General features: G+C 37.9%; 1 long non-coding RNA gene across 1 annotated transcript; it reads right to left on the reverse strand.

Annotated features, from left to right (window-relative positions):
- Nucleotides 1-22,721: 22,721 nt before the first annotated feature.
- On the reverse strand, nucleotides 22,722-50,706 carry LOC123329719. The gene is made up of 2 exons (XR_006545255.2): nucleotides 49,965-50,706; nucleotides 22,722-24,509 (listed from the first exon to the last, which is right to left on the reverse strand). It is a non-coding gene; the product is annotated as an uncharacterized LOC123329719 (long non-coding RNA).
- Between the last annotated feature and the right edge of the window lie 21,383 nt (nucleotides 50,707-72,089).

A 72,089-nucleotide genomic window follows, 5' to 3' on the forward strand; every position in this document is an offset into this window, starting at 1 on the left:
AATCTTGACTTGAAGTTCATGCTTATGAAGTTTACCCATCTGGTTCTTTAAATATTTTAAAGTTCTATTTATATGTCTTTATTTTTCCAGTTTCCTAGGAAGAACTCCTTCATACAAAGGTTTGAGTTTCTTTTAATTGGATAAATTTGACATGTAATATTGTGGAAACTTAAGTATATGTTATACTAATTTGATGCATTTATATATTATGATATAGCTGCCATTGTAATTATATTTATCACAATACTTATAGTACAAGGCTACTATCTATATTAAATAAACTATACATTTAATCTTTATGGCTGTTTTAGCACTTGTTATATGTGTGTACCTTTAAACACCAGCAATCTTATCCCTGCACCCACCCCTCAACCCCTGGTAACCACCAGTTTACTTTTTTTTTTACATATTTGATCTTTTTAAAAATATTCTACATATAATTAATATCATACAATACTTGTCTTTTTCTAAGCTTATCTCACTTAGCATAATGTGCTCAAGGTCCATCCATGTTATTGCAAATGGTAGGATTTCCTCCTTTCTCATGGCTGAATAATAGTCCATTATGTACATATACTTTTTAATCTATCCATGGACATCTGAGAACTATAAAAACTTTTAGTAGATGGTTTACAAGGATAGTTCAAGGAACCATCCTTGAAGTTTTTCCTAAGAAGATTTTTACTATTATATTTCACCAAGAACAGAGAGTGGGCAATTTAGCAAATCTCTCCCAAACACAAGGGAAAAGCCTGTGGGGAGAACTGTGAGCAACTGTTTTGTTTTCAGTGCCAACAGACTAGAGGAATTCTTCCAAAGGGTGATGATGAAAATGACAGATTTCATATACACATATAAATTGCTTCTTCCTGCTGCCACTGCTGCTTAGTCGCTTCAGTCGTGTCCGACTCTGTGTGACCCCATAGACGGCAACCCACCAGGCTCCCCCATCCCTGGGATTCTCCAGGCAAGAATACTGGAGTAGGTTGTCATTTCCTTCTCCTGAACCCTTATTAAATTTACATTGAAGATAATTTTTTTAAAGACACAGGACTAGAAAAAATGCAATATTCATAAAATATGGAAGCTAGAAGGTAGAGAAATGTGTGGTAACTGATTTTGTAGGCTGAGAGCCAAATCCTACACCTAGATTTTTGGTGGCAAAAGCTGTCAAGCAAATCAATTTTATTAAAGAATCCTCAAGAGGGTCAGTACCTAAGATACTCTTGAAATGGAGGGGAGAGCAGGTTGAGGGCTAACAAGAGCACTGAATGGAATCTGTTCTATTAGGCTCCTGTCCCCACTCCACATTTTTGGGAAAGTGTTGCTCCCTCAGTTTTCTACTCTGACATGTAAGAACTCTTGGAAGTTGCTATTATGTCCTAATAAATTAGCAAAACAGCTGAAAAAAATAATAAAAACAATTCTTCTAAAATCCACCAGAAATGAGGTCAGTGAGCAAAGAGCTGTGCCTCCAAATTGGAGAGAGAGAGAGAGAAATGTAAATAGAGAATCACCTAAGCAAATCCCAGAAGCAAAAACCTCCTGAGGACAAGTGTGGGGTAGGAAAACTGAATTGTAATTGACAAAGTCCTTGAAGCTTAGTCCCAGAGTCCAGCCCCAGTTGGATCCAGGGATTCCCTCAGGAAGACAGCGTTGGCAAAAAGAATAGCAAAGGCTTAGAGATTTTTAGAGGCTCATTAATAACTGGTTTACACGGGAAATCAATACAGTTTGTGACACTGAACTTGCTCTGACTACGGAGGCCACAGGCGCCCTCTCGAATAGTGGAAGGTGCCCCACCTTGGGCACCTTCCCCAGTGGGTCTTAGAAGCCCAGGCAAATAAGTAGTCCCAGAGGACCCCCGCGCTCCAATTAAATGTCCTGAAGGAAGATCAGAAGAGAAAAGGAGGAAAAGGAAACAAGAAAGAACAACATGGGGAGACCAAGCTTTGAGCAAGGCCCATAGCTTTATTTTCAAAGGGAGCTTATATACCTTAAGTTGTGCATAGAGGATAATAGGGGGTGTGAAATCATGCAAAGTCAGCAGTCTTTGATCCTTATCCAGACCAGGCTTTCTTTTCTGCAAACTTATCGTATATAAATGGTTTAGGTGATTTACATCATCTTTTGGCCAGAAGGCCTGTTAAGATTTTATGACTCTGATAAAGGTTTGTCAACCACAAGATTTATTTTCTCTAAGAGTAATTATTTTAAAGTTTGGCGCCATCCTCTGAAGGTGTTAGATAAAGTTGCATTCCTATAGGGCAAAGGTGCAGTGGGTTTACAACAAGGAAAGAATTTATTACCTTAAGGGTCTAAAGTTGTTAGCACCAAGGCCACTACTTATTTTTTCTATGTACCAACTATATTAATTAATACACTTTCAAGGATACAATACAGGGGATGTGGAAACTTGGCAGCAAGCATTGGCTCAACAATGAAATCTTTTACTAGCTCTAACAATTTCTAACTCTCCGAGAGGCTCTATACTATTTGAATATCTTAAGCTTCCCCTGTGCCTCTTGCTGTTGGGAGACTGTAAACAATCGTATGCGTAGCTGTAGGAGTCCGGGTAAACCTGTCAGGCAAGTTAGAGAGCCATCTGAGGGGTTTGGATTGAAACACTCCTATTATGCCCAGGAAGCTTATTAACTAGAGCTTTAAGTTGATTTCCTTCAGAGAAAGGTTGTCGGGGATAAGCCCCCCGTTAATGTCAGAGGAGTTGGTGAAAGTCGTAAAACAGACAGATTCTGGTTTTGGGGTAGATGCTCAGGCAGAACCAGGAGGGCCCCTCGAGCCCTAACTCGCCTTTGCATATCAGGCCTCTCCACATGACCTTTGTCATGGGTGGGAACTCCCGTGCTGGCTCCCGGCAGCTCAGTATGCAAGTCTGAGACTTAAAAACTACAGGGGGTCCAAAATATACAAGGAGCTCTTATAACTCAATACTAGAAAAACAAACAACCCAATCAAAAAGTGGGAAAAAAGACCAAAACATACATTTCTCCAAAGAAGACATACAGATGGCTAACAAACACATGAAAAGATGCTTAACATCTCTCATTATTAGAGAAATGTAAATAAAAACTATAATGAGATATCACCTCACACTGGTCAGAATGGCTATCATCAAAAAGTCTACAAAAAATAAATGCTGAAGAGGGTGTGGAGAAAAAGGAATGCTCTTGCACTGTTGGGAATATAAATTGATACAGCCACTATGGAAGATGGCATGGAGATTGATTAAGAAACTAGGAGTAAAACCACCATGACCCAGCAATCCCACTCCTAGGCATAACCCTGAGGAAACCAAAATTGAAAAAGACACATGTACCCCAATGTTCACTGCAGCACTATTTACAATAGCTAGAACATGGAAGCAAAGCAACCTAGATGTCCACTGACAGATGAATGGATAAAGAAGTTGTGGTACATATACACAATGGAATATTACTCAGCCATTAAAAGGAATGCATTTAAGTCAGTTCTAATGAGGTGGATGAACCTAGAGCCTATCATACAGAGTGAAGTAAGTCAGAAAGAGAAATATAATATACAAACACATATATATGGAATCTAGAAATATGGTACTGATGAAATTATTTGCAAAACAGGAATGGAGACACAGACATAGAGAACAGACTTATGGACGTGGGGAGAGGGGAAAGGGTGAGGGGCACAGAGAGAGTAACATGGAAACTTACATTACCATATGTAAAATAGATAGCCAAAGGGAATTTGCCGTATGGCTCAGGAAACTCAAACAGGGGCTCTGTATCAACCTAGAGGGGTGGGATGGGGAGGGAGATGGGAGGGAGGAAATATATGTATACGTATGGCAGATTCATATTGATGTTTGACAGAAAACAACATAATTCTGTAAAGCAATTATCCTTCAATTAAAAAATTAAAATAAAAAGAGATAAATCCATTAGTGGTGGGGAAAACTACACGGGACCTAGTCATAGAGGGAATCCTCACATCTTTGTAAGTTCTACCTCCTGGAGCTTGACCAGATTCTCATGCCTGGAGAAAAGTCATCTCATGCTTCTAGCAGGACAGGGAAAAACACCAAATGAAATACACCAAAGCATCCCCTCTTCTTACCAAGGTCTCCCCTTGAGATAAACTACTTTATCAGTGACTAAACTATCTGGCATTTTTCAGAGCCTCACCTAACTAGAGGAAGAACCCATACCCCGCTCTAGCCCACTCTAGACTTCCACAAGGGAAAAGGGAAATACCCAACTCTGTGCCACTTTGCCATCCTGTTTTAACTGCGGGAAAGGAGAGGGAGACAGAGAAACATTGGTCAAGTTCACAGTCAAAAGGCACAAGCTTACTAAAAGTCTCTTTCTATTTCCCTGTTGAAACCACAAAAACTAAAAAGCGGTGTAATTTAAAAATAGGAACAAAGAACAAAGGCAATAAATAAAAAGAAATAACACATTTGGTAGGTATTAATCCCATTGTATCAATAATCATTTAAAACTCCAATGGGCTAAATACACAAATTAAAAAAAACAAACAAACATAGACTTGGTCAGTTGGTCAAAAGGTCCAACTATATATTATAAGAAACTCACTCAAAAAGATACATATAAGGTCAAAACTCAGAAGATGGAAAAATATATACCATGATAACACGAATCAAAAGCAAGTAGGAGTAGCTATATTAATTTCTGGTAGAGCAGAAATTAAAAACAAAGAAACAAAAATAAATTCAGGGATAATGAGGAGCATTCTATAATGATGATGGTTGAAATTCTCCAAGGAAACTTAATACAATCCCTAACTTGCATGTGCCTAAAACAGAGCTCCAAAATACATAGACAAAATGATAAAACTGCAGGGAGAAACAGGTGAATGCATGATTATAGTTGGATATATCAGAGGGCATATATTTTAACTCATTCTGCAAGGTCAGCATTACTCTAATACCAAAACCAGATGAAAACATTACAAAAAAATTGTAGACCAGTATCTCTCATGAATATACATGCAAAAAGTCTCAACAAAATATAAGCAAGTCAATTCTGTGTATAAAAAATTATACCTTGACCAAAGTGGGATTTCTCCCAAGTATGCAAAATGCAAGCCTGATTCCATATTCAAAAATCAATTAATGTAGTCCATCACATGAGCAGGCTAAAGAAGAAAAATCTAGTTAATCATATCAATAGATGGAGAGAAAGCATTTGACAAAATTCAACACTCAGGATAAAAACCCAGGAAACTATAAACAAAACTTCAACTTGATAAAGCTTACAAAAACACTTGCAACTAACAGCATTTGGTGATAAGAAACTCAAAGCTTTTCCACTAAAATCAGGAATAAACCAAGAATGTTCACCCTCACACATCTTTTCAACATCATACTCTAAGTCTTAATTATTGCAACATGACAAGAAAAGGAAATAAAATACATACAAATTGGTTGGGAAGAAATATATAATTCTCTGTTCTCAAGTGACAAGATTATCTATGTAGAAAATTCAAAGGAATAAACAAAAACTTCTCTCAAACTAGTAATTATAGAAAGGTTGCACGAAAGATGGTTATACAAGAGCCAATTGCTTTCCTATATATCAGCAACAAACAAGTAAAATTTGACATTAAAAAATGCCACAAATTTAGTGGCTTAGAGCAATCTACATTTATTGTCTCATTTTTTTTTGTGGGTCAGGAGTTCAGGAATGACTAACTGAGTCCTCCAATTCAGTCTATGTAAGTCTGTAATCAAGCCATAAGCTAGGACTGGGGTCTCATCTGAAAGGGCAAGTGGTGTAGGATGTACTTCAAGACCATGTGGTTGTGCTGTCAGAATTCAGGTCAGTCAGGACTGTTGGATTGAGGGATTAATGTCTTTGTGGGCCAACAGCCAGAGGCTGCCCTCAGTTCTTTGCCACTTGGACCTCTCCATAGGGTATCTCATCATATGGAGGTTACACCCTTACCTTTATCTTCCATCCACACATACCTGTGTCTCCTTTCCCATATAAATATCTCCCATACAACACTTAGGGGCTATTTACTGTCAAGGTCAGGAGTGCTTTTTTTTTTTTTTTTAATTGGAGCATAGTTGATTTACAATGTTATGTTAGTTTCAGGTATATGGCAAAATGAGTCAGTTATAGATATAGCCACTGTTTTTGAGGTTCTATTCCCATATAGGTTATTACAGAGTATTGAACAGCATTCCCTATGCTATACAGTGGTGGTTCTTATTAGTTATCTATTTTATATATAGTAGGCAGCCCACTCCAGTACTCTTGCCTAGAAAATCCCATGGACGGAGGAGCCTGGTAGGCTGCAGTCCATGGGGTTGCTAGGAGTCGGACAGGCCTGAGCGACTTCACTTTCACTTTTCACTTTCATGCATTGGAGAAGGAAATGGCAACCCACTCCAGTATTCTTGCCTGGAAAATTCCACAGAGAGAAGAGCCTAGCAAGCTGCAGCCTATGGGGTTGCAAAGAGTTGGCCACGACTGAGCAAATAGTTCTGTCCCTTCCCCTTGGTAGTCATAAGTTTGAATGCTTTTCTTAAAGAGAAGAAAAACTGATTGTGGGACTAGATCAAATTGGTTCAAATCAGTGAAGAAATATACAAACCTCTTCATTAGGAGCTCGCAGGGTCAGACTGCTGCCTACCTGGTATGACCTGATTCCCAATTCTTAAGTAGATGGAAGCGAACAGGACTGCAGTTTTATCCAGTGATAATGCTAGTGTAAAACTGTCTCCTTACGACTATGGTTTTACAAGCCACCTGCCATACAGCTAACACAGAAAAAGTCATGACTGTTCTTTTTTCCTTACATATGAAGTTAAGCGGTAAACCCTTAAGAAACACACAAGGTGATTATTTCACCAGTTTCACTCTGTTAAAAACAGAGAGGTTCATCTCTCCTTTTGAACGCACTACTGTGTTAAGAAACAGAGACTCTGAAATGAGAAACCCAACACATGTATACCTGTGGCGGATTCATTTTGATATTTGGCAAAACTAATACAGTTATGTAAAGTTTAAAAATAAAATAAAATTTAAAAAAAAAAAAAAAAGAAAGTGAAAGTGAATTGGCACAGTGTGTCCAACTCTTCGCAACTCTTTGGACTATAGCCCACCAGGCTCCTCGGTCCATGGGATTTTCCAGGCAAGAATACTGGAGTGGGTTGCCATTTTCTTATCCAGGGGATCTTCCCAACCCAGAGATCGAACTCAGGTCTCCCACACTGCAGACAAACTCTTTACCCTCTGAACCACCAGGTAATCACATTCATGTCTTAGGGGAAGATAAATCAGAGTTTGAATTTACCCAGTAATGCAGGTGACTCTTACTGATACAGGCTAAGTACAGTAGCATTCCTTTGGTCCCCTAGATTTTCTTTGGAGAAGACTCAAATGATTTGGGAGTTTCTTTGGAAGAATCATGATAAATAACCTAAGTAAAGCCAATTTAACACAGTTTGCGGCTTCTAGAAACGTGGCATTGACCAATTATATAAAGATTCTGATTTTCAAAGACAAAAGCCTTGGCATTTCTGAAGAACTTGTATTCCTTTTCAATAATTAGTAACTGTTTCCTAAAAGGGGATGGGAGTAGAAATAAGGAAAAACTGAAGGGACAGGAAGCAAGGAAAGGATCAAATGGAACAGGAAGAGCAGGGAAGATTTTTATGAATAGATGGGATATGTAGCAAATAATATTTCTACTACTGCAATTACATTTACCTTAATTATAAGGTCAGTCATGAATTAATAACATTGATTAAGCTCTGAAATGAATATACTATCATTGTTTATGGAACTTGATTTGAAATTTTATTTCTACTGGTCTAGTAAAAACTGTTTGTTATCAGGACTACAAGTTGCCTGTCTGACTTTTTTAATTCTTCCCTCACATTTTAGCATTCTGGGATGAAATGCTTTAAAAGGATGAGGAACCTGGACAACATTTTTTTCTGAAGCTAAATTTTTAAAACTTGAATCAACCAGAAGGTCTTTCAAACTTACCTGAATGACAACAGGGCTAACATGAGAGAAGGTAGAGAAGAGGTGAAGGGGACCTCTCGCACACATATTAACTACATGTGATTTATAGGGTCTTTGCAGACATACAGCATACACAGATGAACTGTACCAAAAAAATCTTCACAACCCAGATAATCACGATGGTGTGATCACTCACACTCACCTAGAGACAGACATCCTGGAATGTGAAGTCAAGTGGGCCTTAGGAAGCATTACTATGAACAAAGCTAGTGGAGGTGATGGAATTCCAGTTGAGCTATTTCAAAACCTAAAAGAAGATGCTGTAAAAGTGCTGCACTCAATATGTCAACAAATTTGGAAAACTCAGCAGTGGCCACAGGACTGGAAAAGGTCAGTTTTCATTCCAATCCCAAAGAAAGGCAATACCAAGGAATGCTCAACCTACCACACAATTGCACTCATCTCACATGCTACTAAAGTAATGCTCAAAATTCTCCAAGCCAGGCTTCAGCAATACATGAACCGTGAACTTCCAGATGTTCAAGCTGGATTTAGAAAAGGCAGAGGAACCAGAGATCAAATTGCCAACATCTACTGGATCATGGAAAAAGCAAGAGAGTTCCAGAAAAACATCTATTTCTGCTTTATTGACTATGCCAAAGCCTTTGACTGTGTGGATCACAATAAATTGTGGAAAATTCTGACAGAGGTGGGAATACCAGACCACCTGACCTGCCTCTTGAGAAACCTGTATACAGGTCAGGAAGCAACAGTTAGAACTGGACATGGAACAACAGACTGGTTCCAAATAGGAAAAGGAGTACGTCAAGGCTGTATATTGTCACCCTGCTTATTTAACTTCTATGCAGAGTACATCATGAGAAACACTGGGCTGGAAGAAGCACAAGCTGGAATCAATATTGCCAGGAGAAATATCAATAACCTCAGATATGCAGATGACACCAACTTTATGGCAGAAAGTGAAGAAGAACTAAAGAGGCCCTTGATGAAAGTAAAAGGAGAGTGAAAATGTTGGCTTAAACCTCAACATTCAGAAAACTAAGATCATGGCATCCGATCCCATCACTTCATGGCAAATAGATAGGTAAACAGTGGAAACAGTGACTGACCTCATTTTTTTGGCTCCAAAATGACTGCAGATGGTGATTGCAGCCATGAAATTAAAAGACTCGTACTCCTTGGAAGGAAAGTTATGACCAACCTAGACAGCATATTCAAAAGCAGAGACATTACATTGTCAACAAAGGTCCATCTAGTCAAGTCTATGGTTTTCCCAGTAGTCATGTATGCATGTGAGAGTTGGACTGTGAAGAAAGCTGAGTGCCGAAGAATTGATGCTTTTGAACTGTGTTGTTGGAGTAGACTCTTGAGAGTCCCTTGGACTGCAAGTAAATCCAACCAGTGCATCCTAAAACAGATCAGTCCTGGGTGTTCATTGGAAGGACTGATGTTGAAGCTGAAACTCCAATACTTGGGCCACCTGATGTGAAGCGCTGACTCATTTGAAAAGACCCTGATGCTGGGAAAGATTGAAGGCGGGAGGAGAAGGGGATGACAGAGAATGAGATGGTTGGATGGCATCACTGACTCAATGGACCCAAGTTTGAGTGAACTCCAGGAGTTAGTGATGGATAGGGAGGCCTGGCGTGCTGCAGTCCATGGGGTCGCAAAAAGTCAGACATGACTGATTGAACTGAACTGAAACTGTGGCGGAGGTAATGAAGATAATGACAATCTCCTTCAAAAGGTCCCATTTACGCACTGCTGCACTCAATGCCCCCAACCCTGCAGCAGGCCATGGCCGGCCACCGCCGACCCATGCCTCTGCCAGAGACTCCTGGACATTCACAGGCAAGTCTGGGTCAGTCTCTTGTGGGGTCATTGCTCCTTTCTCCTGGGTCCTAGTGTGTACAAGTTTCTGTTTGTACCCTCCAAGAATCTATTTCCCCAGTCCTGTCTGTTCTGGCAGCTCTATGGTGGAGTTAATGGCGACCTCCTCCAAAAGGGCTTATGCCATACCCAGGTCTGCTGCACCCAGAGCCCCTGCCCCTGCAGCAGTCCATGGCTGACCCATACCTCCACAGGAGACACTGAAACACAGTTCTGCCTCAGTCTCTGTGGGGTCTCTGGGTCCTGGTGTGCTCAAGGTTTGTTTCAGCTCTCTGAGCATCTCTGGTGGGTATGGTGTTTGATTCTAAATGTGATTTTGCCCCTCCTACCATCTTTCTGGGGCTTCTCTGCCCTTGGAAGTGGGGTATCTCCTCACAGTCACCCCATGCTGTGCAGCCGCCGCTCCAGCACCACGAAATACTTTTATGAACTCTTTTAAGGAACACAGCCAAACCTGTAACCATGCTGAAAGGTAAGCATAAAGTAGCATTTGTCTATTACAACTGGGAGTGTTTTCATCAGTCATTGTCATATGTCTAAAGGAAAGAAGGTTCATGGGGAGATACAAAGCATGAGACAGGGTATTAATAAGGCAGCAAAGCCTGGTTTCCCATTCAGTAAACCAACTGATCACGTCAGAAATTTGTCAAAAGAAAGAGAAATGCACTACCTTCTGGTGACCCCCTGCCTATCTAATCACTGCTTGGTTTTAGAGTCTGGAAATTAGCATGGATATAGGTCATACTTCAAGGGAGAAATATTGTACTCCATTAAATATTCTTCATACAGATACAAACATCAAAGTAGATTCACCATGCTGGGCTGTCTTTAAATGCTGGAAACTGTACAAAGAAACTGAGATATTATGTATGCCACAAAGTATGGTTTTATTTTATAACTTGATTATTTTTACTTCATTGACATAGGTCAAAGACACGTTTCAATTTATTCATTAATGAAATATGTGCTGAAAACTACATACAAAGCACTATCCTTAGTATTATAAAGAACGTGAAAATGAGTAAAGTTACATTCTGCACTTATAGTTCAGTGACTTACGACTATATATTCAACTGAATTTTTAAGTTTTCATAAATGGGGGAAAATCGCTTCGGTTGTCACAAGAGGAAGACTGGGGTGGGAGGAAGTTCAAGGAGCTCATGTTTTTTAAATTATCTTCCTTTTATCACTATCTATAGTGCTCTTTTTAACTTATTTTAAAGTTTCTTAGGAAGCTTTCTGTCTGAACAAAAGTTTTTGTGTTGTTGTTGTTGTTTTTAACCTTAACAGAGTTTAAACGTCATTGGTTGAGTTAGAAAAGAGTTGAGTAAATGTTCTATGGTTTATTCTTTTATTAAAATTTGAACAAATATTTATTGTCTACTGATCCAATGGACATTAAAAAATAAAAGAAAATACTGTGAACCTCATACCAATTAATTTGCCAACATACATGGAAATGTACAAGTTCTAGAAAAACCAAGTTGCCAAAACTGACACAAGAAGAAATAGAGAATGACTATATATTTAAAAGAATTTGAATTAAAATTTCTCACACACCAAAATAATGCTTAAATATCTTTAGCGGTGGATTCTTTTGAATATTTAAGGAAGATAGAGTATCTATTATACAAAAAGTCTCAGAAAACAGAAGCTAAATTTCTCCTTTGATATCTCTGGCATCAAAACTTGGCACATATGTAAATATGTTATTAGAAAAGAAAATGACATACCTATGTCCTTCACAAAGGGTTTCCCTGGTGGCTCAGTGGTAACGAATCTGCCTGTCAGCGCAGGAGACACAGGTTTGATCCCTGGGCCAAGAAGATCCCCTGGAGAAGGAAATGGCAAACTATTCCAGTTCTCTTGCCTGGGCAATTCCATGGACAGAGAAGCCTGATGGGGTCACAAAAGAGTCGGACATGCCTTAGAGACTAAACAACAACAATCCCTCATAAACGTATACACAAAATCTTTAACTATAGTAAGTGAATCCAGAAATTTGTAATACATCGTACCCATGTAGCACTTACTGCAGCAATACAAGGTTTATCAACTAGAAACCAATGTCATTTCTATATTAATAAAATAAGGAAGAAAAGTCTTCAAAAGATACAGTAAAAGCATGTGAAAACATTCAACATCTATTCATGAAAATAATTCTCAATAAACTATAATAGTAATAGAAGGAAATGTCCTTGACATTTCCTTGACATGATGCAGGACATCTATGAGAAACCTAAAGCTAACTTTAATACTTAAAAGCAAATAATTGAAAGCATTTACTCAAAAATTAAAAACAAGGCAAGCATTTCAACTCTCTTCACTATTCAGAATTGTTCTAGGTATTGGGAAAACAGCAGTAAGAAGCCCTAAGCAAAATGAGTAAACATCAAAAAAATCAAAAATAAAAAAATTGTTTTAAAAGCAAAAATCAAAAAAAGTTTATGTGCTTTGATATAATGAGTAATAAAAAATAACTTTTAATAAAGGTACTGGAACGTATCTAGTTATTTTACTTAAAGCACCATCTAGATAGATCACCTATTAACATTTGACTTGAATACAAGCCACGAAACAATACAATTCCCTGGCTACATCACTGCAAGTGAGAACCAAAAAATATTCCATAGTTAGGATCTCTGCTATGATCACAAGCCTTCTAGATCATCAACTTGTCCTCCCCATGCAATTGAAGTTTTGTTGTTTCTCTTTTTTTAAAGCCTGTCTTTTTCTAAACCGACTACTTTGAGAAGCCACATATTTCATATCTGAGAATAAAAGAGTGCATGTCCATGCCAACTCTAAAAAGAATGTGAGGTCTATTCAAAATGCACAGTTTTAGAAAATATGCACATCCATGATGAGGACTGTGTGAGATGCAAAGCTCCATTTACCTTGCAGTACAATAAGCCTGCACTAAGTTCCTTTATACCTCTCCCAGGCTATACAGGAAGCAGTTTTGGACTCTAATTGGTATGGAAGGCAGGGCAAACTATGCACAACAAATTGAGTGTGAAACAATATTCATTTAGATCATCCCTTCCCACAAAAGGGCTGTTTGGGAAGTTTTTTGAAAATACCTAGGGGCTTCAAGGCCTTCTTTAATTGACTCTTTGTGTAGTCTCTTGCCTGACTTCTCGGGAAGTTGTTTGGTTATGATTTGATGCTTTTACTTAAAATGCTACTCTGTGGAATTTGCCTCTTTCATATCCTGAGAGCACAGCATTATAGTCAAGGCTGCACAGGAAGATAATAAATTAGTCTTTCACAAACTGAGGTCATTCAAATCAGCTTATCTCATTAAACTTGGATACAAATTACAACATGAGATCAGCAGATGCTTTGAAGCAAAACCTATATTAGCTGTGTTCCATTCATCCAGAAACACTGCAGAAAGAAATCTGGTTTGATAGATGATCAATAGCAATTCCCATCTAGTGTTAAATATTATTGTTTAAAAAGTAATGTCCTCTAGGAAGAAATTCTATAGTCCTTGTACTCTGAATGGACTTGTTTTTCATTCTCTGGCTTTCAGACCATAAATTACTCATTTCAATTGTTTGTTTGCTTGGTTCTTGTTCTTAAAGAACCTCAAACACCTTAAAGAAATGGAATAGTCATTCTTTTATGCAATAGTTCTTACTAAAGGTCCTGTCTAGTCAACTCTATATATTTGTTCTATACAAAGGTCCTGTTTATGCACTTAATATAATATTACAGAAAGAAAGAGATGTGGGGGAGGGATGATGGCAGAATGGAAAAGGGGGAAATCAAGGTTTAAGTAAATTTATTTGATAATAAAAATGTTTAGTTCAAAAAAGAATCTAATTAAATGTTCTAAACTTGCCTCTTAAGCTAATTACTTTGCGGCATGTATTAACATGAACAATAACTTTCACCTTTATAAGATCATTTCCATCATCGTATAAACATGTTGCTATATATCTCATATTAAAAAAGAAGAAAACTCCCTCCCCCGCTCTCTCTTTCCTCTTCTCTATGTAATAGCATCAAAGAAGTTGTAGTACTTCCCCAAAGGCCACATAAGGATCAAAACGAAGACTAAACACTGGAACTGGGTCTCCTTGTCCTCAAGCTCTTCACTACTCTAAAAACAGATGGAACAGCCCAGCAGGATATGGCTGCACAATAAGAGCACCCCTTTTCCATTTTCCTCACTTCTTTTTGCAAGACTATTCTGATTTCTTATCCTGAGCAGACTGTAAATGCCAAAGTATTCCATTTTGAAATTCACAATTCTTTTCCTTCACTCCTGGCTTCTATGTGGAGAGCTTTTCTGATTCATCTATGATACTTCTCTAAAGGGAGAGGTCAGCACTTTGCTCAGCCAAACGTTGTCCAGGGTGCAGATTTGGGCGTCAAGGGTCTGGGCCCTCCATGAAGATAGAATAAAGCACCTGTTCTTAGGCTTGACAGTGGAGACATCTCTCAGTTAGGTACCAAACTATAGCTCTTCTTCAGCCCCTAAACCAATCCCTTGGACCTGCCCTTTCTTACAGAGACAACTGCCTCAAAGATTTATCTATGTGCATTCTCCTTCACCATCAGGACTCTTCCTCACTGTCCCAATACTAGCATATAGTCATAATGGTTTCCTCCAACCTCTACAGAATGCTTGTACCTCCACTCCCAGTAGCTTTCTACCCCTCATTTTCTCTGAGTCCTGAGAGACTGTGCACTCAAGAAATCCCTCAATGATGGGAACTTCCCTGGTGGGCCAGTTTTTAAGAATCCACCTTGCAATGCCACAGATGCATGTTCAGTCCCTGATCAGGGAACTAAGATCTCACATGCCTCAGGGAAACTAAGCACACCTCAACTACTACACCAGCCCAGCCTGGAGCCCATGTGTCGTAACCAGAGAGCCCAGCTGCAGCAGAAAGACCCCACAAGGTGCAACAAAGGTCTCTCACACTGCAACTAAATCCTGATGCAACCAAATAAATTAACAAACAAACAAAAAGAATCCCTTTATGGTCATTGGTACATCTCCAACTTGAGTTTCACTATAATAAGGAAGCCTGTATCTCAGGACAAATGAGGGTTTCCACATAGCTTCTTTGTGTTCCTGAAAGCACAGAGGTCTTTACTTAATTCATCACCAATTGCTTCCTTTATGGCAGAAAGTGAAGAGGAACTAAAAAGCCTTTTAATGAAGGTGAAAGAGGAGAGTGAAAAAGAGCTGGCTTAAAACTCAACATTCAAAAAATGATCATGGCATCTGGTCCCATCACTTCATGGAAAATAGATGGGGAAACAATGGAAACAGCAAAAGACTTCATTTTCTTGGGCTCCAAAATCACTGCAGATGGTGACTACAGCCACAAAATTAAAAGATGCTTGCTCCTTGGAAAAAAAGCTATGATTAACGTAGACTGCATAGAGACATTACTTTGCTGAAAAAGGTCCATTTAGTCAAAGCTCTGGTTTTTCAGTAGTCATGTATGGATGTGAGAGTTGGACCATAAACAAAGCTGAACACCAAAGAACTGAGGCTTCTGAGCTGTGGTGTTGGAGATGACTTGAGAGTCCTTTGGACTGCTGGGAGATCAAACCAGTCAGTCCTAAAGGAAATCAATTCTTAGTATTCATTGGAAGGACTGATGCTGAAGCTCCAATACTTTGGCCATCTGATATGAAGAACTGACTCATTAGAAAAGACCCTGATGCTGGGAAAGATTGAAGGCAGGAGGAGAAGGGGATGACAGAGCATGAGGTGGTTGGATGGCAACATCGACTCAATGGACACAAGTTTGAGCAAGCTCCGGAAGGAAAGATAGAGAAGCCTGGTGTGCTGCAATCCATGGCATCACAGAGTTAGACACAACTGAGCAACTGAACAACATTCTGTACATTCACTAAACATTTATGAGTGTAGCCAGGCACTATAAAGGCCTTCTTATAATCCCACCACCTAGTGCCTCATTTCTTTCCTCTTCATTGCAATCAGCACCCTCAAATGAGTTGGTTGGTCTTCCTCTCCTGTTTTCTCTCTCATTTCTCCCATTTTTTAAATTGGAGGATAATTGCTTTACAGTTGTTTTAGTCTCTGCTGTACAATGAAGTGAATCAGTCGTGTATATCCCCTCTCTCACACCTCCCACCCACCCCCGATCCCACCCAGCTGTGTCATCTCAGAGCACCGGGATAAGCTCCCTGTGCCATATGACACGTTCCCACTAGCTGTTTTACACATGGTAGTGTTTTTATGTCAAACCTAATCTCCCAGCTCATCCTACCCTCCCCTTGCCCCCACCGTGTCCACACATTAATTCTCCATATCTCTGTCTCTATTCCTGCCCGGGAACTAGGCTCATTGGCAGCAGTTCTCTAGTTTCCACATACATGCATTAATATACAATATTTTTCTCTTTCTGACATTTCATTCTATACAACAGATGCTAAGTCCATTCACATCTCTACAAATGACTCAATTTCATCCCTTTTTATGGCTGAGTAGTATTTCATTGTATACATGTACCACATCTTAACTCTCCCAATCTTTTTAAAAATCTATTTGGTATGGCTTCCACCACCACTTTATGTGGCTTTGTGAAGGTCCCTAATGACTTCCCTGTTATTCAGTTCAGTTCAGTCGCTCAGGCGTGTCTGACTCTTTGTGACCCCATGAATCGCAGCATACCAGGCCTCCCTGTCCATCACCAACTCCTGGAGTCTACTCAAACTCATGTCCATCAAGTCAGTGATGTCATCCAGCCATCTCATCCTCTGTCGTCCCCTTCTCCTCCTGCCCCCAATCCCTCCCAGCATCAGAGTCTTTTCCAATGAGTCAACTCTTCACATGAGGTGGCCAAAGTATTGGAGTTTCAGCTTTAGCATCATTCCTTCCAATGAACACCCAGGACTGATCTCCTTTAGGATGGACTGGTTGGATCTCCTTGCAGTCCAAGGGACTCTCAAGAGTCTTCTCCAACACCACAGTTCAAAAGCATCAATTCTTCAGTGCTCAGCTTTCTTCACAGTCCAACTCTCACATCCATTCATGACCACTGAAAAAACCATAGCATTGACTAGATGGACCTTTGTTGGCAAAGTAATATCTCTGCTTTTCAATATGCTATCTAGGTTGTTCATAACTTTCCTTCCAAGGAGTAAGCGTCTTTGAATTTCATGGCTGCAATCACCATCTGCAGTGATTTTGGAGCCCCAAAAAATAAAGTCTGGCACTGTTTCCATTGTTTCCTAATCTATCTGCCATGAAGTGATGGGACCAGATGCCATGATCTTAGTTTTCTGAATGTTGAGCTTTAAGCCAACTTTTTCACTCTCCTCTTTCACTTTCATCAACAAGTTATTAGGGAATAATAAATAATAAAATCCAATGTAAAATCCCAGTCTTTTCCCATCTTTTGACCTGTTAGCATTTGGTAATACAGCTAATCACTCAATATACTTAATTCATTTTGCTTCCAAGACATCATAATCTTTTCTTGGTTTCTTTCCTATCTCACTGACATTCTTGTCTGGATTCATTTGAAGTCCTTTCTCTTCCATGTGGTCCCTTAATGTTGATAGACCTCTTACACCAGTCACTGTCTTCATTTCAATGTTTACATCTTAGTTTGTGTCTCTAACCTAGTCTCCTGGCATTTAACCCTTCCTAATGGCTGACAGTTCCCAGATTTATTCCCTCTTTGAAGAAGATGATGTCTGCCCTGTAACCGAATCCACTCTGGTTTTACTATTTTAGGATATTCCAAAAACTTCAGTTGCCTAAATCTGTATCTGTTCAAAGAAATAAATTTCTCAGCCTGTGACCCTGCTCTGTCTGCACATACGGCAGGCAAGAATTGCCTCAACCAATTACAGGTTGAAGTTCACATATGAAGACCCAGCTTTCTCAACCGTATTGTTCGAATATTCCAAAATACATGCTTTACACCTTACTGGCCCTCTACCCTTCCCACTCTCACTTCACTTCCTTCCTAGTGTTTCCTGGGTTCACCTCCCAAAATAAGTACACTTGAATTCTTGTCTTACAGTTTGTTTCTGGGATAAAACCAGAAAGATGCTCTCAACTACAATCTCATATAACCAACTGGTGACTTCACATCTACACTTAGAATCTGATAGGCACTTCAAATTTTACATGTCCAAACCTGAAATTTGATGATGACTCTCCTGAAAAAGGTATTATATTTGTATCTTTCCTCAATTCAGTTGATAAAATCTTCATCTTTATAGTTGTGCTGCTGTCAATCTCTAAACCAGTTAACTCATTTCTATTTCTTACAGCTCAAAAGCTTTCGACCTCATCTTGCTTACCTTTTATATTTTCTGTATTACTCACCATCTTATATAATCTGCACATATGTAAATTTGTACTTTTCAGTTCTACTCTGCTAGAATGTAAACTCAGTGAAAGAATGGATCTTTGTTGTATACATTGGAGATGACCTTACCTTTACATGCTCTTAACTAAGCTCTTATCCAATTGTTTTATTTGAGGAATTGCAGATTTTTAGGAATTATGTGTTTACATAATTATTTCTATAAGGATAACTGAACTTAGATTGAAGTGTGTTAGTTGCTCAGTCATGTTCGACTCTTTGAGACCCCATGGACTGTAGCCCACCAGGCTCCTCTGTCCATGGAATTTTTTAGCAAGAATACTGGAGTGGGTTGCCATTTCCTTCTCCAGATCTTCCTAACCCAGGGATCAAACCTACATTTCCTGCATTACAGGAAGATTCTTTACCATCTGAGCTGCTAGGGATTCATGAAAACAAATAAAATGAATAATCTTGGTGGCCAGAATCTGTAATAGACACATAGAAACCACTTTTATGGTAGTTGAGTATGTCTGTGTGTATATTAACATATATATATATATATATATATATATATATATACATGTTGGACCAGGACCTGGCAGTCCGGAGGCAACGATAAGAAAAGTGAAGGGGAGAGAAACAGGCTGATACTCCCTGGTTTACACAGAGAACCAATAAATCCTTGACACAGGACTTGCATCTCTCACGAAGGCATTGGGTGCCCTCTGGGTGGTGGTGGTTGGGGGGGGTGGGTGGTGAAGACATGGGGCGCCTTCTCAAGAGAGTCTTAGAAGCCCAGGCTGAAGAGTGAGCAAGATGGGTTTCTGTGCTCCAGAGAATTAGCTGAGGAGAGAGAGAGAAAGAAAGAAAGACACGGGGACCCAAGCTCTGATGGAGCAAAGGTGCTTTATTTGCAGAAATCCCATTATATATCTTTAGTAAGATGATTAGTCAGCTATTACACAGGATGAAATTTTATCAATAGCCACAATATGGATAGTCTAATACATACAAGGTCTCTGATGCTGAAGAGTCACTGCATGTTTCATCCCATGACCTCAGTCCTGAGAATTGCATGCAGCTTTATTCATTCATGGAATAGGAACTGATAAGGAACAGAGAATCCTTGAGAAATAAAAAACAGCATGCAGGAATCCTCCTGTTAAATGTTCCCTCACACACACACACACACACACACACACATATATATTATTTGGTATCCTTAAAATATATATCTTCCCTTTATTAAATTGGAACCATGAAAAGTGGAGTACTCTTTGTAAAAATTCTAACACTCAATTTGAAACATTAACCAAAAGGCCATTTTCTAAATTTCCAAGAGAAAAATTCTGGAAAATTATCACCACGAATTCAAAGAAAGAATAAAAGCAGTTCCCCCTTTTAATTTTTGTTAACAGGAAAAACCAAAAGTATTTGGCATAGATGTCTGAAATTTTGACTATTTCTTATATACATATATATCCAATTCTCTGTTTAAATACTGGAAACATATGAAATGTTAAATTCATAACCTTGGTTTGCTTTTATTCTTTATTTTTAATTGGAAGAAAATTGCTTTACAATGTAGTGTTGGTTTCTACTATACAACAATGTGAATCAACCATAATTACAAATATATTTCATATAGTTTGCTTTTGTTTGCTGGTTTATTTTGCTTGTTGGTGATTCTGTGTTTAGGTCATAGTATTGTTTAACTTTAACTTCCTTGGTTGGTCAGATGGTAAAGCATCTGCCTATAATGTGGGAGACCTGGGTTTAATCCCTGGGTCTGGAAGATCTCCTGGAGAAGGAAATGGCAACCCACTCCAGTATTCTTGCCTGGAAAATCCCATGGATGGAGGAGCCTGGTAGGCTGCAAAGAGTTGCAAAGAGTCAGACACGACTGAGCGACTGCACTTTCACTTTCTGTTGTTTAACTTTGGCTTCCCAGGTGGCTCAGTGGGTGAAGAATCCACCTGCATTGCAGGAGATGCAGAAGACAATGGTTCAATCTCTGAGTTCAGAAGATCCCCTGGAGGAGGGCTTGGCAACCCACTCCAGTATACTTGCCTGGAGAATCCCACGCACAGAGGAGCCTGGTGGGCTACAGTCCATAGGGTCACAAACTTATTGGTAGAAAAACAGACTTTATAATGAACTGACATGTTGGCTTAGTAAAAGCTTAAATATAGAGGTCAAATAAGGTACTATAATTGTGTGTTAAAAAAAAAGAAATGATATGATTAATAAGACTTGGTTTTAAGACAAATAAGCTGACAAATTAGGTAGCTTATTTTGTTGTATTCCGAGAGGCATCCAATGGCCCATTTACCCTCATAGGTCTCTCCAGCTGAAGTGTTTTTGTTCCTTCATTAATCGATGTCTCTTCTGTAGAAATCTCTTGATATCATCTTTTCAAACTTCTCATTCAATCTCTGTTCCTTCTCTATAGGATTCCTAACAGTTGCCACCCCAGCATGTCTAGTAACTCAAGGATACATTTCCTCTGAAAGCAGTAAGCGCAAGTGGTGTGATGAAAGCAACCTGGACACTGATCTCACCCTACCTTTGCTTTCCTCGCATGGATCATTGCAAACTTTAGCGACCACGGAAAAACCAAAACCAAACGTTACTTTCCATAAAGCCAGCTTCTGCAGCTCTCACTTTTCACAACCATAAAGGTAAAAACAGAATTGTTCTATATAAGATGTTAAGAAAAATGCAATATGTGCTACACTCTTCCATGGAAGTTATCCAATGAGCAGTAGGTATCATTACTCAGGTCTGCATCTCTCTAAGATCTACTTGCTGCACAGCTGAGAACATTTTCCTTTTATCATCTAAGCCCTAGACCACAGCACTGCTTATTGGAAATTACTTACTTTAGAAAACCACGGCTAAAACTATTGTGTTTCTGCTTCCCAATTACTATGTAACTCAAAGTTTCTGAATTTCCTTCAATTATCGAAAACTATAAAGATTTTAAGGTTGATCCATAGTAATTATATGGGCCCTATGGTTCTAAATTTGTTTCTCTGTACTCAAACTCCAGTGCTGGCAAAAACACTTTCATTATTAGTCAACATTTCAAATCTTGAGACACAAAAGGGTAACACAGGTCTACTTTAGATGAGTTTATCCTGCATTCTTAATAAAGGATTTTACTGAGCAGAATATGAAGGCAAATGTGATCATGAAGTAGAATACTTACCTTACTAGTTTTCTTGTCCTTTATAAGCATTTCATATACTAGCTACAAAAGCTTCATTTGATTAAAACATATAAATCAAAACAGGATCTTTATGAAGACACATATTGATAGTACTTTTGTTAATTTTGAGTTATAGTAGTAGTAGAAACACTACAGAATTATTTTCTTAAAAATCTTATACCAAGAAGTTTTATTTTCACAAATTCATTGCTTCTTTTAAGCAAATTGAGATATTAGGTCAGATACAATAATGAATTAAGAGGACTTCTTTTTCTATGTCTCCAGGAAAATGTTGACGCTTGTATTTATACCAAATATTTTCCCAATTCTATCTCACTAGAGTTTAGCTTTGAAGCACTTAACAGCCTGAAGATTTGCTTCCAGTGTCAGGTAAAATCTAAATTCCCTTCATCCATCATTAAAGATTCTCCCAGTGAAGATTTGCTCCCTGTGTCAGGTAAAATCTAAATTCCCTTCATCCATCATTAAAGATGCTAGAGATGAATTCATGTAAGACTTATCATCCAAGGTAGCCTAGCTGGATACCATAGTTGGAATGAGTTCTTGAAATTAAGAGGCTTAGGGATGATAAAGAAAAAAAAGGTTCATTTTTTTTTCCCCTTAGATCCCAGGAAAAAAAATGCAACAACAACCATCAGAACACAGAAACAAACATCCAAGAAGGAAATTCTTATACTGCAATTGGTGAAGCAATGGTCCATCACGGGAGCAGTAACCATCACATGCCCCTAATGAATCATATACCTCAATATTTTTTATGGCTTTGGAGCACACCAGAATGGGACATATTCATTTCTTCAATCCTTTTGGAATGAGTGATATCTGGTAGTGTTTCTTTGAGTATCAATGGTCCTTCTGAAAACATCATTACAAAGAAATTTCTTTAGGTAGGTGTTGCTTCAATATTAAGTATTATAAAATGTTCAAAGCAACTAATTTCCCAGGGGTCTCATATAGGAACTTATTTTATTTACAGAGATAAAAGAATAAACATTACTTGATGCTAATATGACTTTAAAAGGCATTTATTGATCTTTTGACAAGTCTATTTCCCATCTATGTGTGTACGAGGAGACAATGCCCAATTTTGTGAAAGCTAAGATACAGAACCTGGATGAGGGGAGAAAGAATTTCGGGGCAGAAACAGATGTAGGTAAATCATTTCTTTTGGGGTACAAATCAAGAAGTTAATCAAATATTTTTCATCTCTATTAAGTGAAATGAGCTGAAAACTTTGCATGTTTGCTTTGTTATTCTTCTCTTTACTCAAAAAATTAATAAATCACATTTAATGTTGTAATTTTGCTCTTGTGATACTAAAATCCACTTGCTAGCTGAAATGAATTATAGAAACCTGATAAGACTATCAATTCTATCTCATACCTATTTTCAGAAGAATAAAGTTGCAGAATGTGGGGAGGTGTGGAACTGTAGAATGTTTGATTATAATTATTTGTTTAAAATTACACTCCACTATAAATTGAGTGTAAGACAGAAGACACATATTAAATATTTGTAAACACTTCCTTTAAAATGTCCCTAAGAAATATACCTTCCTTGGAGTAAGTCAGTTAATATTTCATGCAGCATTGCATTCAGAACTTCTTGGCAAATGAGGGGAAGTAAGAAATATAGTTAGGTGCTTTCACTGTCCAATAAAGTGACTTCTGTATTTTCTTACCACCAAAGTTTAGAGTAAACTTATTCCTTATGATACTTTGAGTAGCACAATGTACAATGTATTTATTAAGTCAAAACATGTGTATTTAAAAAATCCTGTTTTATTTTGCCCTGCATGACTCATGCATTTTTTTTAATTTCAAGCTTTATTGAGGTATAGTTAACAAAAAAATTGGATACATTTTAGATGTACAGTGTGATGATTTATGACATGCAAATATTCAAAGGTGACTATCACAATCAAGTTAATTAACAAATCACCTCAGGCAGTAACCTTGTGTGGATGTGTAGTGAGAATACTTAAGACCTACTCTCTTATCAAATTTTAAGTGCGCAATACAGTATTATTAATTATAGTCACCATATTGTATATTACATCCCTAGAATTAATTCATCTTATTATATAAATGAAAGTTTAATATCCCTTGATGAACTTCTCTTCACTTCCCACGTCCTCCAACCCCTAACGACAAGCATGCTACTCTCTGGTTCCAAAGTTTTGCTTTTTTTAGATTCAATATAAAATAGAAATCACACAGTATGTTTCTCTATGTCTAACTTAATTCACTTAGCATACTATCCTCTTGGTTCATTTATGTTTAAGGTTATCATATGATAACATATGAATTACAGATGACCCTTGCTCTCAAGGAATTAGAAATCTAAGAAGGAAGACAAAAGAGATCATGTTACTTACAAGAAAAACACAATGATAAAGACATGCACAGGGCATCACTGGGAGAGAGGATGGAGTTTGGGTGAGAGAAGTTTAGGAAGCTGTCCCTGAGATGATCAAAAAGGTAATAGCAAAACACTGGGCTTCCCTGGAGGTCCAGTGATTAAGACTCTGGTCTTCCATTGCAGGGGGTGTGGGTTCAATCCCTGGTCAGAGAACTAATATCCCACATCCCCTGGGGTGAGGCAAAAAAAATTTAGAAGTAATAGTGAGACAGAGTAAGAATTGATTGTAGATGTTGGGGCAAGGGAGGGGTAAAAGCAGAGAGAGGAACTCACTTGCCCAGGGAAGAGATGACACTAGAGAAGATCAAAAATAAAGCACATTATTTTGACCATTTATATTTCCCTGTCTGTGAACAGATATTTCATCTTCAGTTCAGTTCAGTCAGTCGTGTCGGACTCTTTGCGACCCAATGAACCGCAGCACGCCAGGCCTCCCTGTCCATCACCAACTCCTGGAGTCCACCCAAACCCATGTCCATTGAGTCGGTGATGCCATCCAGCCATCTCATCCTCTGTCGTCCCCTTCTCCTCCTGCCCTCAATCTTTCCCAGCATCAGAGTCTTTTCATCTTTCTTGCCCACTTTTCTTCTGATTGTTTGCCTTAATTTGTATTAAATTGTTGGAAGTCTTTTCCTGGAAGTGAACATATTCCACCTGTTAAATATGTTACAAAATTTTTCTTTCAAATAGAGGTTTTCATTTTGAGTAAATTTATCAATCTTTTTCTTGATTCCTTTTTTGTCATTCAAAAGAATGTCCCTTTACTGCAAATAATAAACATATACTGTTGTCATTGTGTTTTGTATTTTTATTTCTAGTCATTTAATCAATTATTGATAAAGCATGAGAAAAAAATCTTGGAGGATATTATGAGTTGTTTCCCCTGTGAAAGGATACATTGACGTTCTAAACCCCAACATCATAGAACATGACTTTATTTAGAAATAGGGTCTTTGCAAACATAATTAGCTAAAAAACAAGGTCTTACATGTGTTCAGTCAGTCAGTTCAGTCGTGTTCAATTCTTTGTGATCCCATGGACTGCAGCATGCCAGGCCTCCCTGACCATCACCAACTCCTGGAGTTTACTCAAACTCATGTCCATTGAGTCAGTGATGCCATCCAACCATCTCATGCTCTGTCGTCCCCTTCTCCTCCTGCCTTCAATCTTTCCCAGCAACAGGGTCTTTTCAAATGAGTCAATTCTTTGCATCAGGTGGCCAAAGTATTGGAGTTTCAGCTTCAACATCAGTCCTTCCAAAGGACTGATTTCCTTTAGGATGGACTGGTTGAATCTCCTTGCAGTCCAAGGGACTCTCAAGAGTCTTCTCCATCACAGTTCAAAAACATCAATTCTTTGGAGCTCAGCTTTCTTTATAGTTCAACTCTCACATCCATACATGACTACTGGAAAAACCATAGCCTTGACTAGACGGACCTTTGTATGTGGGTGGAGTGGGCCCCTCTCCAAGATGACTGGTATCATAAAAAGAATGCCATGAAAAGAGACACAGACACAGAGAGAACCCAATGTGAAGACAGGATTGAAACGATGCATTTACAAGCCAAGGAATGCCAACGATTGCCCACAAACACCAGAAGTTAGGTCAAAGCAAGGAAAGATTCTCCCCTATAAATTTCTGAGGGAGCATGGCTCTGCTGACACCTTGATTTTGGACTTGCAGCCTCCAGAATTGTGAAGCAATAGGTTTTTGCTGTTTGAAGCCACCCAGTTTGGGATATTTTGTATGGCAGCTCTAGAAAAGATTTATACCAAATTGAAAATAGTGGTTAGAGACAGAACAGGGAAAAGAGACTAGAATTGGGGGCAGATGGGCAGAGTATAAGAGGATTAGGGGTAATTTTGAGCTATGGTATGAGGTGGGCAGTATGGAGAAATCATATGTAGTCCAGCGTTGCATAAAGTATGAGTCATATGTCATTAAGTGTTAAGCTGGCAAAGGAGAAGGAGTACACAGAATGGTCAAATTGTTCCATTCAAAGCACCTGGATTTGACATTTTAAAGTATTTTAAATTATTTCTCAAAGTACATATACACACACACAGAGACACACATTATAATTCAAAGGTAAAATGTCTAGTCAAGGCTATGATTTTTCCATTGGTCACGAATGGATGTGAGAGTTGGACTGTGAAGAAAGCTGAGCGCCGAAGAATTGATGCTTTTAAACTGTGGTGTTGGAGAAGACTCTTGAGAGTCCCTTGGACTGCAAGGAGATCCAACCAGTCCATTCTGAAGGAGATCAGTCCTGGGTGTTCATTGAAAGGACTGATGTTAAAACTGAAAATCCAATACTTTGGCCACCTCATGCGAAGAGTTGACTTATTGGAAAAGACCCTGATGCTGGGAAAGATTGAAGGCAGGAGGAGAAGGGGATGACAGAGGATGAGATGGCTGGATGGCATCACCGACTCGATGGACATGAGCTTGGGTAAACTCCGGGAGTTGGTGATTGACAGGGAGGCCTGGCATGCTGTGATTCATGGGGTCGCAAAGAGTCGGACACAACTGAATGACTGAACTGAACTGAACTGAACTGAAAATGCCTTTCAATAAATAATACTATCAGATGGATAACTGCATATAAAAATAAAAGGCAACAGGAGAGTTAATAAGCAAGACACAGATTAACTGAATATAGTGTTTGCAATGCATGAAAAGTGTGTGTGTGAGAGAGAGAGAAAGAAACCAATAATTATAAACTTATCTGCTCAATACAGAAATGGGCAAAAAACCTTGAGTTTAGAGAATTCAAAGAGAATATCCAAATGGTCAATAAATATAGAAAAGGATTTCAACAATAGCACTTATCTGAGAAGTGCAAATTAAAACCACCATGAGGATCACTAAACTACCCCTCAACTGACTAACCTTAAAAAAATAAACCCTACCTAGTGCTGAAAAAGATGGGTAATCACTGGATTCATACATGCTGAGATGCAACATCCTAGTAGGGACTGTCGTTGAGTATAAAAATGGCCACAAACCTTCCCATCCAGTATGTGTGCCCTTGAAACTCTTTCAGTTAAAAAGGCAGTCTGTTTCTCCATTCCTTGACTTTCTTGGTCATATGGAACATTTTTTTTAAGTGACTCAAGCAGAGGGTTGAAAAAACTTTACACATTGGGGTAGCCCTGTTTTGCTGCTCCTAAGGAATTCACCATGTGATTAAGCCCAGATCAGCCAAAGACAGACAAAAGTTCAGTCGTTCAAGTCACCAGGACCAACAACTAACATTAGCACCCAACAGGTGAGTAAAGTCATCCTAGATCAACCAACTTCTCACCAACCTGCCAGATGACTTCAACCACATAGGTAGGCACATCAGGAAAGACAGGCAAAAGAATTACCCTGATCAGACTGCTGATTCAAATAATTATTAGCAATTAAGTAGTTAAGTGCTATTTTGGCATAATTTGCTTCTCTAGTGGTTCAGAAGGTAAAGAATCTGCCTGCAGTACAGGAAACCCTGGTTCAATCTCTGGGTTGGGAATATCCCCTAGAGAAGGGAATGGCTACCCACTAAAGCGTTCTTGCCTTGAGAATTCAATGGACAGAGGAACCTGGTGGGCTACAGTCCATAGAGTCACAAAGAGTCAGCAGGACTGAGTGACTAACACTTTCACTTTCATTTATACAGAAGAATTTAATTTACACAGAATATTTGGATTAGTCTTTTATTTTACCAATAACAGTGCAACTATTTCAAAACCTAAAATAAGCCAAGACTGTTAAATAATGTACCTAGACATCTCTTTCAATCCAGCCTCCAGGCTCATTTGTATTACAAGGGTCTTGTCATGTGCTATAAAACATTCAGTTTGGGCTTGCAGTTACTGAACACACTAAATAGGTTAACTTGTTAGCTACTGTTTTCATTACAAAGTGAACAAGAAATGCACGTGACTCACGTGGATTTTACTTATCATCATGAAAGAGTAAAAATTTCATTTTGACTGAAAATCAACCAGAACCTTTCCATCCAGCTAAGCCAGATCTTACCATCATGGTGCATTTAATTTCAATATAGCCATCAACACAAGTTATGACAGATCTAGACAGTGTATTAGAAAGCAGAGACATTACTTTGCCAACATAGGTCCATATAGTCAAAGCTTTAGTTTTTCCCGTTGTCATGTATGGAATCATGGGAGAGTTGGACCATAAAGAAGGCTGAGGGCCAAAGAATCGATGCTTTTGAACTGTGGTGTTGGAGAAGACTCTTGAGAATGCCTTGGACTGCAAGGAGATCAAACCAGTTAATCCTAAAGGAAATCAACCCTGAATATTCATTGGAAAGACTGATGCTGAAGCTCCAATCCTTTAGCCACCTGATGCGAAGAACAGACTTATAAGAAAAGATCCTGATGGTAGGAAAGACTGAAGGCAGGAAGAGAAGGGGATGACAGAGGATGAAATGGTTGGATGGCATCACCAACTCAAGGGACATGAGTTTGAGTAAGCTCCAGGAGATGGTGAAGGACAGGGAAGCCTATCATGCTGCAGTCTATGGAGTCTCAAAGAGTCGAACACGACTGAGGGACTGAAGAACAACAATCAACACAAGTATTCAAATGCTTCTTTACAAAATGTAGTAGTTTTATTATCCAAGCAAAATATACTGAGAAGATCAAGAAGATCAATGGGCAAATTATTTGAGATGATATGTTCTCAGCGAATGTCACAGCAGGTGCTGGAGCATTCTGGAACTGCTAGACCTTGATTCTGACAACATTTCGCTTCTGTACATTCCCATAGATCCAGGGTGGACTTGGATTAATATACTAATGTGTAAAGACATTTCTTAAAATTAACAGATGCCTATATAATAGATAATTCCCATAAATGTAAGCTACATAACCAGATAAACCTCTGTATAAAGCTAGCTATTCAAATATATCTTTTGAGCATATTTAAATGTCTTGCATCCTCCCCTCACATTCTACAATCTCCACTGAATTTCTCTGTTTGTTTTTCATATCTATCATGATCAAGGTCTTCTCAGGTTTTTTTTTCTTATGGACACCTTCCTCTTTCCCCTCATTAATTTGGCTAACTTACATACACGTTCCATGGCCGTCTCTTAGATACAAGCACATACTCACATATGTATACACACTCTCAGCCTGTTTTCCACCCTGTTCTGAGTTCCTGCAGCAGCCTCTACTCTCTAGCATAGAACTTTCTAGCCTATGTTATAAATTTTTATTTCCTCCAATAGAAAGAAAGCTCTAAGAAGTTAGGAATTGTATTTCCAATTGCCTATTGAATGCCTATAAAAGTGCCTGCCCAGGGTACTATTCCAAAGATACACAATAAAAGAACAAACAGAGAGGAAATGCATTAATACATCCCACTGACAGCCTATTTCAAGTTACAGAGGGCTTAGGTAAGGTTTCTAACAATAATAAACTGAGTAGTGCAAAGATATGTTTGCACACAAATCCTTAAACAGCTTATTTTCCATACTTCTGATTTGCTAACAAAATAGGATTCTATATTGCTCATCAAAAGACACCTCATATATTTTAGCTATCACATTTAGTATTGGAAGAATTAAACCTAGCAGTGAAATTTTGCCCTGACATAAAACTGCCCTACTTGTTCTTGGCTGTGAGTTTCCGAGTTGCCTATGAATAATGCTAATAGCTTATTTTCTTATTCAAGATCTCTGAATCATCTCTAACATTTTGGCAAATACTCATCTGAAGTGATATATTCATATACCATAAAGTGTGGAAAACATAATTTGCACCTAACTAAAAATTTTAAGACATGCTATGGAAAAGCCAATTTGTGTATGGCTGCAACCGTCTATGGGGTCGCACAGAGTCGGACACGACTGAAGCGACTTAGCAGCAGCAGTAGCAGCAACTGAATAGGATACCATTAGGATATGTGATTTTGAGAATTATGCTTATTTATGGACCTAACTGATGTTCTAAGATTATTGTCATCTCCTTGAAGAAAAGGATAATGCTTTAATTATGGTCTCGTGACAAAATCAATCAACATTGAGATAATGAAGGAAGAAAAACAGCAATTCAGAAACAGGAAGACATACACTTTTAATGACAAGTAAATCAGACACCATGATCTTAAGCCAAAGATACCAAATAAAGAGTTGGCAGTACGGGGACTTCCCTGGTGGTCCCGTGGTTAAGATTCTGTGCCTCCGTGCAGGGGGCATCTTTTCGATCCCTGGTCAGTGAACTAAGATCCCACATGCTGTGCAGTGCAGCCAAAAACCAAAGAGTTGGCAGTACTGATGTGTATGCTCTTGTCCGTTCGAACTTCTAGCGTCCATCTAGGTTAAAATACTTTAGACTAAACTTCCTTCTAAAAAACAAAATAGACTTTTCTCTTATAAATAGCTTTTTATTATATGGAAATGTGATAGAGACTTAGGGTTTATTATTTCTTCTTAACACATAGAGGATTATACCTCTGAACTCATACATCCAGTCTGAACTGTATGTCTATTTATAGTCAATGGCTTGTAAGCAAATATGATGTGTGTTGCTTTCAGGTCAAATAATTTCAGCAAGAGACTTTGAAGCGCTTTTTCTCCCTGCTATATCAAGGAATTCTCCCTGATATATCGAGGTAGCTGAAGCTACCTCCTGGGTAGAGATTCTGTTAGCCTGCACTGCTGAATGATGTCACAGAGGACATTTATCCATTCCTACAGGGGACTTTCAAGGGAAATAAACATTTCGTTGTGTGTTCTTCATTATCACAGCATAAATTATCTGAGTTAATATGTCTGATAATAGAAAATGTGTGCAGTATTAAAACTGTACAAATGTACTAATAAACAAGAAAGTTTTCAGAAATCAAAGTGTTTTAGTTTCACCTTTCCAAAACTACACTGTCTGAAGTTTCTTGGTCTAAAAAAAGTCTCATCTTGAGAATAAAGTGACTCAATGTCTAAGACTTTAATTACTTTGATATTTAACAGATGCAGTAGAGAAGTTAATATAGACAACGAATGTAGTCTTAAGCATCTACCCTAGGGAAGTACAAAAATTGGTTGCCAGTAGAGGTGACCTTTATCTAACAGAAGAACAGAATAGTATTGGTCACCTTAGGGACTTAATATGGTTGTTTAAGAAAAGAGATTGCTTGTGGAAGGTGGCCTTTGGCAGCTATCGCTGTATTTATGCTGTCAGTGATTCAGCCAACACTTTACGTTCCAAAAAAGCAGACAAAAATAAAATGAAATACTGTACTTTTAATAAAATTAGAAAATTCTATTATCAGTAGTTTGAAGCCTCGGACTGATAGGAAACTTAATTTTTTTCCCCACCCAGATTAGGAAGCTAGAATCTAAAGAATACCTTGTCATAGAGAGGCAGATTTAAGGAAGAACTCAGGTCTCCAAATTCACAGCCCAGTGTCCTCCCATAAATATCTAAGAAAGATTATTAATTATAAACTCTGATATTTAAAAATTATGAGCCATAATTCTGGCCTTAAATTTTGCTGTTTGATACCCATGAGAGATGAAACTGAAATGGCAAGAAGTAACTGCATCTCTCTTCCACCAACATCCTGACCAATATTGAAAAAGCTTCATCATTCCTTGCTATAAACACATGAGTCTGATGGCTCTCGAGGAAATCATGTATTAGGCCTAAAAGGGAATAGCAAATGAAAACACAAGTCTGAAACTGTCTACCTGACACACACTTATCCTTCACATCTCCAGTGAAATTAACTCTGCCTCAAGAAACCCTTCCTTGGTCCTCTGTGTATGCAGAGTTGGTTTCCTAGGCCTGCAATCTGTGTGGGTGCGAGGAGTCCTATGCTTGGTCTGTCATTTTCCTCAGATTCTTACTAGTTTTTGAACAAAGCACCCTACATTTTCATTTTGCCTAAGACTGCAAATTCCATAGCCAGTCCTGATACTGCACTAATTCCCTCTGATATTTTACTCATAACCTCCTGTATCTCTCCCTCTTGGCATACATAATTAAATAGTCTTTTTATTCTTAGTAATGTAAGTTCCACAAAAACAGGAATTGATTTTTATCTTTTTCACTATTTTTATCCCCATTAAAACAGAATGCTTTGATGACTATATGAAGAAGTCAATTAATTAATTATTAATTGAGGTAATGAATGAATAAAATAAACCTGGGGGAGAATTTAGGGTTTGGACAGAATGAATGGTAGATATGGCATGAATAGAATGGAATTTTGCGGGGTATGGGAAAAAATAAAGAAGATATTTACATAGAGTGGGAGCAAAATACAGTGAGTTCTGAAAGCTAAGATTTTGACACTTGTCATATGAAGAAATACAAAAGCTGTCATTAGCTTTTGATAAACATGATAACATACTGATTGCCTGTTTTCAGACTGAATTTTATATTCTTAAACACTATTGTTTCTGCTTCCTTAGTAAGAATAAAATACCTTGGTATACTTTAATTTATGGTAACATTCATTTACCATCAAATACATCACAAACTTTGATTTAATCCTTGTAAAACCCTGTAACACTGGTTCTCATTTTTCAAATAAACAAGTTCCAAAAGTTAAAATAATTTTCCCAAGTAATATCAGAAAGAAAAAGGTACAGAATCTGAAAACAGGTTTCCTTGAGAAAAATTCTCAAAATCTTCCTGCTATTTAAAGGTACTTTCCTAGCTTAAGAATTTGCTTATAAGCAAATGTTTAGTTATTCTGTATGCACCAACATTGTGTGACTAGTGGAAGAAACTCAGATGGTAGACTATGTTGACCACCTGCTACAGGTTCTACTTAGGATATTCTAGATGAACTGTTTCAAAGACCTTGAAGCATCTCTTTAGAAACATTCACTTTCTGTCAGAGGCTTGGAAAAAGGTAAGAAATTGACACTAATTTATCACCAAATGTATTCCAATTACAAATATAATACTTTAGAGAAAACTGAAGAAAAGAGAAAAGATTTATGGCCAGAGCAAAAGATTATGACCATATAAACAAAAGAACTTATCTTTTCTAAGTACTGAAGTACTCAAAGAAAATTGACCTCCAATTAAGTAAAGAAAATAAGAAATAGCAGTTTTATTTGACCATAATTTCACCTAATTGAATCACATAATTAATAAAATGTACAGCTCCCATCACACTGAGATAGCTCTTAGAAAAATAGCCTCTGAGTAAATGTGCATTTCTTTTTTCTTTGTGATGGTTTTGGTCACCGCTTCCCATGCAGTGTTACAAACCTCCACCCACAGTTCTTGAGGCATTCTGTCTACCACATCTAACCCCTTGAATCTACTTGTCATCTCCACTGTATTATCATGTGGGATTTGACTTAGGTCGTACTTGAATGGCCTAGTGAATTTCCCTACTTTCTTCAATTTAAGCCTGAATTTTGCAACAAGGAACTCATGATCTGAGCCACAGTCAGCTTCTGGTCTTGATTTTGCTGACTGTATAGAGCTTCTCCATCTTCAGCTACAAAGAATATAATCAATCTGATTTTGGTATTGACCATCTGGTGATGCCCAAGTGTACCACTATTTCTTGTGTTGTTGTAAGAGGGTGTTTGCTATGACTAATGTGTCCTCTTGGCAAAACTGTTAGCTTTTGCCCAGCTTCATTTTGTACTCCAAGGTCAAACTTGCTTGTTAAAAGGCATGTGTGCCTTGGAAGAAAAGCTATGACAAACCTTCATAGTATATTAAAAAGTAGAGACATCACTTTGCCAACAAAGGTGCTTAGAGTTAAAGCTATGGTTTTTCCAGTAGTCATGTATGGATGTGAAAGTTGGACCATAAAGAAGACTGAATGTCGAACAACTGATGCTTTAGAATTGTGGTGCTGGAAATTTTGAGAATCCCTTGGACAGCAAGGAGATCAAACCAGTCAATCCTAAAGGAAATCAACCCTGAATATTTACTGGAAGGACTGATGCTGAAGCTCCAACTGATGGTGGCCAAGGCTCCAACTTTGGCCACTTTTGGCCACCTGATGCGAAGAGCCAACTCATTGGAAAAGACCCTGATGCTGGGAAAGATTGAGGGCAGGAAGAGAAGGGGGCCAAAGAGGATGAGATGGTTGGATGGCACCATTGGCTTAATGGCTTTGAGTCTGAGCAAACTCCAGGAGATAATGAAGGACAGGGAAGCCTGGAATGCTGCAGTCCATGGAGTTGCAAAGAGTCAGACATGACTTAGCAACTGAACAACAAAAACTGTGCATGCTTAGTTTAGTTCAGTCGCTAAGTTATGTGCGCGCTCACCCCTACCAAAAGCCTATTACTGATAGTTTTATATCATTATTACTATAATCAACCTTTAAATGAAATTTTATTATGTTGTTTTCACTCAGTGTAGACACTAATTGCAGTCCTGCTACCAGGAAAAGAAGGAAATCACCTGGGGTCCTCCATGGATAGAAAATCAACATGATGTGAAAGTTGGATGGATAAGCCAGTTCTCCTAAAGAAATAAAATGCTTACATCATTCCTTCAGTTCTGTTCAGTTCAGTCAGTCATGACCGACTCTTTGTGACCTCACGGACTGCAGCACACCAGGCTTCCCTGTCCATCACCAACTCCCAGAGCTTGCTCAAACACATGTCCATCGAGTCAGTGATGCCATCCAAGTTTCTCCTTCTCTGTTGTCCTCTTATCTTCTACCTTCAATCTTTACCAGCATCAGGGTCTTTTCCAATTAGTCACTTCATTCCATACACCAAAGTAAATCCAGCCTTAAGAAAGGGGTACGTATAAAAAAATAAAACTTGAAATTAGTAGGTTAAGCAGATGGGTTTGAGGATCAGAAAACGGGGGGTTTCATTTCAGCTCTATTGTTCTATTAGCTGCATGATGTTGAGCAACATTGTTTCGCATCTTTACCTCAATCTCTTAATCTGTAAGATAAGAATATACTTTATAACGCTGCAGGAGGCTAAATGAGGAAATGCACGTTATGCTATTAGCACTTCCCGCAGGCACATAGTGAGGGGACAGTAATTTTGACATGAGTGCTACATCAATATGAATCTCCTTGCATTGATCACTCTGTCAGTTATAATGCAGCACATTTAAAATAGAAATGCTAGATGAGAAATGGCATTGGGTTTGAAGTTGAAAACATTATCTAAATAAAGTCAATTTTTCTATCTGACATTAGATACATACATATGTGATTTACTTTGTAAACAGAATTTACGTATGGTGGCAATCACACATATCAAGAGTACAACTTGATGGCTTTGACAAGCATATAAACCTACATCACCAATAATTCTCCAAAGGGCATATTCCACATGCCCTTTGTGGAATATGTGGAAATATGTGGAATATTTCCATTATCCTAGGAAGTTTCCACATACCCCTTCCTGTCAGTCTCCACCCTCCAAATAAAAGCATTGTTTTGATGCCTATCACAACAGCTCAGTTTGCCTGTTCACAAATGTAATATAGATGGAGTAACACATTATGTGCTCCTTTTTGAAGGACCTCTTTCCCTCACTATGATGCAACCCCGTGGATAAAGCTCAATGACATCAGTGGTTTGTCGTTCTTGTTGCACGTAGTACTATTCCATTACATGAATACACCGCAATTTGTTTATTCATTCCCCTTCTGATACCACACATTTTTTTTTCTAGTTTCTTCTCAAATTCCTTAAACATTTACAATGAGTGTTATAAATTTCTAGTCTTCTTATCTCATCAGATGGCTTATCTATATCGGTGATTGTTTCTGTCCTGTTTTCCTGCTTCTTCACATACTTACCAGTTTTCATTGATTCCTTGTGTACTATGGATAATACATGGAGGGCACCTGGATCATAACAGTCTTCATTCTAACCATATTGTGTTTCAGACAGTTACATTTCTGGCAAATCATTTTCATCCTTTCAGGCTTTTTCCCTCAGCAATCACGGAAATTTTCACACATACAGAAAGCTTAAGAATTTTACAAAGAAAACTCATAAAACTACCATCTAGATTCTACACTTGTCAATACTTTGTTATATTCGTTTGATTATGTATATTCATCTATTCATACATCTTGATGCTTTTCTAAGTGAGTTGCAAACATCACTACCCTACACACCTAAAGAGTTTAGCATGTCAGATTTTTTATTATTTATTAATATGGCTCTATATTGATTACATCCTTAGTCCTGAGGACATAGCCTCTACTCTGCTGCTGCTAAGTCACTTCAGTCGTGTCCGACTCTGTGCGACCCCATAGACGGCAGCCCACCAGGCTCCCCCATCCTTGGGATCCTCCAGGCAAGAACACTGGAGTGGGTTGCCATTTCCTTCTCCAATGCCAGAAAGTGAAGAGTCAAAGTGAAGTCGCTCAGTCGTGTCCGACTCTAGCGACCCCATGGACTGCAGCCTACGAGGCTCCTCCGTCCTTGGGATTTTCTAGGCAGAAGTACTGGAGTGGGGTGCCACTGCCTTCTCCAAGCCTCTACTCTAGACTATGGCTTTTACTTTCAAAGTGGGTATTTTTAATAGCCTCAACTGAATGCCTGAGGTTCTTACCAAGAACCTGTCTGGGATATACTCTGTTGTTGTTCAGTTGCTAAGTTGCGTCTGACTCTTTGCAACCCCATGGACTGCAGAACAGCAAGCTTCCCTGTCCTTCACTATCTCCCAGAGTTTGCTTGAATTCATGTCCATTGAGTCGATGATGCTATTTAACCATCTTATCCTATGCCACCCTCTTCTCCTTTTGCCTTCAATCTCTCCCAGCATCCGGATCGTTTCTAATGAGTTGGCTCTTTGCATCAGGTGGCCAGAGTACTCTGGCTGGGATATAATTCTAAAGTCTCCCAGCACTGTACGATCTCTGGTGTTTCTGCTTACATTTTTCATGGAGTCTTGCTCCATATATGTTCAGCACAGCCCAGTCCCTCTATACAAAAGCTCTCTTTTCTGTACAGTTCTCAACAAATACCAGCTGATTCACAACTCTAGAACTTACCACCCTTTTACTTTAAAATGAACCCTATGTTCTGCTTAGATTTCAATTCCCTATGCAATGGCTAGAATAACACTGCCTAAAGAACTTTCTGCAATGATGAAAATATTCTATATCTCTGCACTGTTCAATATAGAGATCACTACTACATTCAATATTGAGCACTAGAAATGTGACCTGTTTGAAGAACTGGATTCATAGTTTTAATTTTATTATTTTAACTTTAATTATCACATGTGGTTAGTGGGTACCATACTGGACAGTGCAGATTTAGAAAACATCCCAAGGAGACAGCAAGCAAACATGTAGTATCTAGTATTTGACTTCTTTCAAGGTTTGCATTTCTTTGTGAACATCTGAAAAGAATTAACTAATTATTTCATCCAGGTTTGTAGGTTTTACTTGAAAAGGTAAATCTAACATGCTTATTCAATTATGCTTGGGACTATACTGGCTTTTGTTTACCTTAAAAAATGAATTCAGAAAAACATGCAATTCTGATTTCATAGTAAATAAATAGAAAAAGAATGGAATGTCTTCATCAGAATTGTGCCAAGTCAAATAGTTTTACATGCATTCCTGTGACTTGTATAATTTGACCCTCGAATGGTACATTTTATCTTTTGTGTAGGGTACGCTGCTGCTGCTGCTAAGTCGTGTCAGTCGTGTCCCACTCTGTTCGACCCCATAGATGGCAGCCCACCAGGCTCGCCCGTCCCTGTGATTCTCCAGGCAAGAACACTGGAGTATAGTTAGTCCTATTATTCCTAGCGCACCAACATAGCCTTAAAGAGTAAGTCCACAAAAATGGGATTAGAAAAAGTTGTATTCAAAGAAGTAACAAAAGCAAAATAAAGTCAAATGGTTGCATCTTTCCTTGGCCTCAACACAGGAGACCAAAACTGCAGTCCAGGTTGAAACTGGTCCATGAGCTTCCTTTGTGCTCTTAGGTCCTGTGAGAACTTGAGACTGGTCTTTCGTGTCTGTGACCCTGGCTCCCAGTATCATCCATAGTTTGTCAATAAACCAATAAAAATATGCTAAATGAATAAGTAAAAAAAAATACTCATTCCATCTGTGTCATTAAATAGACGGGTTAAGAAGGAGCAGAAAGTGCTAACTTAAAGCCTTATATTTCTCTCAGGGTGAGCATGGAGTAAATTTGCTAAACACCTCACTATTGAAGGCCAGTCACAGCAATCACAAAGAAGAATTGTTCAAGACTGACTGGTCAAACTTATGCCCACAGAGTGCCAGGTTGACCTTCCAAAGACACATTGGATTTCACTCAGAGAATGCAACATCTCATGCATTGGATGATAAAGATGTTATGCTTACTTCAAAATGCAGCCTTCCTTAAAGAAATTCACTTTTAAGACTAAAGATGTGGGCATATACCAGAGAAAGCTGTGTTCAAGCAGCCAATTATTCTATTTTCTCATACATTTATGGTGTTGTTCGTCATTTGTACAATGACCTAAACCCAGCATTAATAAAATGTTCTATCCATTATTTTTGTTTAATTCTTCTCCATAATTTTCTTGCCATGGCACATTTTGCTTAATTCAACTGGCTACATGATTTCTTGTTTAGGTCTCCACAAAATGACTGAGCCCCTCTGCAGTTATGAGTAATCCTAACTCATAGGATTGAAGAAATGAATCAAGACTCAATTATGGAGTGTGTTAAGTGTAAGCTACACTGTGACTGGGAATACATCTCTAGCAATTCAATGCAATGTGAAGGAAGATGGGGACTCGATATGAGTTAGATTTCAACAGGCTCACATAAGGAAGCATTTTCCACATTTCACTCTACTTCAAAATGTAGTAAGCTATCTTAAAATATACATATTTTAATAAAAATGTGTTTCTGATGCTGAAATTGTTTCTTTGTCAAAAAAGACACTGCTATATTTGACTGCTTTATTATAATCTGTTTTGTGATTTTTGTATTAACTTCACTATTAATACTCAAAGTGATGGACATGCACATAATTTTGGGCCATTTTGCATTCTTCCTACCAAGAAGATCTGGAATTAGTTCTACTATAATTCTTCCATATAAGTTAAAATATCAGTTTTCAAATTGCAACTACCTAGTGAGCTCCCTTCTACGATACAGAGAAGAAATTTCACAAACACCACACATTACTTTCTAGGTTTAGTTTCAGCTTCCAGCCTTCAAGCCCATGTATTTCTTTCTTTACTGGCTCTTATCACTTCCTCTTATACATTAACGGCTACCGATGGAGTTAGTTGTGAAATTTTGACTATTGCTAGATGTTAGATTTTTCAGCCATAAAATCTAACTAAAGTTTATTATCTGCACTGCTGGTTCATGTGTTCTACTGTTAGGAGACTATCTCTGTAAATGTAGTAAATTCTTCAATGCCTAAATATTTATCAAACAAGATTTCTAAGATGATTCAGAATAATAACAGAAAATAGATCATACCAATTAATTAGTTCTTAGGGAGAGAAAAGGCCAAGCAATCATATTCAATCAGTGGCACTGATTGTGCTAGAGCCAACAGCCTACTGAAACAAACTGACTTTAGATTATAGAAGAAAATAATCGCATTTGATATCTATTTATATAGTTTTATATATATAGTTAACTTTATGAAGAGAGGTTCAAGTGGATTACAAATGGTAATCCAAATACACTCTTTCTTGCCATGTCTGCTACCTCAAGAATACAAGTACATAAATAATGTGATAGCAACATGTTTTGTTTAGATGAAGGTGAAAAACCATGGTTTTACATCATCTTATTACCTCACAGTGGAGAAGGCGATGGCACCCCTCTCCAGTACTCTTGCCTGGAAAACCCCATGGACGGAGGAACCTGGTGGGCTGCAGTCCATGGGGTCGCTAAGAGTCGGGCAGGACTGAGCAACTTCACTTTCACTTTTCAGTTTCATGCATTGGAGAAGGAAATGGCAACCCACTCCAGTGATCTTACCTAGCGAATCCCAGGGATGGCGGAGCCTGGTGGGCTGTCGTCTATGGGATCGCACAGAGTCGGACACGACTGAAGTGACTTAGCAGCAGCAGCAGCATTACCTCACAGACCCACTAACTTGATAACTGCTTGCAAAAGAGTATTCTACTTGTCCAGCTTAATTGCACCCAAGAATATTCCTACCAGTGCCTGATGATCTTCAGCTTGGAGAGATAACAAATACAGGTAATCTTTGAAGGAAGTAGGTCAACTATTCATTAACAAAAATAATATTAGTTATGTGGGATCCAATAAGGTGTTTTTTTTTTCTTTACTGTGTAATAATCCCCTGCTCATATTTGCTACCTAAATTTTAGAAAACTTCCCGACTTTAGTTTGGCAATCCTTTGTCTCAAGTCTGTAACTTCTGACGCTTTTTCACATCTACTATCCCCAAATTTTTCTTCACATATATTAAGATGGATCTTGTCTCATAATAGTGGTGATGTTAAACTAGTTTAGTAGTGATCTTTTTTTTAATGATGTAATCACATTATTTTTTTAGAGTTGTTTTTGTTTTTTTTCTTTTTTATGTGAACCATTTCTAAAATCTTCATTGAATTAACTACAATATTGCTTCTGCTTTATGTTTTTTGGTTTATTGGCCACAAGGTACACGGAACATTAGCTCTGCCACCAGATCTCAAACCCACACCCACTGCATTGGAAAGGGAAATCGTAACCATTTGAAAACCAGAGAAGTCCCAGGAATGATCTTTGATAATTATCCTTTGTCTTGTCTGAGATTTTTCTCCCTACTTCTAGTCTATTCAAACCCATTCATCTCTTGTTCCATGTCTATTGCACCATTTGAAATTAGGATAATTTGACAAGGTTTTTTGGAGGAAAAAATAGCAACTCACTCCAGTAATCTTGCCTGAAAAATCCAATGACAAAGGAGCCTGGAAGGCTACAATCTAAAGGGTAGCAAAGAGTTGGACAGACTGAGCCACTAAGGATGCACACACGATAAGGGTTTTAAAAAATATATAATACATATTTTAAAATATACGTATTTTTAAAATACAAAAAATAGAAGGAAAAAAAATTGAAGGACCAAAAACCTTATGAGAGAAGCCTCCAGCCCTTTCCTGCACATTCTACTTTTTAAAAGGCAAATCTGATGAAAATCTCAATTGACTGAGGCCCTTCCATGGATTTCCATAACCTACAAGACAAGTTGAATGTTTCTTTACTGTGGCAAACTAAGCTCTTCATAATCAGGCTCTTTCCTAATTATTCCATACAATATCAGAATTCTGATGTAATGATTCTCAAACTTGAGCATCTATAATGCCTGCTCTCACATGAACTACTTTTGTTATTATGCAAAACCTAGACAGCCTGCTCTGCCAGTATGACTGCATAGGTCTAAAATGTTCTGTGTTTAGTCATTCAGTTGGGTCTGACTCTTTGCAACTCCGTGGACTGTAGCCCTCCAGGTGCCTTTACTCATAGAGATTCTCCAGGAAAAAATACTGGAGTGGGTAACCTATCACTTCTCCAGGGGAACTTCCTTACCCAGGAATCAAACTGAGGTCTCCTGCATTGCAGGCAGATTCTTTACCAGCTGAATTACCAGGGGAGCCCAGATCTAAAACAGGACCCCCAAATTTGCCTTTTTAACATTAACTTAGGGAGATTCTGGTGCAAGTGGCTGCCAAGCCAGACTAAGAATTATTTCTCTTGGCACATAGTCTTTACAACTGGCTCTGTTTCACTACTATGATTTCACACATGCTATTTCCTCTATAAGGAAAGCACTACTCATCATTTAAAAACATATTCCCAATGATCCTTCAAGACTAAAACATCAGCACTGATAAGCTTTGCTTAAAGGTAGAGGAGAAAACAGGGCTTCCCTAGTGGCTCAGCAGTAAAAAATCTGCCTGCAATGCAGGAGACCCGGGTTCAATTCCTGGGTCAGGAAATTCCCCTGGAGGAGGCATGGAAACACACTCCAGTATTCTTGCCTGGAGAATCTCACAGACAGACAAGCCTGGCAGGATATAAGTCCATAGTGTCAGAAAGAGTCAAACACAACTGAAGCGACTGAGCATATACGCTCCTACCTACATCAGGGAAAATTGAGGATCGGGGGATGTCCATGGTAAAACTTGATAAGAGAGAGCATGACCATCATATAAACATACTAGACCTGGATGCAGAGATGAGAAATGGAATTCAGTAAAGGTTGGTGAGGGAGGGAGTAAAAAAAGAATGAGGTCCTTTTGCACACTTTTAAATCAGATTTTTTTTTCAAATATGGAGTTGTATGAGCTCTTTATGTATTTTGGATATTAACTCTTATCAGACACATCATTTGCAAATGTCTTCTCCTACTCAGTAGGTTGTCTGTTTTATTGATGGGTTCCTTTGCTCTGGAAAAGCTTTTACATTCAATTAGGTGCCACTGGCTTTTTGTTTTTGTTTCCCTTGCCTGAGGAGACAGATTACATATATGTATAGAGATATATAGAGATATGTATATAGCTAAGACTTATTTATGTCAGACAGTGTAATACCTATATTTTCTTCTAGAACCTTTGTGGTTTCTGGTCTCAGACTTAATTTAATCCATTTTGAGAAGAAGATCTGAATATATGTTTTTCCAAAGAAGAAACACAGGCCAACAAGCATATGACAAGATGTTCAACATCACTAGTCATCAGGAAAATGCATATCAAAACCACAGTAAGCTATCCCCCCCTCACACCCATCAGAATGGCTATTATCAAAGAGACAGAAGTAAAAAGTATTGAAGAGGATGCAGAGTAAAGAGTACTCTGGTACATTGCTGGTGGGAACGTAAATGGGTACAACCACTATGCAAAACAGTATAGACATTTCTCCATTGAGTCGCATTGAGAAGCACATCACTAACAAGAGAAATCAGACTGGCCTCATACTGCCCTACAACCACATTCAATGTTAGAAGGTAAAGCTGTTATGGGCACATTTCTGAAAGAAGAAAAAAGTCTCACCCAGGAAAATTATACCCATTCAAGTCGTCATTCCAATATAAAGACATCAGACAGACATTCCAAATATGCTAGAACACTGGAAATATAGGACGCATGAATTCTTCTAGAAAAAAAATGGAATCCAGCAAACCAGAAGATCAATAAAAATAAAGAAAGAAAAGGCATAATAGAAGGAGTGATGGTGAACATTAAACCTAATAAATGTTTGGCTATGACTAACATCTGGAGAATTGTGTTTGCAGAACAGATGGTAAATTTTATAAACTCTAACATTTTAAACATTACAACTAACAAACACTGAATGATGTGAGGTGGAGAATTAGAAGAAAGTATAAGAATGCTAATCACCTTCCCTTCAGAATAGAGAATGTATTGACGCTACCCGAAACTGTAAGAGGTCATTTAAAAATCACAAAGAGATGCCAAGAACTTAAGATTCTTTTCTTACTCATATAGAAAACTTACAGGAATGAGTGTTTTGGGAGGAAAGAAAAAAGTTTCATTGGTTTTTCCATTTTGAATGTTTTTCTCTCTGCAAAGTTCCATGAACAAACCTAGTTTTGGAAATATTTCTATTCATATATACCTATCTCTACACCTGTTTCCGTATGCATACATACCAATAGATATATCTGGAAGAACATAAAAATATTAACATCCATGGGATTTTGGATAATTTATTGCTTTATAATTTTTGTAGGGCTTGAATTCTCTTATGATCCCATGTCATCTTGATGGACAAAAGCAAAAACTTTACTGACACATGAAATCAATTTGTATTTTGGTAGAAATATTTCTATTTTTTTGTTGTTTTTTGTTTTGCTGAGTACTGCAGAAAGGCTGAGAGAAAATTATAGAATTTGTTTCAGCACTGGAAATATTTATCCTCCCTGTAGCATCCTCGCTACAACAAATGAAAGGCAGTATGGAATGGCAGCAAAGGGTATTGAAGTGACAGCTTTGAGAAAGACATCCCTGATCTAGACTGTTCAATCATAAAACTACCTGACCACTCTTAACATCCATTCACACTTTGGAGACTGGAGATTGTGATTTTGGATACAGTTTTTGATTAATAAAGGCCCTTTGAGTTATTCTACACTAAATTGTAAAGCTTTTTTCTTACAGACAGCTTATTGGGCAACAGTCAACTAAAGTCAAAAGAAACACTTATTAAGAGCTGAACTCTGTTCGAGGTGTTGTTTTCTTCCTGAAAATATGCATGTAACAAAAATTCAAATGTCCAGAGAAATGGCATGATTAGAAGCAGGTAGAAAGGGCTCTGAGCCATATGGAATAAAGAGTAGTGTGTGATCCCTATAAACATTGGTGCTTTTTATGATATATTTCCAGGCTTTCAAATAGTTTATTTAATTTTGCTTATTGAGTAAGACTGAAGCTAAAAGCTACCACAATGATGCCAAAGATTTCCCTTCTTTTCTACCATACTACCGTTACTAATAGTTTCATTTTTCCATTTTCTTCCCATTTTAACAGATAGGATGCAATAAATGCAAATGAATTTTAACCAACACAGCTGAAATTGAGCAGTTGATTCCACAGTTAAAGCCATCCTTCATGAGCCAATATATAAAAGCCAAATTAAGAGTCAAAAAAGTTTCAATGAAGAACACAAATGTGCAAAGTGTACAGAATCCAAAAGTACAACATTCAAGAACCAATTCTAACCCAAAGAGCACCAGAAGACTTTATATATTCTTTAAATTTGTTAAACTAGAGACTTGGGAAATGTGATTGCCAAAAGCCAAATAAGAGTGAAATTGTCATGAATGGATATAACTATGGTAAGGAGACAGTTAGACAAAGATACATACAACCAACAAGCTCAAACAAAGGTCATGAGAAAATACTCTAAATTCAATTTGAAATGAAGGGAATAATGGGGCTTTCCCTATAACTGAAATACAGGAAAATTTAAATAAATTACTTAGACCCCTGGAAAAGAGGCCTATAGCAGTTGTGATAGCATAGTCATTCGAAAATTTGACTAACATCTCCTCCTCTACTCTGTTGCCCCAGAACCATATTCCTTCCCCTCTTTCCAGGTAAACTTACAGAAAAACCACAGTCAACTATATTCTCTAGCTGCATTCACTGCACAGAACAAGATAATCTAACCACAAGAAAACTGGTGCAAGCTGGTTCAGCTCCAAAAGTGGGACAGTGTCACCTTGCAGCTCGTTATCATCTCACCAGAATAGTAAGATCTCCCCGCCCCTCCGCCAGCCAAGCATGATGGCTCAACTTGCTTCTGACACAGATGCCAAAGGACCATACAATGGCAGAAAAGGGATGGCATCCCAGTTTCAGGAAAACTATTCCCAGAAAGCCAGTGCATATGCCTCCCCCTCATTAACCTTGCCCTTAAAATCTCGCCTTAATCATCCCCCCACTGAGAAGCTGATTTTGAGCCAAGTTCCTTCTTCCCCATTCTCTGGCCATTGAATAAAGACTGTGCTGTTTCAGTCTCAGCATTGATTTTGTTATTGACTGGATGAATTCAGATGGAAAAAGAACTCTTTCTGGCCAAGGTACAGGGCCTCAGCTGGACCCCCCCAAGAGGGGGTCCATACGACCAATTCAGTAATCGCTCCATAGAACTATCCTTTCTTTCAACATGAGAATGAACATATGCAGAGAAACTTCACTGCAAATGTTTGCCGTATCATCAACTTGAAGAAATTGCCCTCTCTTTGGAACCTCACAGATATAGAAATCATTATGTCGGCAGAAGAGAAAGGTAAGAAATAAGATTTCATATGCGTGGAATATTTTCATGAAAATCTCTAGTAACATAACAGAAAGAAGGGAAAGTGGCAGAAATATGCTAAGTACATAGAGTCAATTGTCTGGAAATAAAATGTTTCTCAAAAACCAGTAGTGTCCTGAAAATTCTTATATCAAGACAAGAAACAGAAGAGAGAGGAGATGTTTATATACAGATTTGGTAATTATTTGATGCTATCAAGAGCTGTTTTATTATTAAATCACTTAAGGCATTACATTTAAAATATTTAACTGTTAAGTACATATCAAAACATTTTATTTTATAATTTGATTTATGGTTCCTACCATGAATTTAGACCACCTGAGATTTAATTTTTGGGAAATATTTGGCAATTTTAGTCCTTAAGAAAATTACTGAAAGCTCTGTGCCTCAGTTTCTTCATTTGCAAAAAGAATAACAGTATCTCCTTCACATGGTGGGAAACATTAGATGAAATAATAATTAAACACTTAGAAAGATGTGCAGCACAAATGTTTAATAAAAATTAGCTATAAAAACTGATTTATTATCTACCAAACAATAGGGTCAAACTTATGTGCTAGACAAAGATCTAAGTAACTTATGTATATCAGCTCACTTAATCTTTCCATGGCCTATAGGATGGACTTTATTGTTTTCTCCTTTTTACAGAAGTCAGAACAGTTATGCATATTGCCAAGAATCTGTGTTCTTAATCATGTATTTGATGTTTAATTTTGGCCACACTATTAGAATCACCTGAGAAGCTTTTAATAGTTCTGATTCTCAGGTTAATTGGTACCCTAACCCAATTCAATCATGGTAAGTCTAGTGACCATCTGTCACCATAAAAAGTTATTATAATACTACTAAGTTTCCTATGCTGTACATTAGATCCCTGTGACTTAGTTATAATACCCAATACAGTATAAAGCTATGTACATAGTTGTAAATACACTGTCAATGATAGAGTTCAACAAAATCTAAATCTAAAGAGGCATCATATCCTAAAAGTAGTGTAAATTTGGAAGGAAAAATAAAACTTGTATCAATAAAATACTAAGAAAATCTAATAAATTGGGGATATGGAGTAGGTTAATGAGAACAAATTAGTTACTCAGTGAAAAAAAAACACACTTGCAGGATTATATTACTCAAGATCAAACCAAAGATGGATAACAAATGATGTATATAAGTTGTTAAATGAGGTATATAAATAGTTCTTAGGGCTAGAACATACTCTGCCTTCAAGAGAAAACATCTTAATACATGATCCAAAATACTGTGAGTAATTTGATAGTTTTCCAATAATTTACAATTCAAATTTTAACCTTTTCATATTTTTTAACAATATTTCTCATCTAGTCTATATGTCCCACTTAAATTTGACTTTTATAAAATGAAGATCAAAACAACCTGCGATAACGCAATCAGGCAACAGAGAGAATGGAGATTATTTTCCCTCCATTTCTACTAAGATGGATAAGGTTAAAATAAGCTTTTACTATTCCACCAAGCTGCCCTTTCCTGTTTATAACCTTCCTTTGTCTTCTGTGTACTTCTATAAATATGCTAAAATGTTATTGGATATGCAACTAAGAAAGATAGCATTTATGTGAAAATATTAGTTTACATTGTAAACTAAGAACTTTTTATGATAATACAGATGGAGGGTAAGAATATGTATTGTTTTGTAATCATTGCCAAAGCTCCTCCTAAAAGTTTAATGCAAGGCAATAAAGAATGAATAAACCACATTTTAAATGGAGAAATATTTCTTTCAAGTTAACTTTTATATCCAAATGTCTCTTTCTACTCCTTCTTGCCTCAGACCTTCCTTAATACCCAAGGAATTTTGTAATTAGGAGGAAACGTCCTATAAACTTAAATCATAGATGAAATAATTCTGCAATAGACCTACTTAATTTCATAAATTCTACTTGCGGAAAGCCATGGATGGTTGGAGATACAAATGAAATAGGGTAGAGCTGCAAGGGTCCATTTAATACCATCTGGTTTTCATTCAAAATACTTTGATTATAGAGTCTCTCACACCTGCTGCACATCCTTAAAACCTCTTGAATCCACCCTTAAAGTTAAGGGAGAAAATGTCATTTTCCACCTTCCTTTCTTTATTCCTTACATCTTCCCTATAGTTACTTCCCACAGTGTGGCTCAGATGGTAAGGAATCTGCCTGCAATGCAGGAGACCTGGATTCAATCCCTGGGTCATGAAAATCTCCTGGAGAAAGGCATGGCAACCCACTCCAGTATTCCTGCCTGGAGAATCCCATGGACAGAGGAGCCTAGCAGGCTACAGTCCATCGGGTTGCACCGAGTCAGACATGACTAAGCAACTAACATTTTCACTTTCACAGTGTTTTGAACACTACATAACAACTAACTGCTGGAATTTTATTAAGATCTGTTACCTGAAATATTCTTTTGTTGTCATTGTAAGAGGGTATTTGCTCATAATATAAGGTCACTGAAGGGATCAGCAGAAAGAAATTGTATTAGAGCTTCCCTTATCTGCTAAAGCAGAGAATCCTGAAAATACAGTTGTTATTACTGCCACCCCCACTCCCTGAATCCTATTTGAGAGAATGATCCTAAGCAGGAAAGGTGTAGCTTTAGCTGTCATGAGCCCACTGCCACTACAGGGGAGCTTCCAGCCAGGAAGGAGTTTATTCATTAGCATCCAAATGAAAATGCCCAATAGAAGCTTCCATTATCTTCCAATGAGATCTCAGTTACCACCACCCCTTTTCCTAAGCTGATACATAGACACTCTCCTCTGTCTATTCTAAGATACTCACTACTGAATATTCCTACATGGGGATTAAACTTTTCTCCGATTAATCTGCTGATTATCAGTTAATTCACAGGACTTCAACCACATGGCCTTCAGTGATAGAGGAGAAGTTTTGCTTCCTAACATAACAATCCCACACAGATCCTTGATATCTGTAGATGTTCCTGAAGGAAAGAAGTCTGGGACAAGTAAATGATTTTTTCAGGGTGTTTCAAAATATCATAAGGAGTATATGAGTCCCACCGAGTATTTGAATTCTCTGTATGCTGGCAATGTAGACCATAGCCCAACTTATGATATTTTAATAAAGCAAATCTTAGTAGGATTTTAAATGTTTCCACTACCTCAACTGAGAGTTGGCCAGAATTGACTATTGGTTTCAGCTACAAATCATTTAAGATGCAAACAACTAGAGAAGAGGTAAAAGAAATTATCAGGTCAAACCCATTTTCTTGCCTTAAGAGCATGGAAATCATGCTCCTTAAAAGTGTAAGGTTCACATATGACGGCCAGTTGATGACATGTTTAAAACAACCCAATTCTAACCGTGAATGCGGTTTACTTAGCTTGAGTCAGACAAAACAATTTTTAGTCAATTAATATGATCAAATCATCAAATACTTGCTACTTACATTATATAGTATCTCCCAAATATTGAATAGGATTCACTAATACTTGAAAAAAGTCATTGTTTCCTTGAAATTCAATGTAAACTGGGCATCCTGTATTTTATCTAGCAGCTCTATTTTTTGAGTTCTTTAGAGGATTACAATGTGGAGGTAAGAGTTAAAAGTTACTACAACAAGGTGTCTACCTCTCTTTGTAATATCCTTTCCTCTTACTGTGTTGTTCAGATGATTCCTCTTCAGGGAGAAGAGGAAATAGAGCATGAACAAACCTTAAATACCAGCCTTTACCGGGGCAAATATAAATCTCCATAACCACGTCATAAATTACTACTGAATACAAAGGAAATTTCAAGGATTCAAAACATTAATTGAACAGAAGCATAGCTCTACCTCTGAGACCTATATAAGAATTAGTCATTTAACAAAGTTCTGAGGGAATGGGATATGGAACTTCCATATAAAAGACCGTTTTCAATATGAAAAAGGAAGGTTACAGGAGCGGGAGATCATGCCACTGCAAGTGTGGGTCATTGAACAGCATAACCTGGAAGCTTGTTAGAAATTCACTGTCTCAGGACAGGACACCTCCAGACACTCTGAATTAAAATTGCTATTTTAACAAGATCTCCAAATGCTTCATATACACAGTAAGGTTTGGGAAGATCAGCTGTAGGCAATTGGCTTCTAAAAAGGATGGGCATCCAGGGTCACTAAAGAGAAAGATGACATAAAATAAGGCAGTAAAGCCTTTCAAATGGAGGTGCCTCTCCCTTAGCCAGTTTCTACAAGCAAGAGGTAGCCCCTAGTACCCATAAACACATGAGTTACTCATGTGAAAACATTTAGTCTGTTTGAACTGCTATAACAAAAATCTAACCACAGACTGGCTACCTTAAACAACAAACATTCAGTTCTCACAGTTCTGGCGGATGGGCAATCCAAGATCAAGGCAGTAAGGGCGGACTAGATGTCTGGTGTGATCACTCTTCCTGGTTCAAAGATGCCTGGCTGTCTTCTCACCATTTCTGTCCATGGCAGAAGGAGCAATGGAGCCTGCTGGCTCTCTTTCATAGGAACACAGAATTTGCTCATGAGGGCCCCACCCCTATGACCTCATCACCTCCTACAGGTCCCACCTGCAAAAACCCTCACATTGGGAATTAGGTTTCAACAAATGAATTTTGGGAAACCAAAACACTGTTTCTAGCCATACTCCTTGACCCTCCCGACTCAACAAGCCTAACCAGATTAACTAACCAAGGCCACTTCACTGCCATTTATATACAACTCAAAGAACTTGGGCTATAATGCAGAATGTTTGAAAAAATAACACGGGGCACTTTCTAATCAAATTTAAATCTTGTATAAACAAGTAGATATGAATATTTCAGGTACCTCAGCAAAATCTGCAGTCGGAATGCCAGGTCAATCTTAAGTACATGCATATTGATAAAAATCTGATCTTAACTACATTTATTTAAGAAGTAACTCTACTGTAATGTATGATAGCCATAGGAGTGCCAAGGACAAGCGTATATTTAATAGGGTTTATAATCTTATAACTTTAAAATTACCTTGAGGAACTTTGCCAGTCTTCCTACCAAGGACAAGAAATACCAATATGTACAGTAGAATTAAATTGTATTTTATTTAGATATATTCTCAATGTTTTTAAAGTGTTAGTGCAGATCTTTCCTAAGCAATTATGACAAGTTTCTGAATTGTATCTCAACATGAGTCTTGCCAAGAAAGGAGGTACAATGATTCAGGGAAAAAAAAGAAAAAAAGGTTAATTAAGTCAATATATTCAAATAACTATCTCATTTATCAAAGGGGGAGGGGACGATAGAGGACTGATTGGGTCAGTTGCAAGTGGAACTTGATAATTAATTGACTCATGATGATTAATATAGCTGAACCTCTCCCCTCACTTCTTTCAATCCAGGCAAAAGGGATAGTTAGAGGGTGATTAGATGAAAGCAATATAGGCTCTGGAAAGATTGTACTCCTGTGCTCTCTGGGACAATACAAGTGTGTAACAAAACTGTCACAAGAAACATGCTTCTTTTCAATTTCAGCGGCAAGCAATAGGCATTTATCAAAGAAAATTGAACTGAGGCTGTTGCTGCAGAACCAGAAAGAAATTAGATTCAAATGATTTTTACCAAGTAGGCCAAAACCCTCTGATAAAAACAAACAGATCTATTATTTCTACCTCCCCTGGTTGCTTGCAGGCAGGACCAGGTCTTTAAAGAGCAGTTTTTTTCCATATGGCCACTGATGAGGGAAGAAGCTTCTCCCCAGCATGGGGAGTAAATGTCCATGTGTCTATGGCAAGCAAGATAATCGATTTGCCCTCACTACTGATTGGTTTAGAAATAAGGTGCATGACACCATTCTGCACCATGAATGGGATTCTGCTGAGCACCTATAGTTTCCTTTACTTTTAAATAGAGATATATAAGGAGAGACTTCTATTCTATCTCTGGATGAAATTATCTGCACAAGACTTGAAATTGCAACAAGCCCTCTTAGGGCCATGAGACAAGCTGACCTAAGAAAACAAACCAACATTGTAAAGTTGGCAGAGAAGAAAAATGAAAAGCACCTGAGTCCAAGATCATATAACCAAGTCTATGAATAAATTAAATCTGGTGTCACATAATTTGCTACGTAAGATAACAAAGCTGTTTTGAGTTTGATCTCTTTTACTGGAAGCCAAACTTTCTCAGGCACTGAAAAAGCATCAGTCAGAGATTCTATTATTCATATCCCATTTATTTTAAAGAGACACACCAGGTCATTACACATGCACATTATATGTCTATGCTCAAACAAAGGGAAGAATGTCCTGCAAACATAAGGCATTATGTTATTTCATTCGGTGCAGAATAGACCACTAGTGTTTCCTTCTATAAAGTGTAGGCATCTACATGCCATGTTTCTTCAACTTTTATACTTGTGAGTTAACCAATGAGAACTTAGAATATCAAGATGATTTTCACCTAATACATGATTTCCACTGAGGGCTTCCCTGGTGGCTTAGATGATAAAGCATCTGCCTGCAATGCGGGAGACCCAGATTTGATCCCTGGGTTGGGAAGATCCCCTGGAGAATGAAATGGCAACCCACTCCAGTACTCTTGCCTGGAAAATTCCATGGACTGAGGAGCCTGGTAAGCTACAGTCCATGGGGTCACAAAGAGTTGGACACGATTGAGCGACTTCACTTTCACTTTCACTGAGGTTGATTCTCCCTGGTTTCCTGGTCATTATGTGAAAAAGGCTGACGCCGAAGAACTGATGCTTTTGAAGTGTGGTGTCGGAAAAGACTCTTGAGAGTCCCTTGGGCTACACGGAGATCCAACCAGTCCATTCTGAAGGACATCAGCCCTGGGATTTCTTTGGAAGGAATGATGCTAAAGCTGAAACTCCAGTACTTTGGCCACCTCATGCGAAGAGTTGACTCATTGGAAAAGACTCTGATGCTGGGAGGGATTGGGGGCAGGAGGAGAAGGGGACAACAGAGGATGAGATGGCTGGATGGCATCACTGACTCGATGGACGTGAGTCTGAGTGAATTCCGGGAGTTGGTGATGGACAGGGAGGCCTGGCGTGCTGCGATTCATGGGGTCGCAAAGAGTCGGACATGACTGAGCGACTGATCTGATCTGATCTGATCTGATATATGATATTCCTTCAGATTGCCCATGACTATCATGAAGGACTCTATGTTGCAAGTAAAAGTCTCAACTCAAATTGGCTAGAAAAATAGAGAATTTATTGGCTTACAAAATCTAGGTACTCTAATTACATCAGCGAGGAGCCTGGATTCTCTTTATCTACTGCCTTCTAAGGGCATTGACCCTTCCCAGGCTCTATAATCTTTAACCAAAACAATGTCAACATAGCTGTCCCCAGTCCAGTTTCAAGGTAGAAAAATGACGACAGCAGCCTCAAATCCTAACCCCAGATCACCCAGGGGAAGAGAGGAAGATCTCTTTCTCAGAAGATTCGATAAACATCTCACTACTCATTGGCTCTGATTTGTAGATAGCAATTGGCTAGGCTAGAATAGTGGTCCCCAACCTTTTTGGCACCAGGGATCAATTACGTGGAAGACAATTTTTCCCAGAGTGGGTGGAGGGGATGGTTTCTGGATGATTCAAGTGCATTATATTTATTGTGCACTTTATTTCTAATCCAATGCTGCTGCTGATCTGATGGAAGGCTCTATTCTGTGGCTCGGATAAAAGGAGGGAGCACATCAAATGGTGTAAGTTGTTGTCAATACCTAAAATGAGGTTAAGCCTACCTAAGCAAATGGGTTGATGAAGAAATGGAGATATCCAAAAAGAACTATGGTGCTAGAGAGGAATGGATACCATGGAGGCAAAAAGATAAATATCCACTACACCTTGGAGAAATGAGAATGGATTATTTAAAGAGAACATGCACGCCAATGAGTGAAATTTTATTTCAATTTATTATTCTTAAATCTTACTGTTTTTAATGTCTAATTACTACCTAGTCAGTTTAGGGATAAAGGTCGCAGATTTACCTATGGGGGTTGGACAAATAGAAAAATCACATACACTATGGTATAACTCTTGCATTCCAAGGCTTGTATTTAGCAGCTTATTTATTGCCTGTATTTTTATTTCCTTTCTAACACTAAATTCCATATCCACAACACCCACAGTATCTGTCACTTGCCTTATTTTGAAAGCTGCAAGAAAACAACACACAAAAGGAATGTCAAAGAAGTTTAAAAGTACTTTTGTCTATGATTAAAACTTGGGCACAAACCTGCCCCACCCCATTCTGTTTCTCTCTAATACCTCTACTTCGGCGATTACTGGTTGGCTGGGAGTAGGGAAAAAAAGGAAAGGAAATTTTAAATAGAAATATTCGTTTTTAATGCCCACACTTTCCACGTAGTAAATTTTCCTTTCACATTGAATACTTGCATGGTGTATTCAGCTATGCCCCATTTAGTACCACGTTATACAATTTTGAGCTAATTGAACGCTATTTCCTATTAAGATTACCACTGTGTTATGTCATTCATCTTATTGCAAGTTTCTGCTCTTTTGAACAATGAAGAATACAAAACAGCATAGAAATGCAGGGTATGACTCTCATTATTGTTACTATACTTTAATAGTTTTAATGAGGTAGGGCTTAGTAATTCATAAGAAAGATCATGCAATTTTCAACATTGCAATTTTAAAAGTGGCTTAGTATCTGATCGATTTACCCAAGGTTACATCAAATATGGATCACATTACAAGCTTCAGGTAAAAATTACAACTATTCATACCAATATCATGAGAAAATCATCACCTGATGCATTTATTAAGAATCATTAAAACTCAGGCAACATGTTTGTAATGGAACTGTATTTCACTAATTGATCCTTTTAGACATGTATGCAAACATTCAGGCATGTTCTCACTTAGGCCCTGTACATATACAATATAACAAGACACAAACCTTGCCTCTAAAGAGTTCACTATTTAACTTGTCCACACTCTTAGGCAATTTAATGTATGGTAAGTTTCTCAACGTCTCTGTGCCTCAATTTCTTTAGCTACCTAGTGCCGATGATAAGAGTACCTACCTTGAAGGTCTGTTGTGACGCTGAAATGAGAAAATACACACAACATGCCAAGAGCAGCTCTAGCAACCTCATATGCACTCATTAAATATTAGCTGTTATTTTTAATACAAGAGGGGAAAGGTTACAAAATTACAGGTTCAATTAATTTGTTCAGTATATTCTGAGTGCTGAGTTCTATGTAAGTCTCTGAGAATAAAGAATAAGACAACTACATGTTATGCCTTCATAGGCATAAAGTCTAGCTTAGCTATGAAACCAATCATAGTAATAGTCAAAGGAAGTATACAACATGAAACAGACAATATAAAATATTGAATATTTAGTATATTGCACACTTTGTGCCAGAAACTTGAGAAAAACAATCTCATTTTAGTTCATGAGGCACAGCTCCAACAGTGCCCCAACCTTACACATTTCATAAAGAGTCAAACTAAGATCGAAATATAGATCTATTTTCTAAACTTTCCTCTCTAATGGCTTCTTAACTCATAGAAAGCAATTAGAGTAGTTGGCGAAGTCTTCTCCAAGAAAATAAAGAGCTTTGAAAGATCATTTTGAAAAATAAATTTGAACTAAACTTACATCATTATTTCCTAATGTGTGTTCTATGGAATACTATTTGCGTAAGATACTAATGTAGTCAGTCAACACTGACAAGATATTAGTGGTGGAACAGTTTTTTAATCTCCTTGATTCTCATGAAATCAAAGCAACTATGAAAACAAAACCAAAAACCTATAAAAATTATATTAAAAAAGAGAGCAAAGAATCTTTACGACTCAATAATATGAAGGGGCAAAAAACATCAGCAACTATAAGGCCTGCATGATATCAACATCCATGTGGAGGAAACAGGGAAGAAACTGAGTCTGATGAAACTGAATCAGAAAATCTTAAAACTGTCAATAGATGATCTATAGTGGACCAACCTTCTGGATAAGGTGTGGTTTTACATGCTCACAGGTGAGTAGAAGGAGTCTACGGTGAAGTCTGAAGACTGAAGCAACCTGGGGCTTAAGCACACTCTAAATCAATCTGCCAAGGAACCCCAGACAAACAGCAGCCATAAAGAAACTTCTGGAAACTGATTTAAAATTGAACAAAGCCAAAGCAGGAGAAGAAAAAAGAGAGAATGTTCAGATAAAAATAAAAGAATAAGGAAATCTCTCAAGTATGGGAACATGGTTTAAGACTTCACAAAATAACAGAAGAGGTTTAAAACAGCATTTATAACCAACTTCTCCCTTCTAAAAGCAACATAATTAAAAATAATCAACCAAAAAACTTGAAGTGAAATATTTTTAAAAGATATTATTAAAAAAGAGGATAGGATTAGAATAACACCCCTGTAATTAAAGTCATGCCAGCAAGATCTGCCTAGAAATTGATAAAAAAAATGCAACCCAATATTCCCAAATGTATAGAAATATATAAGGAAAAATTATATAAAATATGGAAGTACAGCATAAGTGATAAATAGTAAGACTCAAAAATTTTAGAAATTAAAATATAAATATGTTTTTTAAAAAAGAAATCTAAACCAAAAAGAACACAAGAGCAAATGAACACACACAACATACACGCTTCAAAGGAAGTAGAAGCTGAAAAAATTTTTAAGTAAAAATATGAATTAAATAAAAATATTAAATAATTTGAGAAAAATGCTAAATATTATAAGAGAAAGAAGTTTAACATATGTATAATTGTTGTTCCCAAAGAAGAAAATCCAAGCAGTGCATCAAAACAAGTTATTTACCTGAAATATTTATATGAAACTACATATTTAAAATATATTCATATTTTATATATACTCATATATAATTTTATTTATATAATTTCTACAAATATGACTGTTTCATATGAATAAATTATATATTCACATATATGAAACTATACATTTTCACATATATATGAAACTACATATTAAAAATAACAAATATGGAATCTGTCATAGTTTCATATTGTTTAAAAAATCAAATGGACTCAATACTTCCTCAGCTTTTGAACTAGGGAATCAATAAAAATTTACTGTCTCTATGGACCAACCTAGATAGTATATTAAAAAGCAAAGACGTTACTTTGCCAACAAAGGTCTGTCTAGTCAAGGCTCTGTTTTTCCAGTGGTCATGTATGGATGTGAGAGTAGGACTGTGAAGAAAGCTGAGCACCGAAGAATTGATGCTTTTGAACTGTGGTGTTGGATAAGACTCTTGAGAGTCCCTTGGACTGCAAGGAGATCCAGCCAGTCCATCATAAAGGAGACCAGTCCTGGGTGTTCACTGGAAGGACTGATGCTGAGGCTGAAACTCCAATACTTTGGCCACCTCATGCGAAGATTTGACTCATTGGAAAAGACCCTGATGCTTGGAGGGATTGGGGGCAGGAGGAGAAGGGGACGACAGAAGATGAGATGGCTGGATGGCATCACCGACTTGATGCACATGAGTTTGGGTGAACTCCGTGAGTTGGTGATGGACAGGGAGGCCTGGTGTGCTGCTATTCATGGGGTCGCAGAGAGTCGAACATGACTGAGTGACTGAACTGAACTGAACTGATGGATTATACGTTGATGAAAATTAATCATCTTTAAAGTTGTGGGTATAAATTAAAGATTAGGTTCTCATTGTGTTTGATCTGACATTTCACTCTTAATCCCTGCAACCTACTCATTTCACAACCCAGAAGGCTCCAACCCCTTTAAATCATCCTATGCAATGATACCTAGCAATCCTGAGCATTATTTTCCTCAATCTTAACTTTCTAGGAAAGTATTTTCTGTTATTGTCCCTAATTTCCCCACCTGGATGATGGTTCTTTGAGCCAATCACCCCAACTCTCTTCTTCAAGCATCCTTTTCTTCTGGGTCACTCCATTTCTGGTAGCTCTACATAAAAACATTACTTTCCCCATTCCTAGAGCCCATAGAACCATTACCATCAATAGTTTTCTGAGCTGGTTCTCCTTTGAGTAGGAAATCCCATTGGGTCCAAGCAGGTTACCAGGGCAGATTGAATAGGAGTTGATAAAGCTCCACCCTGCCACTTCTTTCCAAGAGATCTAAACGCAGCCAAATGAAAAATGTGTCCTCCACATGAAACATGTTATTTGTGATTACCTGCCATTTGTTGTAGCTATTCATTATCCATAAGAAAGTATATATATATATATATATATATATATATATATATATATTTTTTTTCCCTTTAACTCCATTTGAGGCTAATTTCATGTTTAAACTGCTCATACCCTGAAAACCATAATCCATATATCTACTTATCCACAGAAAATATACCATTCGGCAATATTTTTCCTTTTATGTCAAGTCAACAAAATCTTTATTATAAAAAGGTTATGATAATTTTCTTTTAAATAAAGTGACTAAGATCTTGCCATGCTAAAAGAACAGTAAAATGGTGAATTTGATTGCTATGGTCATGCAGATACATGATGAGAAGGCCTTGGAATGCTTTTAGGGGACTTTAATATCAAGTCTTCTAAAAAAATGTCACTTTTACCATTTTTTATCATATAGCTAATAACATAGAGATGTACTGCATAATGATGAAAAGGGCCTGAGATTAAGCCTTTCAATAATTAGTTTCTTATTTTCAGTATCTTAGAAATAGATGTTTGCTTAGGTGATTTGATTAGCTGGACATGTTACTCAACATTACTTTCAAAAAGCTCCAATTACAAGACCAACAATTTTCAGTGACTGTTTTTGCTCTTGTGGTTTGATTCAACTTAAGTGAGAAATACAGGGATATAATTGTTATCTTCATATTTTGAAGGTAATTTCTAAGAGTGGTAAGATATAATCATCACTTTGTCTAATTACCTTACTTTTTGATATTTTCAAGTGAGTGCAATCATATTTAAAAAAAAAAAAAGCCTTTTAACCTGTTTGGAGAAATAACTAAAAGACTGTGAGAAATGTGGCAAGTAAGAGAGAAAACTAACATCAAATTACATCTAAAAACCTTTGAAGAGAGTAATTAGTAGCAGAAAGACAGAAAGGGAACCCCAAACTTCAATTTATCCTGCTCAGTCTGCTAAAACTCTGCAAGACAAGTCTGAAAAAACTCTAATCTATGAGTTCAAGGAGTTTAACAATTTAATTCAAGTTACATCTTGACTCTGATTTTTCTGGTAGTCCTCTATAGAGTCTGAGACAAAATTGCTGTCCAGTGAAGCCCTTTTGTGACTACCTAAAATAATGGCATTTATTATGTGTCATGCACACTGTTAGTTGTAATTATCAGGTGCATGATGGTTAACCTATGTGTCAACTTTGCCACAGGATCCAAAATATTTGATCAAGTATTACTCTGAATATACCTATGAAGGCTATTTTTTTTTACATCTCCTACACTGGCAGTCAGGTTCTTTACCACTAATGCCACCTGGGAAGCTTTTGAAGGTTTCTGGGGTTTTGTTGTTGTTGTTGTTAAATATGAGATAACATTAAAATCATTAGACTTCTAGTAAGATTACCCTCCATACGATAAGTGGGCCTCACCTGATTAGTTGAATAATTTAATAGAACCAAGACTGACCCCCCCACCCCCACCCTCACACCAGGCAAGAAAGAACTGTGCCAGAGAACTGCCTTTCAGCCTGTCAGCCTACCCTGTAGATTTTGTTCTTGCCAAGATTCCACAGTCACATGCACTAATTACTTTTACATCAATCAATCTCTATCCCTCTTCCTCTCCACATACCCAACTCCTATTGGTTCTGTTCCTCTGAAGAATGCTAACACAATGTTATCTCTTACATAGCACTCCAACAACTCTATAAGGTAAATATTATTGATACTGTGGATTTACCAAGAGACTAACCAAAACAAGGTCACAGATTTTCAAGTTAAGTCTGTCTACTTCCAAAGCCTGGTTTTGGCTGTATTACAAAGATGCAAATTAAGCAAATATGTATATGAACATATGTGTATGTGTGCATACATACACGTTTGTGTGTATATGTGTGTGTCGGGAGAGTGGTAATGGAGCAATTTAGATGAAGGCAATTTTCTTCTGCAATTTTCTATCTGTACTGTCAACTCTTCATCCACAGGCTTTCCCTGTGGCATTTCTTAACAGGTTGCCCTGTGTTTTAAATTAATATAAGCCTGTTGGAAGCTCTATCTCCTTATGAGAAAATCCTGTCTTCTTGGATCAAGAGAGAAATTTTAGGTCACTCTCATGCTAGCAGAAAACTATACTTTTGGAGGTTATGCATGAGATAAGTGTCGACTTATTTTGGTTTATAGGTGTAGGACTTACAGACTAGGACTTCATATCTAATTCCTTCAGCATGTTGCTGACACGGACCTGGTCTAATATCTACCATCTTGTCTAATTAGGTACTGAGAATTCTTTACATATATACATACATTGACTGATTGATTGATGAGTTGATTGACTGATGCTTTAGGAACACAATTTGACCTTAATAGCTCCCATGCTTTCACGGCAGATAGTGATCATAAGCCTGCATGAAAAGGAGAACATATTTCTTTCCCATGTCCATTTATTCCCACAAGGCAAACCTAGTCTTGGTCCAGAGGTTTCAATGAGCTAATATACTTCACAAAGTACTCAACTCATGATTAACACAGTCAGGTCACAAAAGTACCACTTAGCAGCTCTGGAAGAAGGCCGAACCTAAGGCCAGGCGCTGGTTCAGATGCCCCAGGAATCTGGCTGAGTATCCTTTGCAGGAGCTCTGGGAAGCATGCTAAATCATATTCATCATGCTTTCTGCCAACAGTGATGCTGAACTGCTTCCACCATTGATCCAAAGCCTTTCCAGAGATATCGCCTGCTGTAATGCAAACACATTCTTGTGCTTTGGAGTCAAGGAATGTCAGAGCAATAAGAATTGAGCGATCATAAACTGCACCTAATTTTCTAGGTATAGAGACTCAATCTCAAAGAAGGGAGTGTACAAAGTGGCTACCTGCATGGTCTATTTTCCTTTATAACATTTTTATGTTGTTTATATGCTTCTCTTAATAAGATGTTCTCAATCAGCAAACTTAGGCTACAACAATTCTATCAAAAATGAAAATTCTTGTCTTCTGTTTATTCTTTTATTATTTCTCCTGGTACTCTTCACCAAGAAAGTGTTATTTGCTCTCATTTAGGTATACTGGGACCAGCCTTCTCTGGGGGAACTTGAGTTACTCTGTTTTATCATCACAGGTGGAAATACATTTTTCCCTGGTGTAGGAGGCAGAAAGGCTGCAATCCCCAAAGCAAAGCCCAGGGCCTGGCACCTCTACCTGGACTGGCAGTTGTTTTCACCTTCTGATTCCCTTACTACACACCCTACTGCTCTTATTTTCCAAATAGCAGGGGATTCTGAAATGTTTCTGTCACCAACAGCAAAATCCAAAAGGAGCCAGAAGAGTGAAACTCAGCAGTCTGGAGCAAAGTCAGACAGTCTAAGGGGATTCAGAGTGTTCCTGAAAAGAAGTACTTTTTGGTGAGGTCAAAATGGACATCTTTTCTTGAGTTTTCATCTATTTTTTACCATTAATAGGATGAGAATAGGAAAGATTAGCTAGAATTCAGTGTTTCCTCTCTGCTGCTGCTGCTGCTGCTGCTAAGTCACTTCAGTCGTGTCCGACTTTGTGCGACCCCATAGACGGTAGCCCACCAGGCTTCCCCATCCCTGGGATTCTCCAGGCAAGAACACTGGAGTGGGTTGCCATTTCCTTCTACAATGCATGAAAGTGAGAAGTGAAAGTGAAGTCGCTCAGTCGTGTCCGACTCCCAGCAACCCCATGGACTACAGCCCACCAGGCTCCTCTGTCCATGGGATTTTCCAGGCAAGAGTATTGGAGTGGGGTGATTTCCTCTCTACTAGACACAATTCTTGGTGCTCGGCATCTATTACATCCCCCATGACTCTGTGAACTGATATGACGTAAGGTTCACAAGGGCTTCCCAGTTAACACTAATGGTAAATAACCTGCCTACCAATGCAGGAGACATAAGAAACATGGGTTCGATCCCTGGGTTGGGAAGATTCCCTGGAGGAGGGCATGGCAACCCATTCCAGTATTCTTGCTTGAAGAATCCTGTGGACAGAGGAGCCCGGCAGGCTCCATAGGAAGGCTTACAGATGGAGAAACCGAGACTCAACAGCCAGGTAGGAAGGGACAGAATCAGGAGCCTGACTCTGGAGTTCCGTTCAGCATCCTGAGCTTAAGTGCCAGGTGCATTTCATAAAAATGCTAATTAGAGAAAGCAATGTATTTCCCATTGTTAAACAAAGCCCACCTAGCTTTTCATGATGACTGCTACCTAGACTTTTCTGATTAGTACTGTTAAAATGGGAAACCAGAGACTGTTTCTATCCTAAACTCAAAACAGTATAGTCAATCCAGTCAAACAACCAGTAATTCAATTAATTCACTTTTTAAAAATAGGCAAAATCTACTCACTTCACTAAAAGGGATAACCTTGAAGAATTAATCAGTTCCATCAAAACAGAAAATTTGGTGGTTCAAAATGGGCACCAGCGATATCTTAGGCAATATAGCAGAGTTATCTGATACAGTCAGCATGAGTTTTCATAGCTACCATGGTATAAAGTAGTGAGGTGACAAGGATGCCTACATATCAGAGCAAAGACTGTTAATCATTTTGATATTTGGCAAATCTAATACAGTTATGTAAAGTTTAAAAATAAAATAAAATTAAAAAAAAAATAAATAAATAAAAATAAATAAATAAATAAATAAATAAATACCTAAAAACACTAAAAAAAAAAAAAAAAAGACTGTTAATCAGTAAGATAGTAAATGAACAGCTGAGGTCATGAATAAAAGCAACAACAACAAAAAATTAGATAGCAGTACAGACTAGAGTCTTGAGAGCATTACTCTGAAGAGGCAGGAATCTTGCAGTTTGAGTTTGAAGGACCTACAGATTAAATTAACAGAAGTGAAATTTGGAAGGTCACCAGTGTGTAAATGAGATCTTGAGTCATAGCACAAGCTGAATTGACACCAAACAGGATTGCCCTTAGTTATGTAAATGTGGATGTCTATACTGACAGCCTGATGGATGTAGGTTCAGAAGGTTAAACAAGAACCAATTCAAACATTGCCAGCTCACAAACAATAACATGTCTCTACAGGTAGCAAGGAGCATGGAGATGAATTATCTTGTAGGAGACAGAATTCAAGAAATCCTGGTTTTGCTTGTAAGGTAATTTACCTGGAAATTAAGTTCTAGTAAGCAGTCCTAAGGGCTTCCTTGGTGGCTCAGAGGTAAAGAACCCATCTACCAATGCAGGAGACACAGGGGTTTGATCCTAGGGTCAAGAAGATCCCCTACAGATGGAAATGACAACTCACTCCTGTATTCTAGCCTGGGAATCCTATGGACAGAGGAGCCTGGGGGGCTATAGTCCCTGGGGTCATGAAGAGTTGGACACAACTGAGCACGCATGCGCACACACACACACACACACACACACACATAGTCGACAAGAATGAACATGTGATCACATTTTAACAAAAGGAAAAATTATACGTGAAAAAAAACTTATTGCAGTATTAAAGGTAAATGGAAAGTTCTGTTTCATGAACTTGGTAAGTTCAAAAGTGTCCACTGAATTACTATTTTCTTACCTTAGATTTTCAACATTATCCTATTTATCTAAGCAAATTTTAATGAAGCATCTTTAAAAAAAAATTCTAGAATTAAAAATATAATACTAAATCAAATGCACATTCAGATTTTTTAAGATTTCTGCTTTCAATTTTAAATTTAAGCTATTTAAAAGGTCTATAAGCTCACCTAAAATTAGAGATATATTAAATATATTTACTCTCATTCTGGTCTAAAATTAGATACATCAATTTTGTTTTAATAAGTTTATAATATTTAACTTATATGCAGAGTATATCATGAGAAATGCTGGGCTGGAAGAAGCACAAGCTGGAATCAAGATTGCCGGGAGAAATATCAATAACCTCAGATATGCAGATGACACCACCCTTATAGCAGAAAGTGAAGAGGAACTCAAAAGCCTCTTGATGAAAGTGAAAGAGGAGAGTGAAAAAGTTGGCTTAAAGCTCAACATTCAGAAAACGAAGATCATGGCATCCAGTCCCATCACTTCATGGGAAATAGATGGGGAAACAGTGTCAGACTTTATTTTGGGGGGCTCCAAAATCACTGTAAATGGTGATTGCAGCTATGAAATTCAAAGATGCTTACTCCTTGGAAGGAAAGTTTTGACCAACCTAGAGAGCATATTCAAAAGCAGAGACATCACTTTGCCAACAAAGGTCCGTCTAGTCAAGGCTATGGTTTTTCCAGTAGTCATGAATGGATGTGAGAGTTGGACTGTGAAGAAAGCTGAGCACCGAAGAATTGATGCTTTTGAACTGTGGTGTTGGAGAAGACTCTTGAGAGTCCCTTGGACTGCAAGGAGATCCAACCAGTCCATTCTGAAGGAGATCAGTCCTGGGTGCTCTATGGAAGGAATGATGCTAAAGCTGAAAGTCCAGTACTTTGGCCACCTCATGCGAAGAGTTAACTCATTGGAAAATACTCTGATACTGGGAGGGATTGGGGGCAGGAGGAGAAGGGGACGCCAGAGGATGAGATGGCTGGATGGCATCACTGACTCGATGGACGTGAGTCTGAGTGAACTCCGGGAGTTGGTGATGGACAGGGAGGCCTGACGTGCTGCAATTCATGGGGTTGCAAAGAGTCGGACACGACTGAGGGACTGAACTGAACTGAATATATCCTAACACTTACTGTCAGATATCAGCATGCTTTGATAATATAATTCTGCCCAACTTGTAGTCCAGCAGTCATGAATTATATCAGAGTGATAGGAATTTAGTTTAAAAAATTTTAGGTTTAAGAGGAGGGGATTTAGTTACCAAGATAAATATAACCACCACAATTACTTTAAGTTATTGAGCATTTTTTATGGATTTGGTATTGAACTTAGTGTGAACTGCTTAGCTAAGTAACACCTCTTATCAAGTGATGCCTGGATAGATCTTATGCCTTCTTGAGTGAGACATCAAATCTCTGATAATTTTGAACAGAAAACTAAAATTATCCATTTATTTAACAACCAATTGCATTGAGTGAAGTGCTCTAGAAAAAAAGGGGAAATTCTTTGAGAATGTATGATAAAAACATCTCTGGAAAACAGTTCTCTTTGATGACAATTGTGATTAAAATTTCTCAAATCAAAAACAGGAATTTAGTGAACAATGTACAGGTAAGATCTCCCTTGACTGGGTTTTATCCAGGTTTGGGGTGCTGCAGGTTGGTTCTTAGAGAAGAACCATAGATAATACGCTTCTTCTTAGCCTGGATTCTGAACACATGACAATTCAGAAAAATTACCATTCATGGGCAAGACATTTTATTGCTGATAGAAATTAGACTGTGCCTTTATTTAGACAGCAGAAGTGAGGAGTGAAGATTATAATCATTCTTTAAATTTAAATAGCAATTATTCTTTTTGTTGGGTTTCCCTGGTGGCTCAGACCCTGGTGGTTCAAGCCCTGGGTTGGGAAGATCCCCTGGTGGAGGACATGGCAACCCACTCCAGTATTCTTGCCTGGAGAATCCCCATGGATAGAGGAGCCTGGTGGGCTACAGTAGAGGAGCCTGGCAGGTATTTCTTTATTGCCTGTGCCATATGGCACATGGGACTCTAGTTCCCTTGTTAAGGATTGAACCCAAATACACTGCATTGGAAGGACAGAGTCTTGGCCACTGGACCACTGGAGAAATCTCCCAGTTTTTAAATTGGGTTGTTTTCTTATTGTTCAGTTTTGAAAGTTCTTTGTATATTTTGGATAACAATCCTTTTTCAGGTGTGTCTTTTGTACATTTATGGCTGAGTCCCTTGGCTGTTCACCTTAAACTACCACAGCAAATCAGCTATACCCTAGTACAAAATAAAAAGCTAAAAAAAAAAAAAAACTTCCACGCCATAAAAGACCCTGTCAAGAGAATGAAAAAATAAGCCACAGACTATAAGATATTTGCAAAAGCAACTACTCTGTTTGAAATGTCATCATTAATTATGTTTGTGCTTGCTAAGTTACCTCAGTCGTGTCTGACTGTTTGTGACCTATGGTCTGTAGTCCCCCCTTCTCCTCTGTGGGACTCTCCAGGCAAGAGTACTGGAATGGGTTGCCATTCCCTCTCCAGGGGATCTTTCCAACCCAGGGATTGAGCTCAGGTCTCTTATGTCTCACATTGGTAGGGCAGGTTCTTTACCACCAGCACCACCTTACTTTGCTATTTTATTAACAGACTTACACTTTTTTACACTAATCATTCATACTTATTAGCTATGTATTCTTAAGAAAGAGTAAATCTTCTTTATCAATGCATAGACTAATTCTGTTTGTGAATTTTTAAAAAATGCACCCAGATAGTATTCTAGAAATGTTAGTCTATCCATGCACTGATGGTGACTCCTCGGCATGTATTATTTCAGATTCATCATGCTACATCACAGTGTTTCAGTTCAGTTCAGTCGCTCAGTCATGTCCGACTCTTTGCGACCCCATGAACCGCAGCACACCAGGCCTCCCTGTCCATCACCAACTCCCGGAGTCCACCCAAACTCATGTCCATTGAGTTGGTGATGCTATCCAACCATCTCATCCTCTGTTGTCCCCTTCTCCTCCTGCCTTCAATCTTTCCCAGCATCAGGGTCTTTTCAAATGAGTCAGCTCTTCCCATGAGGTGCCAAAGTATTGGAGTTTCAGCTTCAACATCGGTCCTTCCAATGAACACCCAGGACTGATCTCCTTTAGGATAGACTGGTTGGATCTCCTTGCAGTCCAAGGGACTCTCAAGAGCCTTCTCCAACACCACAGTTCAAAAGCATCAATTCTTCAGCACTCAGCTTTCGTTATAGTCCAACTCTCACATCCATATATGACCACTAGAAAAACCATAGCCTTGACTAGACGGACCTCTGTTGACAAAGTAATGTCTCTGCTTTAATGATTTACAAATACCTACATATACATTATCTTATTTGAGTCTTACAACAATTTTAGGTGGTCAATACTAAAATTTTCTCCATTTTTTGGATGAGGAAATTAAAGCAAACGTCAGATCTAGCCTCCAACCCAAGAAAGACTTTTTCTCCAGTTCCAATAATATTTCTATTATACTGCAGCTACACCTGACCCAATCCTAAAAACATATACAATAAACTCATTTATAGTACATAGCATAATGAAAGATTTTATATACACACACAAAATTCATGATTTGTGATTGTTATTCATTTATACAATGCATTTAATTAACAGGTACAAATTCATTTGTAGAGAATAAAACAAATTTATGTCTGAGGAAGGTTGAAGAAAATCAACAAAGACAACAATACATTGAGTTTTAACTTCAACTTATTTTTTTACCTGCTTGCTTATTTTCAATAACCTGGAAGCTATACTACTATTTATCTACTTACTAAATTTCATTTCTTTAAAAGTACTGGAGTATTAGCTTTCTTGATTTGAGTTTGTTTACTAATGAATTCATTTAATAGTTTCAACCATATGGAATTGCCAACATTCAAATATTTCTGACTAACAAAAACAGTAATTTCATATGATTCAATTTAATGTTTGTGTAAATTGGGATAGAACAGCAATATTTTTTGTCTCTCCAGTCAGCAAACAGATTACATCAAATTTGATGAGATGCCATCCAGCCTAAGACAGACTGGCAATTCCCTGAAATAGCATTTTAGTCATGAATCTCATATTTAGCATTATTTAATTCAGTTTCAAGGAAAATTTCTGAGCAGTTTTGGCATGGCTTTACCTATATTTACCATCACAGGAGCATGGGTATTATGACAAAGATAGAACCACAAGTGTGTTAAATCTGTTATACAAGAAGCAATTTGGGGGGAGAGCTTCAAGTTATACCTTGGAAGAAGGAATGGCTACCCACTCCAATATTCTGGCCTAGAGAATTCCATGGACAGAGGAGCCTTGTGGGCTACAGTCGATGGGGTCATAAAGAGTCGGATACGACTGAAAATTTTCACTCTCAAATTATACCAGTCAATGGCAATGACTTGGTAAATCAGTTGTTTTCAACTTTTTGTGTATTTTATAATCCCTGTGGTGGTATATAAAAATAAACACTTAAGAAAATTTGGCTACTATGAAAGAAAAATAAATATGGAATCAGTATTAATAAGAGAGTGCTCTACAGGGGAGCTAAGAGGCCATGGAGGAAGTGTAACTTACCCATATATCAGGCTAGACAAAATCTGACCTGTTGACCTTTTATTGTTCAACTCAAGATATTTATCCAATCATTACCCCCAAACAATTCATGATTCTTTAAGGACAAATAATCCCTGACTTGCATCAGAGTCAGTTATAATTCTCACTGGGCAACTTTAACAACCTTGTGAATTTTGTCTTTACAAGTCCCTGATTCTTTCTCTTCCCCCAGCACTTCTTTTGGTTTTACCTGAATCTGTCTCCTGGTGGTGGTGGTTTAGTCGTTAAATTGTGTCCGACTCTTGGAATCCCATGGACTATAACCTGCCAGGCTCCTCTGTCCATGGGATTCTCAAAGCAAGAATACCGGAGTAGATTGCCATTTCCTCCTCCAATGTCTCCTGGATTGTAATCCTTAAGACCCCAAATAAAGCTTTTTATTCTTTATAGTCTTGATACTGATTACTGTTGTATAGTACATGGGGTTGAGATCTAGGCATGAGCTTGTATAAACTTCTTAAATTATTCTGATACCTGATATAGGTTAGAAGCCAGTGTAATAAACTCCAATTGAATCAGGTAAATATTGAAAGTTATACATTCACATGGGCACCCTAAGCCTGTAAATATTAACTGTAGCCATAACTTTTGGGGAAAGCTGAGGAGCAACCTATCAGCGTATACCAGATGCTGTGCATTAGAGGAAAAAATTCAAATTAAAACAGAAAATACAAGTTTATTACAAAGCTATTTTTACATATTCAGATTTAGAGTCTTCAAAGCAAAAAATTCCAGCTAGGGGACAATAAAGCAATCACCATCACTCGCTTCATTCGGAATGGACTATGTCAAATATATTCTGACCAACATGCCTACTAAGGTCAACAAGACTTCATCATCCTTCTTGAACTATTTCCCTAGGCCATTATAACAAACTCCACCAACTTAGTGGCTTAAAGCAATACAAATTTATTCTCTTATAGTTCTGGTTAGATGTCTAAAATTACAATGTCACAGGGCTACATTCCTTCTGAAGCTTTGGAAGACAATCTCTTTAGTTGTCTCTTCAAGCTTCTAGAGCTTCACTCGTTGTATCTTGTGACTTATGGTCCCTTCATGCACCTTCACAATGATGACAAATTTAAATTATGATGGAATAATCTCACTACAGGCATTTAAAATGGAGTCAGCAGCCACTGAGGTCCCAGACCAGTCTCTGTACCACTGAGAATTTGAACTTCCTTTGCACTATAGCAGACCCAAGGACACCACCAGCCATATTCACAACATCTACCAATTGCAACCTTACAGTTTCAAGTTCTCGCTTTGTAACTATGCAACCATTTCAAGCCCCAGCCAATTCTTATTTAATGAACACTCTTCCTTCTTGCCAGCTCCAATTATAATTCTTGATAAATAACTCATGTAAATGTAATCTTGCCACATTTTGCTTTATAAGCCTCCGCTATTTTGTAGTCAGGTACAACACAATTCAAGCGCTTCTTGAATTTGTGTCTCTCAACTGCAAGTCTAACAATACCCAAATAAACACTTAAACAATTTTTTTTTCTATTTCTAACATTTTCATTAACAAAATCCAGCAACGTGGTCCTATACCCTTCTCCTGTTCTGTAATCAAATCTGCCTGTCTTTCATAAAAATACATTCAGTGCCTATCCAGATAATCCAGAATAATATCCCCACCTGAATTTTTCTTTTTAAGATTTTTAACTTAATCACAGATTCAAAGCCCTTTATGTCATATTAGGTCATATTCAGTTTCCAAGGATGAAGTCACAGATATCTTAGTATTTGTGGATGGACAGATATCCTATGCACTTATTCAGCCTATCACATTTCTCAACACAACTGTCCAAGCAACCATTGACAATAGAGGCAGGTTGGTCTGTGCTATGAACCCTAATTTCTGAGATGAAGTCTTTTTGAATCTGAGCATGCCATTTCAGAATTCTAGATTCTGTCTCATCTAAACACCTTGTTTTACTGATCGTAAGACTGAAATCTCCTAGAGGCTTACATAAGGTGTCTTAGGTGGCAGATCTTGCTGGTGATAAAGGCAGGACTAGAACGCAGGCATCCTGATGGGTACACCAATGTTCATTCCATCACCATCCAATGACCTGATAAACTGATATATGTAAGGCAACAGTACGTGGAAAGGGCTTCCCAGGTGGCGCTAGTGGTAAGGAACTCATCTGCCAATGCAGACGTAAGAGACGTGGGTTTGAGCTCTGGATCAGATCCCCTGGGATCCCACTGATGGGATGGGCATGGTAACTTACTCCAGTATTCTTGCCTGGAAAATTCCATGGACAGAGGAGCCCAGTGCGATACAGTCCATGGGGTCGCAAAGATTTGGACACGACTGAGGCTATTTAGCATGCACGCAAGTATGTGAAAAGTTCAATTCACTGAAATAAGTTTGCTCTGTGACAAACCTAGACAGAATATTAAAAAGCAAACACATCACTTTGAGACAAAGGTCCATATAGTCAAAGCTATGATTCTTCCAGTAGTCATGTACAGATGTGAGAGTTGGACCGTAAAGAAGGCTGAGAGCCGAAGAACTGATGCTTTCAAATTGTGGTGCTAGAGAAGACTCAAGAGACCTTTGGACTGCAAAGAGATCAAACCAATCAATCCTAAAGGAAATAAACCCTGAATATTCATCCAAAGGACTGATGCTGAAGCCCCAATACTTTGTCCACCTGATGCTAAGAGCCGACTCATTGGAAAAGACCCTGATGCTGGGAAAGATTGAAGGCAAAAGGAGAAGAAGGTGACAGAGGATGAAACAGAGAGCATCACTGACTCAATGGATGAGAGTTTTAGCAAGTTCTGGGAGATAGTGATGAACAGGGAAGTCTGACATGCTGCGTCCATGGGGTCAGTTGCAAAGAGTCAGACAGGACTTAGTGACTGAACAATAACCACAACAAAACATTGCTCTCTGCCAAGCATCGAGAGAGGGGAAGGGCTTTTTCTGCTTACTCCAGGTCTCATTGAATATCCTGGTGTGCTGGAATGGATAAGAGATTATACAGGTTTTTAGAAAAACTAATTAGATCATTAGTTTCCTTAGTTGTAATAATAGTTTAGTCAAGAAATGGTCCTCAAGTCACAACAGGGAGGTATTTATAGATTTGTCATAAACTTACAATGGCCTTTTTCCATGCTTACTCTTATTTACACTATGGTTTTGTGTGTTTTCCACAATAGTTATGCGTCCGTTCTCTGAAACACTATGCTGCAGCTCTCATTTACAGAGCATTTTCTAGCTGCTCATCAACTGAATCCTATTCTAAGAGTTTCAAAATATAGCATGCCCACAGAGACTAATAAGCAGTATGTGGGTCACATAGGCTGTGACCCTAAAATATTGGAACTTTCAAAATTCACGTTAGGTAACCCAGGTTGCCTAAATCAAGGCATCATCACAAGCTGTTGAGGGCATCAAAAGAAAATAATAGGAATGAGGAGAGCTAGGTTTTTGTTTCCATGCCAAGAGCAGAAGAATGCCAGAAAGAAAAACTAAAGGAAATAATACCAAGGAATACAGCTCCAAGGTGGAAGCTGCTTCAGAAATACAAGAGCAATAAGCAGAAAGAGGCCTCTCCAGAAACAAGGAGGAAAATCTAAAGTAAGGTCAAAACATGTCTTCTCAATAGTAAAAGATATATAAATTTAAATATTAGCTGAATGAAAATCATCTTCATTGAAAATAGTCAGAACAGTGATAGAACATATTTCTTTATTCAAGCTTTTAAAAGAAATTTTACCTTTGTTTCTCTTTCAATTTTTTATCTAATTTACATTTTCACATATGTGAAATAAGTTTATTTTATCATCTTAAATGAATATTTACCATTTTGAATGATTTTAAAATTAATTTTATATAATTATACTAGGTCATCATTTTAGACCAAAAGATGTTGAGAATTAAGATCAGATATTTCTGGGACCTCCCTGGTGGTCCAGTGGCTAAGACTCCATTTTCCCAATTCTGGGGGCCCAGGTTCAATCCCTGGTCAGGGAACTAGATCCCATATGCTGCAACTAAGCATGCAGGCTGAAGTGAAAGATCCCACAGGACACAATGAGACTCGGTGCAGCCAAATAAATATTAAAAAAACAAACAAAA

The sequence above is a fragment of the Bubalus bubalis genome, chromosome 16 (genome assembly GCF_019923935.1).
Source record: "Bubalus bubalis isolate 160015118507 breed Murrah chromosome 16, NDDB_SH_1, whole genome shotgun sequence".
Classification (NCBI taxonomy): Eukaryota; Metazoa; Chordata; class Mammalia; order Artiodactyla; family Bovidae; genus Bubalus; species Bubalus bubalis.